The sequence below is a fragment of the Lycium ferocissimum genome, chromosome 9 (genome assembly GCF_029784015.1).
Source record: "Lycium ferocissimum isolate CSIRO_LF1 chromosome 9, AGI_CSIRO_Lferr_CH_V1, whole genome shotgun sequence".
Classification (NCBI taxonomy): domain Eukaryota; kingdom Viridiplantae; phylum Streptophyta; class Magnoliopsida; order Solanales; family Solanaceae; genus Lycium; species Lycium ferocissimum.
In genome coordinates, this window is record NC_081350.1 from 12,913,894 (window position 1) to 12,974,297 (window position 60,404).

Here is a 60,404-nt window from a genome sequence, read left to right on the forward strand (position 1 = left end):
AACATCTAGGAATCTTTGTTGCGTCTAAAATCTGCACTTTTGTAAGCTTTAAATTTTATTTATAAGTTAATTAAATGTTTTTAAGTTATTCATATATTAAAAAATCATTACTTTTAAATATAAATTTTGCAATAATTGCTAGGCTACAGGTGCAACGCCGTATTCTAAATTCCTAAATATTATTAGTTTCTATATAGTTTAATTAAGGAAAGATTTAATAATCAAAATTTTAGCCGATTTCAAATTCCTAAATATTAGAAAAATAATTAAATTACTATTTTATCTAATATAAATTGCAATTACGAAGGGTAAAAAAAGCAAAAACACGAAGCACCTCAGCAAAATGTCATTTGCCTTTTTTACCATGTAAAAATAGTTTTCATATTGGTTAAGATCGCAATTTAATTATTTTCCTACTATTTGTGAATTTGAAATCAACTAAAGTTTTGATTATTAAATCTTTCCTTATTTAAACTATGTAGAAACTAATAATATTTAGGACTTAAAAATCAAATAAGATTTACATTATAAAAGGATTTACTTTTTTGAATTATGTAGCATATTCATAATTATTTCCATGTTACTTTTCCTTATATAATACTCCGATATTTAGGACTACTCAATATGTACGATTTTAGAGTTCAACTAATAATAATAGAACTATTTAAGTTGCAACTTAATTTTACTTCCGCTACGACTCATGTTATCCCTATTGTTCTAATTTACATAATTGAACGATTCTCCAATTATTAACTAGACGGGTAACTTCTTTTCAAAAGTTTAAACCTTAAATAAAAAACTATCATACATTATTTCAATCTTTAAGGATGTCGGCTACATTGATGGCCTTATTAAAAAGGGCTCAATATGAGCTCATGGTTGATGGTTGATGGTGAACGAAGCTATATATTTCAGTAAAAGGTTGTTATTTGGTTAAGGTTGATAGCAGACTTCACGTAAATGATATTTTCCTCTTGAGCTCATCCATAGGTTTGTTATCTTAAGTCTCATGAATCAAAGTACGGTCATTGATGTTCGGCCTAAAAATGCACTCACATTTTAGTATTTTTAATTGTTTTTTGAGTATTAAATATATTGAATTGTGCTTAATATTATATTTCTATAATGAAGGAATAAAATGGTGTGAAGATGAAGAAATTTGGAGCAAATCGAAGGAAACGCGTGAAGTTGCGAGAAGGAATAGAGGCGTGATGAACTAATGATTAATACTCATGATATAATGGTTGGATGAAGAAAATTTTTTAAAGGTAACAAGTGCAAATTGATTTGAATTGAAGCAAGCAGCTTAAAGAAGTGCACTACGAGTTGTCTACGTGGCAGAAGTGCAAAAGATTGAACAATTGAACTATTGAAGTATGCTAACATGTGGGAATTAAATAAGGGGAGAAGAGAGAGAGGCATGATTTTGTGACAATTAACGCTTGTGTATGTGGCAAAGGAGGAAGTAATGCAATTGAAGTTTAACTGCAATTGGAAATATAAAGGATACAAAAATTAAATAAAAAAATAAAATTTTCCAAAAATAAAAAAGTTAGATAAAAATTTTCATTTGGTTTGGTTTGGTGGCCTTTTAAAAAGGGCTTTGAAAACGATATTTGGTGAACGAAGCTATATATTTCAGTAAAAAAATAAGGTAAATAACAGACTTCACATAAATGATAATTATATATATAAAATTTAATTATTTATATGTCAAATATTAACTTTTCATAAATAATTAAAGATATTTTATACCTTTTTAATTATTAAATATATTTTGGTACTTATTTATATTTTAAAAGAATAATGTCCAAGATGAAGAATCCAAGCCCAATCTAATAAATGCAAGGGTTGCGAAGGAATAGAGGCGTGATGAACTAATGATTAATACTCATGATCCTATGGTTGGATTTGATTTTTAAAAACAAGTACAAATTGATTTGAAAAGCAAGCCTTTGAAGAATGTAGAAGAGAATTGGTTGTCTATAAATATATATTTTACAACCAAACCGGTTTATACATATTTGGATAACTAATGCAATAAAACCCTTAGTTCATAACTTTGAACTGACGCGAGAGAGCACGCCTCTGAATCTTTTTCCTGATTTCCCGATCCTATTTGGATTTGAAAAAGCGTCTATAAATATATATTTTACATGGTTTATACATAACTTTGGATAACTTAAAACCCTTAGTTCATAACTTTGAACTTAGAGAGAGCTTACCTTCTTTTTACCTTCTCTTCTCTGTAGTACTAGTTTTTATGTTTTTATTCGGATGATTTGTTGTTTTTCCTCCATGTCTATGTGGAGCTAAACATTATAGTTCTAGGGTTTTAACACAAACATGAAAGTTGTGGTTTGATTATCGTTTCTATCTATGATTTTCCATCTTTGGGTTATTTATTTATTCTTGATCTTAATTGTTTGATTATTTGACGAAATAGTTAGACACTATCTGTGGCGTGTGAATTGAATTAGGGATAGGGAATTTTCATGCGTAATAAGAATAAATAGAGCTTGTTCGATATAATCGTTTCGCTAATGAGGATAGGAATATACCCTTTAGCCTTGCTTAGTTGAATACGGAGAAGTAAATGCGTTCTTGTTACCTCTGACGACCATAGGAATATAGGCATTATAGTAGCATCTACAGGCTTCTGAGCAATTCGGAAGATACTGATAAAGTTATAATTAACCCGTCAACTAGTAACCCATAGGTAGAACAATTTTAAGACTCAACTGGATTGTTAGTGGTCATAGTCCTAGATCTATCTCTTCTCCGATAAAAACTCGCTCTTTCTTGGTTGAGGTTCATTATTTGTTTTATTTTATTTTTAGTTAGCTAATAATTATATCTTTGGATTTAATTCTTTGTTATATAATTAACATTAGTTTAATTTAGTAAATAGTTAATCATAAGTCCCTATGAGTACGATATCTGGACTTTAAAATCCTATATTTTTTGTACGACCGCATATATTTGCATGTGCGTAGCAACATCCATCTAATTTCTTTTTATTATTCATGTTTTACATTCTTAAGTTCTCTTTAATATAGTAATACTTATACTTCTATTAGTGTCTACTTTGCCTTCATTGGTGAGCGCTACATCTTATCAAGTTTTCAAATTATATTAATTGTTACAATATTTGTCGGTCTTTTCAAATTATCTCATATGTTTCGTTTTGATAGGTGTCCACAAAACTTTCAATTCGGGATACTCAAAAATAGAATTATGGTAAATTTTCTGTTCTTGAATACTAAATTGAGTTATTTTTAATATATGATGCATTTGGTTCTTGGTAACATTTAATACTTTGAATGTGTTGTAGGTATAGGATGACTCCGTTAGAAGATTTTACTTTCAAATATAATAGGATTTGGGTTTCCAACAGAGGTTATATTTGAGTTGATTAAACAACAAATTCGCGTTAAAGTAACCAAAAGCCAAGTCGCATAATTTTTGAAGTCTACAACTTCCAGCTTCACAACTTCGACTTTTTGATAAGTCTTTGCCCTATTTCAGCATTTTTTTCTTCTTATAAATATATACGCGATACACACGTGCAACACACGTACGCTAAAACTAGTCCGTTAGAAAAACAATCGTGGGTATATAATTACTGCCTGTGGATTAAGCATGTCATAATTGAGCTACAATTTTTTTAAAGATGAGTGACCTAATTGAAGCTACAAAATAGTCATCAAATTAAGTAAACCATGAATTATTCTTGATAGAGATAGAATTAGTATTCCTCCACAACAGGGAAACATATATAGAAGATTAGTTATTTTATACATTGCTTCAGTACGTAGATGCTAAATGTTTTCACCCACAACACGTTCTATTAATAAAGAAGCAGCGATATTATTCATCATAACATTAATTAATTCCCTAATTAAGGAGAACATGCTTGTTTTGCTGCTACAGCCATTTGGTCCCTTTGAATTCCAGCATTGCACATGTTAGCAAATCCACGAATGTGTTTCCTGCCGTAGCTACTTAACGATCCACAATGTGGCTCAAATGTTTGTTTAACCCCAAATAGTGGATAACAATTAAATTTGTAAGTGGTGTATAGGATATGCGGCTAGATTTAATAATAATGTAAGGTAGTAACGAGTAGACAATGGTATATATTAACAAGTAATGGCAATAGAACTAGAGAGGAAAGAGTTATCCAATGCTGTGTATTGGTCCGGTGTGGAGTGAACTTCCTTTAACCGAGCCAAATTACTTGAAGAAATAATTATGATCCTTAGCTGATTACAATTTCGTGAATAGTGAAAAGCTAACCTAAAAAAGGAAGGGATAGCCCTCTATTTATAGGTAGCAATAAATGGGCCTTAGTACAATGCCAAAAAGCCTTTCTAGTAAAACCCTAAAATGGATAAGGCTGGTCCGTATGGTCTGACACCCGTACTATTGTCAGCGCAAGTGGCGGAACGGTCGGGTGACGCGTGGCCTGCTCCATAACAGATTTTTCGAGCCCATGCAGAGCGTGCTATTTAGGCTCGGATTTACCGTGTCCGGTGAAATACCCTCGGTGTTGAAGCAGAGTTGATCATGTTCGTGACCCCTTGGGTCTAGACTTTACTCCGGTTTCCCTCGGATACAAGTCTGTCCGATTTTTACCGTATACAGATAGTCCCCACACTTTCCGGATCAAAGTTACAGTGAAGTGACGGGAAGTGGAAAAAAAGAAAAAACTTCCTCAGTAAGTTTATTCAATCCTCGAAAATAAGCGGAAAACTGAAACGCTTCTTCATGTCACATCCTTCTGACTTCGGCCACGTGTCCCCTTTCGGATGGCTAGCCTCGGTAACCGCCTTAGGGTCACGTCGCTTCTAGTCACGTCTCATTAATTTTTCGAACACGTGTCCTTTCCCGGTTGGTCGGATTCAGTACCCGTCGCAGAGGTTTGCCTATATAAGGCGTGCTACGGTCATTTCTCTATTTTTCACCTTTCACCATTCAGTTAGTTCTTGCTCTTCACTTTATTTGCTTCGGTATCTTCGTATTTTGAAGAAGTTGTTAAGGAAATTCCTTCGGGGTCCCACAATCTTCTTCTTTTTCCAGCAAATCTTCTTGAATTTCTGCTAACTCCATTTTGTTCATCTCTAAATCTTCATATCTTCATACTATTGGGTTTCAAATCTTTATACCTTCAACTCAAGCCTTCCAATCTTCATTTTGAATCCTTTGAATCTGCATACTTGATCTTCATATCTTCTTATTTGATCAAAATGTCAACGAACACCGACTCTGCTTCCCAGAACATACCCTCGGTTTCTTCCCCGAATGCCTAGCTTGCTTCCAAACCACGGGGTAAAGTACTTTTTCAACCAACGGCCAAAGACATAATACCGTCGAAGCCCAATTTCAACCACGAATTTGCTGTTGAAAAAGCGGTGCAGACTTCGGACCGAGGTTTCAATGTAAGACATTACCCCTCGTCGATCACAGAAGAGCATCTTCCCCGAGTTCGGGCTGAGTGTGGTTGGGACAACCGCCCCGTACAAATTTTTGTTCCTGGTGATGACGAATCTGTCACCGATTTCAAAGAAGGGTTTCTATACGTTTATACGTATCCGTTTACTCTCAAGTTCAACCCTCCGATTGATCCGGTTATTCTCGAGATGTGCCAAACATATAATGTGTGCCTTGCCCAGATTGGCCCGAATATCTAGAGGGCCATGGCCTATCTCTGTCTTTTGGCGAATAATGTCAACAAAGAATTCACGTTGGCACACTTCATTCGGTTATATTGCCCGAGAATCTTTCGCGGGGGTGTGATAAAGGTCTCCAAACGAGGCAAAAATCCAATTCTTTCCAGTGTTGACGAGGACAGGGATAGAGGCTGGCTCGAGCGTTTTGTCCGGGTTAGGACCACAGACATTATACCGGCCGACTATATGCCTTTTCCTGAGAAGTGGAATGACAAACGTAAGTTTCTTAGATTTGCCTTTTCCACGTACCTTCGAGCATTTCTTCTTCACATTTTTTTTAAACTTTTCCAATATTACAGCCGAGGCATGGCTTCCACCCACTATTTCGGGTTTTGCCGAATGGATTGAAGCAATCATCGGCCAACATTTGCACGAAGAACGGACATGGGCAGATTTGTCCCGTGACCGGTGGGTTGCGCAAAACCACGGTAATCTTTCCTTTCCTTTGACCCTTGTCATATTTTTTCTGTCTCGTCTTTTCTTCACTTAACCTTCCGATACCCAGGTTTGGGCAAAGGTTCTGTGGAACCATGACCGGCACCAGTGGACGAGCCCGTAACACCGGGTGAAGATTTTGACACAACAGGGTCAGCTCGGCTTATTGCTGCGGTTGAGAAGAAAAAGAGGAGACCCTCAACTAAGGGCCAAAAGAAGAAGAAAAGATCGAGGGATGATGTTCGGGGTCTGAGGGACGAACCCAAACCCGACATAATGATTCAAAGAGTCGAGTCAGGACCCTCAGTTGCTGCTACTACCGGGTTCGAGGCTGCTCCGGTCGAGGTTTCGACTCCGATTACAGGTGGGGAGGATGAGGTTCCTATTCCTCCAGTAACCGAGTATATCCAAGCTCCGATTCCACTAAGGTCCGTTAAATTTATTATATTTCAGGTGACGCCTCACCTGAGGCAGCGCCCTTGGTAAAAAAGCCTAGAAGGACCGGCCCAACTTCAGGGACCGAGACGGCCCAAAGGGTCGAAACGGCTCATGAGGTCGAGATTACAACGGTTACCGACTTGCCGCCAAGTGTGGAACCAGCTACTGCGGCCTAGGAAAGGACAACGGCTGACACAGCTTCGGTTTCTCCTCCTGCTCCTTCTTCGGGATAGGAGAACCTTGATGATATGCTTGCCGATACTCCTCCTACTACGGGGGAAGCTTCGGGGTTTGGTCACCTCCGTATTTCTCGAGCAACGAGGGTTGCCAGCCGGTCTACTGAGTCAGGTTCGAGATCAAAACTTGTTGATATTTTCCCGGCCTCGAGTGTAGAACCGAGGAGGACGAGGTCGGCCGTAGTCACCATCCCCGAGGATCGTAGTTTTTTATCTCGCCCCGTGGGGGTTGCTAGTTTTCTAAGACCTCTTGTTTCAGATTCGGACAAGGAGAAAATGGAAGGACTCCCGTGGCAGTGTCTTATAAATGAGGGCATGCATGCCGGTAATCGGGTAAATATTCCTATGTATCTTTAAAGCACCCGACGTATAGTTCTTTGTTTTCGTTCGTTGATCTTTTATCTTCATTTACTTTTCTTTTTCGGAGTGTCGTGCTTGTGAATGAAGGCTTTGTCCGAGCCCAGCACTTGGTGGATGAATTGAAGGCCCAGCTAGATGCTCAAAGCCGAGAAACCAAGAAGTTCAAACTTCTCTTGCGAGAAAAAGAGGATGAGCCGAGCCGGGCCACCGCTCCCCCGAATCTTCAATCCGAGCTTGAAGCAGCAAAAAGAGAGAACCTTCGTTTAAAGGCTGAGCTCGACGACGCAGTCGAAAAGAACAAGCTTCTGGACGGGGATAACAAAAACCTCAGCCGAGAGAATACTGATTTTGTCACCAAACTTGGTGAGTTTGAAGCTACTATCGCCCAACTAAGGGAATGGCTTGATTCTGTCAAGGTCGATGCTGAAAAAAGAGAAGAGAAGATTCGGCAACTCGAGGCCGAGAGAGCCGGCGAGAAGGAAAAGTTGAGGTTATTCAAAGAAAAGGCCGAGACACGTGCCCGGATCAATGATGAGCTTAAGGGTCAGCTCGAGGAGGCTATTCTAGCCAATAATACTCTTCAGACTGAACTGGCATCTATCAACGAGGTTCGGATCACTCTTATTGACATGAAGTCCAAGCTAGAGGAGAGACTGAAGAAAGCTCAAGCTGATCTGGTGGAAGCTTGTAAAGATGTAGAGGCCGCCGAGGCTCGTTCTACATTTTTAGTTGAACAAGAGAGGTGGAAATCCCGGAGGGTTACACTCGAGCAAGTTGAACGGGGTATGAAAGATATCCCGGCTCGTATACTCGATGGGAGGATGATCGAGGATAAAGCTAAGAAAGCCCTTGAGGATAGCTCCGAAGATAATTCCGAAGAGACCATTTCTGAGAACTCGGGTTCATCTCATACCGAGTAAAATAGAGCCTGCACGAGCCTTTTTTGTTTTTTGTTTATGATCATGTAAAAAATCCTAAGTGTAAAGCTTCTATTTGCTATTCCATATATAAAATGCATATTTCCCTTTTGCCATTATTTTCTTCGATCTTTGAGTCGAATATAATTTATGATATTTGCTTTGTACGTTTGCTTAAAAAATGAGTGATCGGGACTTGGCCCTAAGCTTTTATCCGAATTGAGCCAATCTTTAACTCACCGGTTATGGGCTTCATTTTGTTCGGTTTACCTCTAGATCGAAGACTTATAGATGGCTTGCTCGCGGAGCCTTTTTATACTTTGTGAATTCGGACCTTTCCGAATCACCTCGGGCATTTAAGTCGAGGTCTTTAATTATTTGACCTTCTTCCGACTGTTTGTCTTTAGTGGGTTAGGTTCGGGTACCATAAACTTCGTGCCTTTGTCAATTTTATGACGGCAGTTCCCATTCTTGTGTTAAAAGGGAATTGGGCTCGGTTAACTACAACCTTTTTGCCTTTGTCGATCTTATGACGACAGTCCCCAGTCGAGGGTTATATTTAATCAAAAGAACAAATTTAGGACATACTTTTTGGAAGTATTTATCTTCATATTAGTATTTATCTTCATATTTCAAATGCTTATCTCATACAAAACTACGGATTTCACCCAATCCTTTCTACTCTTTGCGGTAGTGACACTACTTGGGCACAATTCGTTCTATTGTTTGGCCCTTATATTGAAACCTAAAACAAAAAGGTTCGGGTATTTAGAAAAAATAAAAATTGTTCGGATCTTGACTTCGTTTCTTGTTTTGCTTCGGTGAGCTCTTCTTCGGTCTTGGTGGGGGTATAGTCCCCTAGTGTTTGTTCGAGAAGTATGAACGGAGAAACACTATCCAGTCCCCAGTGTTTATCTGGCCTCGGACTTTCGGGCTCTTAGCCTCATCTTCATAGGGTAACACGCTGTACTTGTTGCCTCGTTAAAAACCTTGCCGGAAAACCCACTTCGGGATAAAATCGGGCTAAGAAAAAGAGTGCAACACGTGTTTTCAGACCTAGTTCTAATACCTTCGGAATTTATCTCGATATGACTTCTGCAAAAAAAGATAGGTGAGAATTTTTAAAATAATCACAAATGTTAATGGACCATACCTCAACAATAATATTTCTTCAAATGAGCCACGTTCCAGTTGTTCTGTAGCTGTTGACCGTCTACGGTTTCCAACTGATACAACCCCTTGCCCGTTATTCCGGTTACCTTATACAGCCCTTCCCAGTTCGGGCCCAATTTTCTATCATCGGGGTTCTTAGTGTGCAGGGTAATTTTCCAGAGTACTAAGTCCCCAACTTGGAAATGTCAAAGGTTTGTCCTTCGGTTGTAGTACCTCTCCATTCGTTTATTTTGAGCTGCTAAATGGACCGTTGCATTTTCGCGTAGTTCGTCCGTTAAGTCAAGTTTTACGGCCATAGCCTCTTCGTTTGACCAGCTGGTGGCGTATCGAAACCGCAGACTCGGTTCACCAACTTCTACAGAGATGTGTGAGCCTTAGCTCCGTAGACTAATGAAAATGGCGTTTCTCCCATGCTTGACTTTGACGTCGTTCTGTAGGCCTATAATACCTCCGGTAGCACTTCCTTCCATTTGTGCTTTGACATCTCTAACCGTTTCCTTAGATTTTGAATTATGATTTTGTTCGTGGATTCCGCCTGTTCGTTTGCACTCGGGTGATATGGAGTTGACATATTTTTTTTGATCTTCAACCCCTCGAGGAAGTTATTAACTTTATTGCCAATGAACTGAGGACCGTTATCACAAGTTATCTCGGTCGGGATGCCGAATCGACAAATGATATGATCCCATATGAAGTTAATAACCTCCTTCTCTCTAACTTTCTCAAAAGCCTGCGCTTCAACCCATTTTGAAAAATAATCATTAATAAATAAAATAAAACGAGCCTTACCTGGGGCCCATGGCAGAGGACCGGCGATATCCATTCCCTATTTCATAAATGGCCAAGGGGACAAGACCGGGTGCAGTAACTACCCCGGCTGGTGTATCATTAGCGTATGCTTTTGGCACCCATCACATTTACGGACAAAGCTTTTCGCGTCCTCCTCCATCTGGTTCCAATATTACCCTGCTCTGATGACCTTCCGAACCAAGGCTTTAGCACCGGAGTGGTTACCGCAGGTTCCTTCGTGGACTTCTCTCATCACATAGTCCGTTTCTCCGGGTCCCAAGCATTTAGCCAGGGGCCCGAAAAAAGACCGGCTATATAACTGATCGTCTACCAAACAGAATCGGGCCGCTTTGGTTCGAAGAGATCTTGATTATTTTAGGTCATTTGGGAGTTTTCCATTGCGCAAGTAGTTGATATATTTGTTGCGCCAATCCCATGTCAGACCCATTGCATTTATATCGGTATGACCATTTTTCACTGCCGAGTTCATCAATTGGACGACTGTGCCAGAATTGAACTCTTCCGCTTCAACCGAGGAGCCTAAGTTGGCTAACGCATCCGCCTCGCTGTTCTGCTCCCTCAGTACATGTTGCATAGTCCATTCTTTAAACCGATGCAATATTACTTGAGCTTTTTCCAAGTATCTTTGCATTTGTTCATCCTTGACCTCAAAGACACAATTGACTTAGTTCACGACCAGGAGAGAGTCCCATTTTGCTTCGATCACTTCGGCCCCCAAACTTCGAGCCAATTCTAAACATGCAATCATAACCTCATACTCGACTTCATTGTTAGTCAATTTTATAGTTCTGATTGATTGTCTAATGACGTCATCGGCGGGGGCCTTAAGAACAATGCCCAACCCGAACCTTTTAGGTTCGACGCCCCGTCCGTATGTAGAGACCGTATACTCAAGCCTTTCCCGAGGTTAACAAAAGCTCTTCTCTACCTCGGGGATCATGGCGGGGTCTACTACAAAATTAGCTAAGATTTGAGATTTAATAGCTGTTCTAGGCTTATACTCAGTATCATATCCGCTAATCTCTACGGCCCATTTGGTCAACCTACCCGATAGCTCTGGTTTATGCATGACATTTTTTAACGGGTAAGTAGTTACTACACATATGGGATGGCATTAAAAGTAAGGTTTTAGCTTTCTCGAAGCACTCACCAATGCCAAAGCTAACTTTTCGAGGTGCGGATAATGGGTCTCCACATCTCCTAATGTCCTACTCATATAATAGATTGGAAATTGCGTACCCGCTTCACCTCGGACATTGCTAAGTATAGAAATAGTTGTTCATCTGCCTTCGGTGTGTGTAGCAGGGGCGGGATGGACAAGTACCGCTTCAATTCTTGCAAGGCCTTTTGGAATTACGGTATCCAAACTAAGTCATTCTTCTTTCTTAACAGGGAGAAGAAACAGTGACTTTTATCTGATGACCTCAAGATGAACCAGCTCAGAGCTACTATCCTTTCGGTCAGTCTTTGTACTGCCTTGACATTGTTTACCACTTCGATATCCTCAATGGCTTTGATTTTGTCCGGGTTAATTTCAATCCCCTGGTTTGATACCATAAAGCCCAAAAATTTGCTGGATCGGACTCTAAAAGCACACTTCTCCGGGTTCAACTTCATGTTGAATTTGCGAAGTACATCGAAGGTATCCTGCAAATGTTTTAAATGGTCCTCTGTTTCCAGGGACTTGACTAACATGTCATCAATGTAAACTTCTATTGTTTTACCTATCTGTTCTTCGAACATTCGGTTAACTAGGCATTGGTAAGTTGCTCCGGCATTTTTTAACCTGAATGGCATGACATTGTAACAATAAGTCCCATATCGGGTAATGAAAGAAGTTTTCTCTGGATCCTCCGGGTTTATCCGGATCTGGTTGTACCCGGAGTAAGCATCGAGGAAACTTAACATCTCATGTCCGGCCGTCCCATTAATCATTCAATCGATGTGAGGCATAGGGAATGAATCCTTCGGGCATGCTTTGTTTAGATCCTTATAATTAACGCACATTCTAAATTTGTTACCTTTCTTCGGTACCACAATGACGTTAGCTAGCCAGTCTGGATATTTTACCTCTCGGATAGAACCAATTTTCAAAAGCTTCTTTACCTCATCTTTGACGAAGGTATGTTTGGCCTCGGCCATCGGTCTTCTTTTCTGCTTTGCTAGAACAAATTTTCTATCGAGGCTGAGCCTATGTGTTGTTACTTCTTGTGGTACACCTGTCATGTCTATATGGGATCACGCAAAACAATCGGCATTAGCTTGAAGAAACTTAATTAACTTGTTCCTGAGCTCCGAGGTTAACCCCGTGCCCAGGTATACCTTTCTATCTGGCAAATGCACAAATAAGATGATCTGCTCCAACTCTTCCACGGTAGATTTGGTTGCATCCGAGTCATCCAGTAATACGAACGACCTGGGCACACCGAAATCATCCTTTTCACTACCCAGGTCCGTTTCCTTCTGCTCCCTTTTCGAGCCCGCATTCTTTAGTTGCTATTTAACGTTCTTATCTTTAATTGGCTCGCTATCCCTTTGAACCGGTTTCTTTGAAATGAAAGGAGCTTCTTCGATCGCGAACATTTTCCTTGCTGCGGGTTGCTCGCCACGGACAGTTTTTATCCCTTCCGGGGTGGGAAACTTCAACAACTGGTGTAATGTCGATGGTACTGCCCTCATGCTATGAATCCACGGTCTGCCAAGTAAAGCATTATATTTCATATCCCCTTCGATGACGTAGAACACTGTCTGCTGTATAGTCCCGTCAATGTTGACCGGCAAAGAGATTTCTCCCTTTATAGTTTCACTTGCCATATTGAATCCACTGAACACCCAAGCTATCGGAACGATATGGTCCAGTAATTTCAGTTGCTCCACCACTCTCCATCGGATAATGTTGGCTGAACTACCTGGGTCAATCAAAATACGTTTAACCGGACATTTAAAAACAAGAATAGAAATTACCAATGCATCATTGTGCGACTGAATGATGCCTTCTACATCCTCGTCGTTGAAGGAGATGGAACCCTAGGGTGTGTAATCCCGGTCTATTTTTCTCGTACAATCGAGACCTTTGTTCTTTTCATCACCGGTCTACGTGGTGCATCCATTCCTCCGATTATCATATTGATCACATGTTGTGGTTCCACGGGCTCGGCCCTTTTGTGATTTTCCCTTCCTTTATAGTGGCTTTTGGCTCACTCACTTAGGAATTCTCGAAGATGACTATTTTTCAGCAACCGAGCCACCTCTTCCCTTAGTTGGTGACAATCCTCGGTACTATGACCATGAGTCTCATGATACTCACACATCACGTTCGGATACCTTTGACCTGGGTCGGATCTCAACGGTTTTGGCCATCTGGCTTCTGTGATATGATCGATAGTCAAGACAAGGTCTGATGTGTTGATGTTGAAGTTGTACTCTGATAACCTCGGTATATCTCCATTGTTGACCGAACTACAAGCATCACTTCTAAATAACAACCCTCGGCTGTTTGACCCACGATCGGCTCGCTTATTGCCTTTACTCGAGAGATGGCTAGGGCTGTTTCTTGTTTTATCCGATCTAAAGTTGGATTTCTCCGGTTGAGAATATGGTCGATATATTTCTCTCGATGGCCGTGTCTGCGTTTCATAATTTCTCCTTGACCTTTCAGAGTTCCTGCTTCCATTTACTGGACCCGAGGGAGTTCAAGTTGACCATCCTCTACCCGAATCTTGGACTCGTACCTATTATGGACATCTGCCCAAGTTACTACCTTGTATTCCAACAAGTTCTCCTTTAATTTGAATGAGGCAGTTGAGCTTCGGGGATTGAGCCCTTTTGTGAAAGTTTGTGCTGCCCATTCTTCCGAGACTGGGGGAAGTTCCATCTATTCCCTTTGGAATCGATTCACGAATTCTCGTAGCAGCTCATTATCTCTTTGGGCGATCCTAAAAATGTCCGCCTTTCTGACCTGTACCTTTGGGCAGATGGTCGTACCAAGTCAATGCCTCTTTGGACAATGTTTCACTAAACTTTTTCAAAGAATACCGACTCTATTTCATCCTTTTCGACGTCGTTGCCTTTTATGGCACAAATGTACGAGGTCATGTGCTCCTACAGGTCTATGGTCCCATCATACTTTGGAATATCCGGCATCTTGAACCTCTTCAGGATCAATTTTGAGGCCGTACTCAGAGGGAAAGGCCTTTGAATGTATCTCTTTGAATCCGGTCCCTTCAAGATCGGGGGTGTTCCCGGGATCTGATCCACTCGAGAGTTATATGTTTCCACTCTTTTCTCCGTTGAATTGACCCGTTTTGCCAAAGTCTCGAGTATCTTCAAAACCTCGGTAGACGAACCGACTCCGGATCCGTTGCTCTCGACTATCTGTGCTTCCTCCCACCTTGGTTCGATAACCCCGTTTGGCTTTGCCGAAGCTACTTTGTCGTCTTTGCTCTGAAGTTGAGCTATGGCAACCCCTTGTTCGGCTATGGCGATCCCTTGTTCCTGCAACATTTCAAATATTAAACGTAAGTTAATATCATCCGGCATATCCGGTGTTTTCCAGCCTTGAGCTCGAGACAAAGTAATTGAGTTATGAGTATTCAAAGGATCTGTGGTCGTAAAGGCGACGTTCTCCTGATTAACGGTATTCTACCGGTTGAGGCCTTCTCTTGAGTTGACTGCATTTGGGTCGGCTAGATCCGCAGGTGGGTTTCGTAACCTGCTGTTGTTCTCCTTTTCAGCAACTATCTCGTTGTTGTTCACATGATCGGAGTGACCGCTGCTTGCCATTTCATACGTTTTCTGTGCAAATCTGCAAATTCTTTAAACAACAAGTGAAAAAAGAAGTAGCAAAGATTAAACCACCACTATTATCCTATGCCCCACGGTGGGTGCCAAACTATTTACCCCCAAATAGTGGATAACAATTAAATTTGTAAGTGATGTATAGGATATGCGGCTAGATTTAATAATAATATAAGGTAGTAACGAGTAGACAATGGTATATATTAACAAGTAATGACAATAGAAACTAGAGAGGAAAGAGTTATCTAATGTTGTGTGTTGGTCCGGTGTTGAGTGAACTTCCTTTAACCGAGCCAAATTCCTTGAAGAAATAATTATGATCCTTAGCTGATTACAATTTCGTTAATAGTGAAAAGCTAACCTAAAAAAGGAAGGAATAGCCCTCTATTTATAGGTAGCAATAAATGGGCCTTAGTACAATGCTAAAAAGCCTTTCTAGTAAAATCCCAAAATGGATAAGGCCGTCTGCATCGGTCCGACACCCGTACTATTGTTGCCGCAAAGGGCGGAACGGGCCGGGATGACGCGTGGCCTCGCTCCATAACAGATTTTTCGAGCCCATGCAGAGCGTGCTATTTAGGCTCGAATTTACCGTGTTCGGTGAAATACCCTCGGTGTTGAAGCAGAGTTGATCATGTTCGAGACCCTTTGGTTCTAGACTTTACTCCAGTTTCCCTCGGATACAAGTCTATCCGATTTTTACCATATACATTGTCTTCACCTGTTACACCAATATTCATTTTTATACCGTTAGTGTATAGTCGTTAAACTCATAAGAAAAAACCACCACATCTGTAATCTGAGAGTTTGCCAAAGGCCTCTCAACACTTATTTAGGTAAAAGGCCATAAGTCTCAAAGAATTGGCTAAAAGGCCACTATTTATGATATCATCAAATGAAGTCTCCCAAGTTGTCAACCCTAGACCCAAAGTTTTAAAAAATACAAAACAACCCCCCAACCACCAACATTTAATTACCCCAATTGAGCAGCCGAATTTTATTTTGTTCCCCCCAAAAGCTCGAAGCTCCCCATTTCTACACTTTTCCGATCCCGTTTCCAGAAGAGCTCCGCCCCCCTTACTCAATCTCAACATCTATAAAGGAGAAGGAGGAGGAGTAGGAGCTCGCTTTAAGGGCGGAATCGAAGCGAAGAAATTGCCATGCCACGACGATCTATATGGAAGGGCAGTTTGCCTAACGGGAATGAGCAACGACGAAATGAGAAGATGAGGTGCCTCGGGCACCCCCATTTAGAAAGAAGGGTCGAAGGTTTTGGGCCTGTATCTTTCCCTCTGAAAATCAGTCCCAAACGACGGATTTCTTCCCTACTTTAGTTGTTGTAATTTAAATCTCTTAGAAATCATTGAAAAGAAGCTCGAATTATTTTCACCATTGTTGTCAAAGCTCAATTATCAGGTGCAAATTTCGTCTGCGTCTACTAGTAGTGGAGTTCATTTTGGGTTCTAAATCCTCTTGTGGAGTCAATTCTCTATTAAAAAAGTTGTATCCCTGTTGTTTTTTTTATCTGAATCCGGTACTGTTGTAAGTCTAGTCATCGACCAATTATAGATCATAACAATAGTCTATTATATGTTTAGTATGGCGTCGATTGGACAATATGTTATAGTAGGTGGTGATTACATAGGTGAATGGGTGGAGACCCTAAAATGTTGGAAATTGAATTTTGTGAGCAAGGTGACAGTACCGATCGCCGTGCGTCGCAATGGTACGTATAACGATTTGGTTGAGAGTGTAAAGGAAAGCGGGGTGTTAGATTGTGAGCCCAATAACTTGCGCATTAGTTATATGATTAATGCTCTGACCGCTAGGGAAAAGCTCACCCTTCTTTCATAACGAATGATAGGCATGGGGTATTGTATATACTTGATCTTGCTGCTAATAGTTGTAAATCTGTTTTGAGAATAAATGTTGTTGAGAGGTCTCAAGCAAAAGATCAACATCGCGCACCACCCCCACCCTCACCCCCACCCCCACTCCCACAGCAGCCAGTCGATGCAAATTCAATTCAAAATGAGAGCATGGGTGATTAGTCAATGGATACGAATGATCATGATATTAATGTCAAATGGTGTGATGGGCAGCCTAGTGGATCATAAACCAACCATGTCTTCAATGATAGAACTGATTTTTACATTGGGCAAACATTCGATAGCAAGGAACATTTAAAAATTTTATTGAAGAAAGCTGTAATAAAGAGGCCGTTCGATTTTGTACCGATCAAGAGTAATATCAAATACTATAAGGTGGAATCTATATCTCCAAATTGTGGCTGGATGTTACGGTGTAGTAAGTACGAGAGCTCGGATAGGGTTCGCATTTATAAGTACATTAGGGAGCACACTTGTGGTATTAAACATGTTACGAGCCTTCATAAGTGTGCCTCATCACATGTCATTACATCAGTCTTGATGAATGACTATATTGAAAACAAAAGGCCATCGACAACGGAAATCCAGAGTACGATTTTTAGGGAGTTTCATTGTAAACCGAGCTACTGGAAGTGTTGGAAGTCCGGTATAATTGCTAAGAATCAAGGGGGACACTTCGAGCACGGGTATGGTTGCTACCAGCTTATTCTTACATGGTTGAGAGTCTAAATTCGGTTCTAGAATCATGACTGCTTGAGATGACAATGGTTTTTATATTACTTCGCGTCTTATGCAACTTGCATTCGAGGATATACCCACATGAGAAAGGTTATTGCCGTTGATGGCACACATTTATGCGGCAAGTATGAGGGTGTCTTGTTGTCTACCGTCACACAGGATACTGAGAACCATGTCTATCCGATTACATTTTGCGTTGTGAACAAGGAGTGTGATGATTCTTAGACCTACTTCTTCCAACAGCTCAAGTTTATAATCGCCGATAAACAAGACTTGTGCATCATCTCTGATAGACATACGAGAATAGCCAATGGTATTTTCAATACCTATGAGCATGCTCACCATGGACTTTGCATGAAGCATCTTTCTGAAAATCTCCGAAAGAATTTCCAATATGGAGGTTCTCTTCATGCATACTTTAATGCAACAAAGGCATATAGTTACGAGGAGTTCAATGAACATTTTCTTTGAATTGTGGATAAAAGCCCTCGAAGTAGCTCGTTTTGAGTTTGAGATCGAATTTGAAAAGAGTAGGCACATTTTCCTTACCCAATAGTATGTTCTCACCACAAACATCGTCGAGTCACTTAACTCAATGTCGAGGATGAAAAGAGAGTACCCCGTGTCCGCTATATATTCACTTCCATTTCTAGGAGGTTTGCTGAAATATTCAGGTAGAAGCGTGCAAATATCGGCGATTCAAATAATATATTTGTGCCTTCGGCTGAAATAACGTTAAGGGAAAAGATGACTGAGGGCGACTCCTTGTTTGTAACTAATATAAATGGGGATGCCTACGAGTTCATCAATCGGAAGTGGCAGAACTGCCAAAGTCAATCTACTGAACAAAATATGTTCTTGTAGAGAGTATGACTCGGTGAAATTACCGTGCGCTCATGCCATGGCGGCCTTGAGATTGAAGTATGGAAATGGATATGGTTCAAGAATCTACAAGTATTCTTCACCGATGTATAAAGTTCAATCTTACATCCTTGCATTTGCTGAAACTATCAATGTAGTCCCTCCAGAGTCTGAATGGATTGTGCCCTAGGAGTATGCAAAGATGTACATCGCTCCACTTCCTTATGAGCCCAAACTTGGAAGGAAGAGAACAAAGCGTATCCCTGGCATCACGGAATCTTTTAAACCCAGAGGATGTGTAAAAGGGAGGAGAAACAAGTGCTCACTTTGCAAGGGAAGCGGTCACAAGAGAACAACGTGCCGAAATAGAGAGCAACACATTTGATGTATTTTTCAATGTATTTCATTGTATTTTTCTTGTACTTTGCAGTTTTTGGTTCTTCGAATAAATATTTCAGAGAATTGAATGGCAGTTCAATATTAATCAACTGTATAATGGTATATAATAAACCACGACTGTGTTCTATATATCTACTAGGTATAGTATATAATAAACTTAGAATCTAGTCTACAATAGACCATGTATATGATCTATAATCGCCTCAAAAGCCCAGTGACTGCAGAACCGCCAAACATCACGAATAAAAATACAAAAAGCCTGTGGTTATGTCTAATCAAACCCATATTTAAACGACATCTCCATGCGTATTGACACGCGTCGCTCATCCATTAGCCGACGGTTCACTAAACCGAGGCGATGAGTCTATAAATCGCTTGAGCCAATTTGAAAAGTCCATCTCATCTCTCTCATCAAAAACACTCCCAAAACTTGTATATTTTCTAATCAACAATGCCGAAAAGGATAACAAATGGAGCAGCAAACCGTCACCCTTAGTTTCGAACACCACATCCTGAGGTGCTACTCCTCAAGAACGATTTTCAAAGGCTCTTTTGGGGGCTCGGCGAGGATCGTGAGCGGTTGAAAACTATCATTCACAGAATCACACGCATGCTGCGTGTGCTTCTTGAGCTCGAGGGTGTTGACCCCGATGCTCTGATCACACCCCCCCCCCCCCCCCCCCCCACCATCCCCCTAGATTAGTAGTTTTTTAGTTTATTTTTGTATAAGCTTTCAGTGATAAAAGTGGTAGATGGAAGTTTTTGAACTTTCATCGCCGAAAGCTTTTGTTGGGTGGTGTTTGGGGGTGCTATTTTGTTTTGTAAAAATCCATCCATTATTAATGAAAATAGTGTTTGTTATGATTTTTGTGTTCTTTTGATATTTTCTGCTTTCTGTTGATTTAATGTTGTTTGTTGAGTCGATTAATAACCAAACAAATACCATATCTATAATAAACACAAGCTATGGTCTATTGTAGACCTTGATGTTGATGATCGATTATAGACCACATAAATAAAGGGGACTGTTTTGGAATGAGAAGCCTGGTGAGTGGACACAAGTTTAAAGCTCGTAAAAACAATTAAAAAATAAAAAATAAAAAATAAAAAAATGTCAAACCCCAAACTGGAAAAAAAAAACCCCAAACTGCGTAAATCTAAGGGACCGTGGATAGGTCTATCATAGACCAGCAGTTTACAGTAGCCAAAGGGTATATTATATTATATATTCCATAGTTGGTCTATACTCTACTGCTAGTGATACATAAACCAGGACCACTATTTGCCTAAAAAGGCTATAGTTAAAAAGCATAAAATAAATATATATTTAAACATTATATTAACACTTTATTACATCATATGAGAGTCCCCATACATTATACACATGATCCAAAGAGCTTTAGTAAGTAATAGTCCTTAATCATCAAATATTTGCCTAAAAAGGCTATAATTAAATTAAATAAAATAAATAAAAAGACTTGATGGTATTTAAATAATATAGTAACACTTTAATACATCATATGAGAGTCCCCATACATTATACACATGTTCCAAAGAGCTTTTAGAAGAACTAATGGTTGTCCTTGGAACAAGGTTGTGCTTTGAGAACATTAACTTATTGTCAGACTTATTAGATAGTAGTGTTATGATTACCATTGGTTGTTCTAAAAACTCTCTGGATCATGTGTATAATGTATGGGGACTCTCATATAATGTATTAAAGTGTTACTGTATTGTTTAAATAGCATCAAGTCTTTTTATTTATTTTATTTTATTTAACTATAACCTTTTGAGGCAAATATTTGATGATTAAGGACCATTACTAGTTCTAAAACTCTTTGGATCATGTGTATAATGGATGGGGACTCTCATATGATGTAATTAAGTTTTACTATATTGTTTAAATAGCATCAAGTTTTTTTATTTATTTTATGTTATCTAATTATAGCCTTTTTAGGCAAATATTTGATTATTAAGGACTATTACTTATCCTAAAGCTCTTTGGATTATATGTATAATGTATGGGGACTCTCATATGATGTATTAAAGTGTTACCATATTGTTTAAATAGCATCAAGTCGTTTTATTTATTTTATGTTATTTAATTATATACTTTTTAAGCAAATATTTGATGATTAAGGACCATTACTTGTTCTAAAGCTCTTTGGATCATGTGTATAATGGATGGGGACCCTCGTATGATGTATTAAAGTGTTACTATATTGTTTAAATAGCATCAAGTCTTTTTATTTATTTTATGTTATTTAATTATAGCCTTTTTAGGCAAATAATGGTCCTGGTTTATATTATCACTAGCAGTACAGTATAGACCAACCATAGAATCTATAATATACTTTATAGATCAGGTATTTTTTTGGTGATTAACCGACCAACTAGGTATATAATAGACCAAAGCTTGTGGATATTTCAACATAGCATTATTTCAACTGACGGATTTTTTTTTACAACGGTAATAAAATTAGAATTTTAAACTTACAAAAGTAACATTTAGCTTCATCCACGTATAAAACAGACCCAAAATGCAAAAACTCCTCCATTGTCTCTTCTCTTCATGAAATTCTTTCATCAAAATCACAAAATGTCTTAGCTATCCGAAACATCTCAACCAAATGATCCCGACAAATGTTTCTGCGGTGACGACGCGATCTTGAGGACATCACGCTCCCCAAAGAATTCAGGTCATAGATTCTTTAATTGTGCAGTTGGTGTTACGGTTCGCTTTTATGCGGGTTATGGCATAAAAGTTACTACGAGGTTGTTAGTGCTCTAATTGGATTTAGTATTTTTTAGAGTCGCCACCTAATTTATTATGGAAAACTAGGAAAATCGGGTTTAAAGATTTTTCAGAAATGAGTGAAAATCTTTTGGACCAGAGTTCGAGGTAAGGGTTCTGATGATCCCCTAGGGAAGGTTTTACGCACTCTAGTATTAAAGATCTGTATAATACGGTAGACCTACAAGCTTCAATGTGTGATTAATGTGATTATTTGCCAAAAAGATAGTGTTTTGATTTTTCCGCAAAAAGTCATTCTTTTTCATATCATAATTATGGTTCCAAAAAATTTGACAAAAATTCCCCCCCTTTTTGGGGGTTTTGGTTCAAAAATCCACGCAAGTGTTCAACTCACTTCATTGCCGGACTAGGACACACCCGAGATTTGTCTCGAGTAGAGTCGCTACTATTCTAGTCCTAACGAAATGGGTTTGGTACTTAAGGGTTTTATATATATATATATATATATATATATATATATATATATATATATATATATATATATATATATATATAAAATATGGAGTATATCTCCGATTTTTATACTTATATATATATATGAAAGAAAAAATACAAGTTGTTTTATTCAAGCTTATTTTAGAATCCTTGAAGCCCATAAAATTAAACCGTATTCTAAGTTCCCAGATCCGTCAAAACCCAGTCTACTAAGCAGTCCAAATTTAGCCCAGTTTCAGTGTTGGGCTTCCAAGCCCAAAATCCTTTACCAGAAAAATTACTCCAAGTCCATGTCTCAACGGTCCAATTTTTACCAAAGTCCAAAAATATTCAGATTGGTGCTTCTTTTTAGCCGTAGCCCAACTGTCTTAAAAAAACATCTTTTGGTCTCTTTTTATCACACAAAATGTTAACAGCTTCATACTTGAAATGGAAAGGCTCTTTAATCAACTTTTTTTTTTAAGGAAGTAATCACTTCGTTTTTGGACTTAAAACCGTCTCCTTTAAGTAAATCCCTTTTACTACTGCTGCTTTTAAAATCGTGACATTAAGAAAAACCAACTCTTGAAACCTTTTTAATTTAAGGAAAGAATTATTAGCCGTGTTTGGAAAATCGATTTGTTTTGGCGACTTTCCTAAATTACTAAATATTTTCCTAAGTTCTAACATGCATCATAATGGGTTCCAATAATCACATACATCAGTACATATACGCATATATATATATATATATATATATATATATATATATATATATATATATATATATATACATAAATAGAGGAAGAAGGAGATCAAATTTTCAACTGATGGGCCAACCATGCCCATCAGTGCCATTTTCACCCACTGGCTGGGCTTTCAAAGCACATTAGCTTCCCTTTCTTATTCAGTTCCCATAGACTCGATCAAGAGGGGTGTTGGGCCTTTGGCCCAACGAATTTTGCGCAAGAAGAAACCCCCCCCCCCAAACAGTAGGATTTTCATGCAAGCAAAGAAAGAAGGGAATGTAAATTAGAAAGCATCCAAATATTCCAAGTAAAGAGATATATGATATATCAATTTGTCAAAAAATGAAACAATTACCATGCTTGGAAGAACATTTAGACAGGAAAACACATATTAATGTTTATGAATTGAGGTAAAAGGACAAATTTAGGATTCAAGGCTATAGGCCCAACAACACAAAGTCCACACGAAACACAGAAGAATGGAAAAGAGAAACAGAGCCCAAATATGCAAATAGTATAAAACAGATCACAAGGTTTACTCATAGAGTAGGTATACACTCTTTCCCACCTGATATTCCACTAATATACACAGCTATAGAGATGTTAAAACAGCACCAAAAGGAAAACTTTCACTTTCTCAATCCTAATGCCACATAAGATCCAAAGGATTTCATGAATCCCAGGCATGGTAGACATTAGGGAAAGCTTAAGCTTAATCCCCAAGTGCTAGTTTGCCTCCCTATTTATGTGCTAAACTTAGTGATATACAAGAGAAGGAATGTTTGCATACATAGATATACCAGGCCAGAACTAGTTCACAATCATAGTTAACAAACTAGTAAGGTCCTAAGACCAAGTTCACAACCAACAACCCAACTGAGTCTAAAAAAAAGAAGGAAATGGGGGAAGGGAAAGAGATGAACACATAGACTTCAATCAGTAGACTGAACAACAATAGCAAGCAAAAATTTCTCATGTGAAGATCATCAATCAAAAGAAAACCAAGTCTAGATTTATGTTCACAAGTATAGGCAATGTTTAGCAGTAGATTACAGAATTTCAGAGACAAAACATTTGATCTTATATGACTTAACAATACCTATTCCACATTCCTCTTTTAAAAAGAAACTACACCTCTTTTAGTTAATGTTCTTAGTGCAGCCAAAATCATTTTAACACAACAATCCATTCTCCCTTTTCTTCACAAGGAATCAGTCATCAAAATGTGTTGTTATATTCTATTCCCAAGTCCAGACAAGTGACTCTTCTAGTAAATGATGATTCAACACTTAAGTCATGATAGCAGACCATTAAGAAGGGACATGATCAAATAAGGCCATAAATGCTATTTTCTTACTTCAATCAAACCTCAAACAAGACAAACTTTAATGACATAGCATATAGCACAAAGGACTCACATAGTTTAAACCTTAGGCCAAAAGTGGCAGAGTCAGATTCTAAGAGCTTAAGTAGAAAGGACCAATATAAGACCTTCAAAACACCATATCTTCTTAAAGAAATTATAACTAAGACACAGATCCATTCAAAGGATGAGGTGGCTGAAATGCCCTTTTCCCAGTCTATTTTAAAGGTCCCAATTTTAAAGAGTGATGTGAAAAATGTGCCACCCACAAGACTGTCATAGTCCAACAGCTACACTCACCAGATTACAAAGGCCAAAAAGCAAGCATGCCCCCAGTTTTGAAAATAGATAATGTATGATACAGTTTTAGACTAGTCCCTTCCATGGGCAAATTTAAAAACAAAAGAAAACAAAACTTGTTTTAAGCAACCTCAACATAGCAGCTTACACCTTTATACCATTTTTACAAAGGAAGACAAATCTAACCTTGGCAAGAAATAGCTAAACCAGTTTGCACAAAAAGAAAATAGCACCAGTTGAAGTCACATAGTAGCAGATTGGGTCAAACAAGATCAAAAAATGAACTTCTTACACTTAACAGGGTAGGATCAAGCATATTGCAGGTGAATTTATTTTGCCAACGAACGACTCTGCTCTCTATGTTCATTCATACACATCTTTACTCTTTTCTTTTTCTTTAAGCTAAGCATGATTCAGAGCAGTCTAAGTAGATTAACCAGGATCAGGACATATCTCATATAACACAAACCCTTTCCTCTAGAGATGAGACAGCAAAACAGGCAGAGTATCTTAGAAATTACCTACCACTCAAACAAATAACTCACTACATAGGATCATGTCCCATCACAGTTTATCAGTCAACTAGCATATTCATACAAGTCTGTCAGGCTCCCAAAGGGATTCAAACATGGGTTTTTATGAGACTAATTAACTAGACTAAGCATCTTTACAAAAAAAAAAAAAAAAAAAACATCATTGTTACAATCTCCTCATATAAATCTTATTACACAGACCATAACATCAATAAACCACTGATCCCTTTTACTCTATGTGAACATCTTCATTATCAAATGAACTTCAACTCATCCTATTTGGATCAACTAAACTTGTTTCCTTTTTGTTTAATCCTTAGCAAGCAACAGACTTCATCACTAAAACCATACTTAATAGAGTCTTTTTTTTTTATTTTTTTTTTTAGTTTAGGCAGTTTCACATAGCTTCTAAATCAGTCGATCAAAACTAAATGAAATTAAGCTATTCTTATCTAGCTAATAATCACATAAACATTAGGCACATGATTAAAAAAAGAAAACAAGAGAACTAACTTGAACTAAACATGATAGGCATAAACAACATTAAAGGATAATTAAACTAGCAATTTTATACTCATAAGCAAATAAATAGAAAAGAGGTTACCTTTTGCGAGTGCAGCCACTAATCGAGATTCAAACTTGAAGATTTACTCCTCTAAACCCCAAACTCAAGCCACAGAACTTAGCAAACACAAGAACAAAGAGAAGAGTTTCCCCTTTTTTTTTTTTTTTTTTAATTTTACTGGACTCAGAAAATTCCTTTAAAAGACTTCAATCAAATTTTGAAAGAAATCTTCAAATATTTCGAGTCTAAATGAGTATATTTTCAGAAAATATATCCCAAGTCTGTTTTATAACAAAGAAAATAGGGCCCTTTAAATAGAAAACCCTAGAACTTCAAAACCCCTTCTCATTCGATGTGGGATAACTCCCCTTGTAGGGGTTTCCTCCTCACACCTACTTTGGAGGGTTAGGATTAGACGTAAAAACGAACGAAGGGTCAGATCTTGCCCTCAAAAAGGTCGATCTTCTAGGTTCCAAATGAACCAATAGTAACCCGAGGTTCAAAATCCACAAATGACCAAAAATCAATTAAAGATTTGCAGAGCATCAACGTTTAACGTTCACAAAATAGAGAAAAACATGCTAATAAGGACGAGATAATACCTCGTTTGGGTAGAGATAGGTGAAAATCGAAGGAGGCAATTAATGCCTTGCCTAAAATTGACCCAACCAAGCCTGTAAAAAGCCTTACCCGCTCTGCAGCTTTGCCAAAAATGGCGGAATGACGACATGAGAGAGAAGATGGCTCCGCGGCGGCATAGGGTTTCACTCAAGGAAATCCTCAAAAGCCTCCTAAGGCTTTGTTTGCCTTATCTGATGAATGGAGAGGGGCTTTTGCCCCCTTATGCATTAACGACTTGGGCCGGGTCTAGCCCAGTTGGGCTGGACTCGGTCCATTTAAACAAAAGAGGGGCAGCCCGATCTGTGTACATATATATGTGTATATATATATATATATATATATATATATATATATATATATATATATATATATATATATATATATATATATATATATATATATATATATATGTACATATATATATATATTTTTGTCTTTTATACATACATATATGTATATACATATGTATGTATAAAGGACAAAAAATGCGAATTAATGAGTAGGTAAAAAAAAAAAGATTCATTACTAAACAATGTAATTAAAGATAAATAATCAATTAATAAAAGCAAAACACGATTGATTTTCACAAAATATTGAATTCGCAAGTATGGCCTTAATTGAATTAAACAATGAATTTTGTTATTTCAATCACGGCCCTATTTGACTGACTAATTGACTATTTCAATCGTAGCCATAATTAAACACATAATAAGCAAACTACAAATATTAACCATAATTAATTATAGTTAATTTGGAAATTGTCCATATAAATGATTGTGCAAAAATTAACATTTGGGGGTGGAAATGATTATTTATTTTAATCAATCAATTTTCCTTGAATTAACTTGGGATAAATATTTGCTGATTAATTTCATATAATTTGGACAATTAAATAAATAAATATTTTCTGATTGAAATTAGTTAAATGCATCATTAATTGCTAAAAAAAAAAAAATCCAAGTGGTGTATTTTAGAAATTATTTTACCAAACATTACTGGTAAAACATTATTTGCATAGTTTATAAAACCATTTTGATTTTTTCAAAAAAAAATAAAAATGAAAACATATGTTATCCCATTTAAAATTCAAGTACTTTGATAAAAATTAAAATAAATTACAGGAGGTCAAAAATTAGGTGTCAACAGTTGGAACTGTGAGTTTCTAGTTCCTAAGGTATCTTTTTTTTTTTTATGTGGTTTCACTATAAAAGTCTCTAATTGATTGGTGTTTTGTTTAGGAAGATGGTGGCTGCGACTATTTCAGGTTTATTGAACCCCATCCTGATACAAAGAGCAAAGAAATATCAAAAGAGCCCAGTAGGATCTAACACAGCACAATCTAGAAGAATACCCAAGTTTGAAATGCTGCAAAGGCTGAACCAATCTGAAGCACAGAGGGATCACTTGATAGTTCAGCTGAGAGACACCGAAATAGAGAGGGATGAACTAAAACAGAAGTTGATAGTGGCTAAAGAACAGAGGGATCAATTGTTGTATGGTTCATTAGCAATGTTTGCTATTTGGAAATGTGTAATGGGTCTGTAATGGGATTGGGTCTTTCATTTTGGGCATATGTATGAAGAATTATTAAGAATATGAAGCAAATTTTATTAATATGAGTTTGCGTATAAATCTTATTCATAGTCTATAATAATAATCATTAACTCACAGTCGATAATCATAAACATTAACTCAAGTCTATAATAAATAAAAGCACATTCAAATCTACAAAGCAACAACACAGTTAGATACAAATGTTGCAAAGCTCCAACTTTGTCATAAATTACCACTTACAAAAATTTGCCCGTCCAAATTCACAAGGCAACAAATGACACGATTGTCATAAATTGTTTGTTAAAACTTAAAACAGTTAAAAGTAAGCAATAAAATTGTTTGTTATCATCCACCACACACAAATTAATTGCTTGTTACAACCCAAATATCAAATTACTCCTTCGTGGAGCCATTATCCTCGACAAAAGTCAACACAGCTTTTTCAGCGTCAAACTCAACATCAGCTTCACTCGTCACACTAGGGACTTCTTTTTCATTCTCAGCTTCAACAACAAGGACTTCTTTTTCATTCTCAGCTTCAGCAACAAAGACTTCTTTTTCCTTCTCAACTTCAGCAGCATGGACTTCTTTTTCCTTCTCAACTTCAGCAGCAGGGACTTCTTTTTCCTTCTCAACTTCAGCAACAGACACAACAACAGACACAGCAGCAGGGAGATCTTGAGCAGTTGGCACAGAGAGATCTTGAGCATTTGGCACATGGACATCTTGAGCAATTGGCACATGGATATCTTGAGCTTCTTGCTGATCAACATCAACCTCATCAGCAGCTTCATTGAGAGTCTCCTTCTTCTTCTTCTTCGCCCTCTCACTCTTTCTAATTTTTCCCCCTCAACATAAGCGACAAGAACCTTCAAAGACTCCTCAATCTTCTCCATACACTGCTTCAGCTGCTCATGCTCCACCTGCACTGATAGGCCCCCACTAGGGGCAACACGACCCATAGATGTCCCAATACCAACATTATCTTTTACGGCTGAATTACCACCAAGATCTTCCGAATGATTATCCTTGGCCTCTTGAGTATAGTCCTCATCAAAATACTCCATGGACTCCTTCCGCGACCTACTAGAAGCCGTCGAGGAATGTTTTGGTGTAATCAAAACAGTCACGCCTTCAAGTTCACGCTTCAACTCATTAATTATTGGATCATTAGTATCATCAGCATATGGCACTAGATTTTTCATGTAGTCGTTCTCCAACTCACACACTGTAGGGATGAGGTAAGGGTGCACTATCTACAAATAAACAAAACATTAAAATTAAGCTTATCTTTTTGCGAAAAAATTAATAATAGACTCCAAATTTATACCTCAAAGAACTCATTTCTATTCTTAAATGGATCTCCTTCAAATAATCGCTCCATTTTCTTGGTGTGCCACCTAAGAATCCTAGGAATGGAAAGGAACCTCCTTTGATTTCCCGATTCCTTCCAAGTGCGGGAAAAGCTTCATATGCCCGGACACAGCGTAATCATAGAAATAAAAGCTGAGTGAAAAATAAACAGGACACAGGCTATACTCTACTGCACCAAAGGGTTTATAATATTTACCATGAATGCCTAGGGAAATCCATAGAGAGCATATGATGCAACTCTTTTCTCCACGTGCACTTTGTAGTGCTTGGGAATGTCTATCTTGTTCTTTAAGTAGTCCAGAGTGAGTTCAAATGATTCCTTTCCTTTCCCAAGGATAGCTCTCGAAGAACTCCAAATCGTCTGCCATTTTTATCAGGTCATGATCCATACCCTTTGACACATTTTTGGCAAGAAATATTGTGTGCACAAACCACACAAGACAACATTTCAGTTTTTCCTCTTTGGTCAGCCTAGGCCCTCTTACCACCGCCAATAGCTTTTTTGCAGAAATCTTTTTATTGCGAGAAACTTTTGCGTAGAATACTACCCCTTTCTTAAGTACCCTTTCCTCTGTAGTTCGACTGGGATATGATCCACAGTTTAGACCAGTGATCAAAGCAAACTCATTTAAGCCAAAACACACAGGCTTGTCATTCACCAAGAACCACATCTCATGCTTCTTCTTCTCAACCACATGACGAAGAACCATATAGTGCACTAACATTCCATTGAATCTATTGAAGTGTTCTGATATTTTTCTAAAGTGACCAAAACAGGAATGCCTGAACTTTTTCCTAAGTTTATGATCTTTTAGGGTTTTTTAAAAATCATCAAGCAATGTTAGCCTACTCCTAACCTAAACTTTTACTGGAAACGATTCGTAATCATCCAGTCAATTGATCAGACCATACTTGTCGACGTTAATTGTCTTTGCACAATATGGCAAGGACAAGGGATCAGCATTTTCATCACCACCAGACCCCTTAGAAACGTGGGGATCATCTCTTTCACCTTCCTCGACACTATACTCATCATTATTCTCCTCTGAGTAAGCTTCATTTTCAGGTTGTACAGTTTTTCTTCTTTTACCTTCTTGGCTAACTTCTCTACCTTTTCTTTGTCTATCGTCAGATGTGGCCTTAGAATGGGTTTGAATTATTTTCCCTCCTCTTCGTCTACATCTAGCCATTTTTTATAATCTATATACAAACAATACAGTGACGTTGATTAGCCCCGACAAAAAAACAAGAATAATTGACCAAAAGTCTATTAATAAACCATGGTATGTTTGCAAAAGCAGAAAAACAAAGATCGAAACAAGCAAAATAAGTAGAAATAACACGTATTTATAGCAAAAAACAAGCGAAACTTCCAAAATTTTGAAAATAAAAAATCTCAACTTTATGAACACTAGGGTTCTATCGAGTTCGTAAAATAATAACAATTTTAATGGCAAAATGGATCTCTAAATGCTCTGGAGGAGTTGCTAAATTAAAGAAAATAGTTGGAATGGACGACAGGAATGTTACCAAGATTGGGGGAGAGGGAGAATTTCGATGGGCACTTCAATTTTTTTAGTGCGGGAGTTGGGAAGAAGTGAGGAGAGAGAAGGGGCTTTTGTATATTTTAATAATAAGTGAAAGGGGAAAAGTGTATAAGTTGTAAACTCCAAAGTTTTTAAAATTATAAAGTGACCTCGGGACCGCTAACCTTAACCCTAAAATGAAAAAATAAAGGGAAAAGAAGTGGATTCAAAGCCAAATACTCTCAGGGAGTGGCTTCAAAGTCAAATACTCTCAACTAAGTTATCATAAAACTTAAAACTGGTTAAAGTTTTTTAGTGCTTACAAAGGATTTAAGGCAGACCCAGTCATCAACAAGGGGTTGTCCAGTAGGTCGAACAGTCTTCAGCACCTCTGGAACATTCTCAACTCCAAACAGAATTTCTCCAATATGCCTCACACTCTTGTCTACATGTTGTCTCTGTGATAGAGCTTCATTTAGTTTCCTATAAGCTTCAATTTTTTCACTAGAACCTTTAGGAGCAGCCTCGAACTGTCAATATTATTGAAGAAAGTACAAAGAAGTCAGGTAACATGTCTTTTTTTTTTTCAGGTTACCCAAAGTTAAATACTCCTTCTGTTTCAATTTATATGAACCCATTTCCTTTTTAATTCGTGCCAAAATGAATGATCTCTTTCCTAATTTGGAAACAAATGCACTTTATGAAATGATTTACAGCCACACAAATATTCAAGACTTATTTTGAACCACAAATTTCAAAAGTTTTCACTCTTTCTTAAATGTCGTGCCCAGTCAAATGGGTTCATATAAATTGAAACGGAGGGAGTAAGTTTTATTTTGCCTTTCAGTGTATAAAAGTTAAACTTGTGTAAACTTACCTTGGACGTGAGATACAACATTCGCACATCGCGCTGGTTAACACGCCTTGAGGGTATCCATGACTCGTCGTTGTTGGTAGAACTATGTTTTCGGGAATTAGAACCCATGTATTTGGAAAGAGCATCCTTATGTATATGTAAATTACCATATTGCATGATATGGGAGCCTTCTGTACCATTATTTAGAACTCTTTTACGAATCTGAGAATAGAAAAAAATCCAACGAGGTTAGGAAGCAATTTAGAAGAATAAACAACTACTCCTATATGACATTTGAAACTATACAAAATGAAATTGTGACAAATATTATATTTTTGAATGGTGAAAATCATTTTCACCCCCAACTTTACTTTAAAAATCAAACTCTCCCCTCAACTTTGAAGAATAGACATTCTCCACCCTTTATCCTATGCAATGACTATTTCATCCTTATTCTTTTCAATCCTAATATATATATATATATATATATATATATATATATTATATTAATTTAATTTAGATATTTATAAATTCTTATTTAAGTTCATTAACATTATAAATAGAATAATACTTTTTTATGAATTTGTAACAAAATCTAATGCTATTTTTTATGATTGTTATTTCAATATTATATGCAATAAGTATGTATATATGTATGTACATGCATGTGTGTATTTAAGTTTCACTTCTCTCTTATTCTCTATTGTTTATATAAATAAACAAGTTTTGGTTGTCACTAATGGAATATATAAAAAAAAAAAATCGTCTGCAAAGATAAAGAAATCATTTTTTAAAAAATTGCCACTATTTTTTAATTGTTTTTGCATTACCTGCATAGAAATATATTTATAAAGTTATTATGACATGTTATTCTTCACTTGTATAAATAAAAAGTTTTGATTATTTTTAATAAAATTTATTTTTTGTTTATTTTGCTAATTTATTTTATTATAGAACATCATTAACTTATATACTCAATTAGTATGTCTCACTTTTTTATTCGCCTAGAAGATAATAAAGGAATTGTTACATAAATTATAAAAAATGAGAAATATCATGATTTTAAAGAAGTAAACAAAAAAAAAGACAAAAGTTGATAATGTAAGGGTAAAATAGGCATTTAAAAAAGTCAACTAGGATAAAGGGGGGAGAATGTCTATTGTTCAAAGTTGAGGGGGGAGTTTGATCTTTAAAGCATAGTTGGAGGGTGTAAATTATTTTCACCCTATTTTTGAATGATGTACTACTTGATTTTGGTAATATTTTTGGTGAAAACCTTTTCATATATTATTACTAACTAAATTGTTTAATTAATCATGTTGCTCTTACCCGTCGATACTGCTTCTTCAAAGTTTCAACTCGCCGATCGTGCAAATCGCTGGCCATTAGGAGAATAAGTGCAGTTAATTTGACACATAATTAAAACGTCAAATGGTTGAAAAGCCATCATTTCTATTTCGCACTCATTTATCTTAGGATTTATTCGAAATTTATGACTTTGGTCCCAATAATAAACCTCGTAATATCTCTTTATTAGGATTGAAGAATTTCAAAACTAGGAGTCGATTATTCGAGTTTTTGGCTTTCTATTTTCATCCATGATGAGAACTATATATTTCATATTCTAATACGGTCTATTAATTCTTATAAAGATTTCAAGAAGTATGTGTGTCCGGATAATCAGAAAGTCTGGATAATAAGTTCTCATCCTTCAGCCGAAAATGCCGAAAAAATGCCAACGATAGCACCTTGCTTATTTCTTTTACTTTCAAGAATAAATGAAAATGATACTCCTATGTGTTTCCAATTTTAGCAAACGTGGTAGAACCATATTGAAATAATTAAGTCAAAAAATGAAGCAAACATACCTATCTTCCAACCAAGAAACACTGTACAAGTCACCCAAGCAGATATTCTTGTAATCTTTTGGAGGACACTCACCAAGGCACTCACCACCTAAAGAACAGTAGGTAGCAAAACTGTCCTCATCAGGCTTTGATGCTGTTGTTACGCATATATTTAAACTTTTGTCAAGAAGACCATCAAACATACTTCCAGAGTCGCAAGCTTCCAAGTAAAATACCTAATTAACAACGTTGAATGTAATATTATCCAAACAAAAAAATAATACCAAGTTAGACCAGACATTTATATAATTGGTTCAAACTAGCAGAAATAGCTATTTGTTACCATTTTCTTATACGTCCCGGAAGCATTTTTTTCCTTCAATACATCATCCAGGTCAATGGCATAGATAGGTGGACCTACAGGCATTTCTAAAAATGACAAAAGATTAAAAACTTTGTGTACGGGCAGTGTATATTTTTAACACTATTAATTTGGTCAAAAATAAAAGGTGACTGTCTATAACAAGTCTAATATGGGAGTTGGCTAATAAACAGAAGAATTACACTACGTTCTATTTCAGAAATTAAATGATCTCGAGTACTAACCAATTTCACCAGGACTACCATGATCAATGTAGTAGATAAATATATAATCATTTGGACCACTGTTCACAACTTTTCCACTGCCCCCAGTTAGAGCGCTCTTGATTCCCAGGACAACAGCATAAAAGTTTTCAGCATTACAATCTTTTCCCGTGTAATCCTATCTCACAAACACAAATAAAATGTGGAAAAAAAAAGAATTAAGCAATGATGTCTTGACAAATATTAGAGAGAGAGAGTATGTACCTTGGGTACTCCTTTATACACATCATGGCCATGGGGATTATTGCTGATGACTCCAGGTCTAGGTGATGTTCGGCCTAAAAATGCATAAATTTAGCCATTGTTGTCTCACATTTTAATACTTTTAATCGTATTTTGAGTATTATTATATTGCTTTGTACTTAATATTATATTTTTATTATGTAAGAATAAATCAGTGTGAAGATGAAGAGACTTGAAGCAAAATTAAATGAAAATACGGAAGAGAAAAGAAAGAAAAAAGAAGAGGAGACAAGATGGGGGACACTCCTTAGAGTTTGTTCCCCCCAATTTGAAGAAATTATTCACTGGAAATATTCCTTGGTGCGCCGCCTGGGGCGACGCCTAGGGCGGTGTGCCAGGCTTATTTTCGGTTGTTTTCCTTCTCCAAGTTGGATTTGGTTTTTAAAAGCCCAGGCCTTTTAGTACCCTATAAATACATATTTCACACGGTTTCTACATAATTTTGGGAGAACTTAAGACTCTTAGTTCAGAACTTTGGACCTAGAGAGAGCTTGGAGCCGCCGTGGAGGCCGTAATTACAGGATTTTACCTTCTTTTCTCTGTAATACTTATTTTGACATTTTTATTCGGATGATTTGTTGTTTTTCTTCCATGTCTATGTGGAGCTAAACTCTTTAGTTCTAGGCTTTGACACAAACATGAAAGTTGACGTTTGATATCGTTTCTATCTATTGATTTTCCATCTTTGGGTTGCTTATTTATTCTTGTGCTTAATTGTTTGATTATCTGGCCAATAGTTGAACACTATCTGTGGTGTGTGAATTGGACTTGAGAAAGGGAATTCACGTACGTATTAAGAATAAATAGAGTTTGTTCGATATTATCGTTTCGCTATTGAGGATAGAGATGTACCCTTTAACCCTACTTAGGTGAATACACTTGTTACCTCTGACGACCATAGAGATATAGGCGTTATAGTAACATCTACAGGCTTGTGAGTAGTTCGAGAGAATATCATAAAGTTACAATCAACCCGTCAACTAGTAAGCCATAGGTAGAACGATTTGAAGACTCAACTGGATTGTTAGTGGTCATAGCCCTAGATCTATCTCTTCTCCGATAAAAATCCGCTCTTTCTTGGTTGAAGTTCATTATTTGCTTTCTTTTATTTTTATTTAGTTCATAAATATAAATTTGGATTTTATTTCTTGTTTAGATAATTAGCATTAGTTTAATTTAGTTGAATAGTTAATCATAAGTCCTCGTGGTACGATATACGGACTTAAAATCCTATATTACTTGTACGACCGCGTATACTTGCGTCTGCGTTTAGGAGCAACAAGTTTTTAGCGCCGTTGCCGGGGACTTAGAAATTAATTGTTTTTCTAGATTAGACTTTTCTTTTTGTCTATTCAAGTTTTTTTTCTTAATTATTATTATTTTATTTAATTTTATTTTTAATTTAATATTTTGGTTAGCTTTCTTGACATGGCATCTTGGAGAAAAAATTGGTCGAATATTTGTTGTTCCTATTTTGGTGATCCTTGTCTGATTTGTGGATGACCCCACTTGTGGCAACACTGCCAAAATATTTTCGGGAATGGGTTGTGTGTACCTTCCCAATCTTTTGAGTGGAATATTTGTAATATATGTGGTGGTCAAGTCGGTCATTGGAATGGTTGTCCTAACTCTTACTCCCCATCCCCGAGCCCCTATTATGATTCTCCTATTATTTGTGATGTTGACAGGAGTAACGAAATGGAGGATGCAGAAAGTATTGCTCGGGTTAGCGATATGATGAAACAAATAGGGAAGCAAATGATGGAGCATGATGCATTAATGAGTGAGCAAAACGTAGAAATGTGGAAAACCATAGAGAGGATTTGTGCCAAACTCATAAAGATGCAGGCCGAGGCTGAAACTTGTAATGATCTACAAGTTACAGGCTTAGCCAGTACTCAAGACGAACCTCAAATAGAAGAAGAGAGCGAGTTCCCGCAAGTAGATAGCTTTGGAGAAGCAGAGATAGTGAGCCAATCTTGGCTAACGGAACAAGCTCAACAAATGAAATTTCATGGGTTTCTCCGTGATGGTCTTACAAACATGGCTACACAACTGAGAGAGGGAAGAACTGAGCTCATACAAGAGATAGATCAATTTGGCTCAGATATCTATGACCTGCAGGCTCAAATAAATAAAAAAGTTGAGGTGTCTGATGCCCAACCACCAATTGTTGTGGATACTGGCCAAATTGTGGAGCAAATAGAGGAATTCCAACCATTCGATCAAATCTTTGTTGATGATGTCATTGTTGAGGAGGTGTACAAAAGTGAGGATGTCAGACATAATGCAGTTTTAGAGTTGAGGCATGTTGGTCCTCATTCTAAATATTTTTCTAAATTATGTTTGGTTGGCGACATGGAAATCGAGCCTTCCAAGCCTTTAGGGAAGTGTATAGATAAGGAACAAGGCCCCTACATCCTAAAATTTGCCACCTCGAAAAGACAAAATGACATTCCTCACTTAAGGGCCAAGAAGTGCAAAATGCGACACCTATTGCTTGGTTCCTTTATTTTTACACCACCGCCCCAGAAGCGTGATAGAAAATTTGATGCAAAATTAGGGGTGCAATTCATATCCTCAAAGTGGAGGGAAAAGTGATGAAGTTGATTCACGTCATGCCACGACGTTAACTAAGGAGCTTGTTGGGAGGCAACTCAATGTGTAATAATTATAGATTTTTATTTTTATAGTGTCACGTTTTGTTTTGTTTTGTTTTTGTTTTGTAGATTAGGGGAAGTCTCAGTACTCGAAGTTGAAAGCTGAGGAGCATGTTTGAGCTTAAGTGTGGGGTCGTGCCGACCCTTAATGATGAGAGCATGTTGCTAGCTAGACCCTAGAGGGCGCCAGGGAGTTTTTCTTGCTTTACCTGTTTTTAATTTTTTCATCTATATGCATTGAGGGAATTGCATGATTTTAAGTGTGGGGTGGGAAATACGTCCCTGGTAAGGTTGAGGATGACGATTTAATATGCGTTAAGATTTTTTTTTATTAGTTTTGAGTCTTAGTGTCAAAAAAAAAAAAATTGAAAATTTGAAAAAGATTTTTTTTTATTTTCTTTGATTTTCTTTAGTAACTTCTTAAGTCCCTCATTAGTGGCATTCATCATCCGCCCCCTTGATTTTTCTTATGGCCTCGGTTCTTTCCCGAGGGGAGGCCTTTGAACCTGGAATTTTTTTTTTTAGGATTTTTTTTTAGGAGTAGTAAAGGAGAGAGAAGAAAGACCTTGTGACTTGTTTGATACTAGCATATTTGGGCCTGAGCTTGAGTAGTACTTTCCTGTGAGTGCTTGAGTAACGAAAAGATAGCAGACTTTCTGACACCTACACTCATGGTTGTGATTCTGTATATAGCTTATTCTTATTTTGTAGTTCGTCATGATCCTATCTGTCCTAGAGTAGAATTGATCCATCTTGATTGATACTTGTGCCATGTGTGGTGAGGATTTCTTGCATATATTCCATGTTTTGCATATTAGTCTAGAACTTGCCCTGTATGTTATTGAAGCGAAATAAAAAGTGTTGCTCTGTTTAGAAGATGATAATAGGCTTTCTTTGATATATTTTGTAAATTTTTAGCCTTTTCTGATATTGTACCACTAGTTAGCCCTTTGAGCCTGTAGCCTTTCATTTGTTAGCCGTATTTTTGCCTTGATCCTTTTTGTTGAATCCCTGATTTTTGCACCCTGCTTCCTTGAGCACTGTAGCATAGACTGTGATATTAATTGATAAATCTGAAGAACAGGGATGGTCAAGTGAAAAAAATGGTGACCAATGATAGCTCCAAAGTGATGAAAAAACCCTCTTTGAAAGAATGTGACATGAAAAAAAATGAAAAAAAAAAGTTGCTGAAAAAAAATGATTGAAACGTTCTTGATATGATGAGAAATACTTGTGAAACAATTGATGAAGAGAGGGCCGAAAAATAAAGTGAAAAGATGAAACAATGGGTGATGAAGTCTAAAAGTGCAAAGTGCTTAGGGAAGTGTAAGTCACTATTATATAGTTTTCCTACCCGTCCCCTAGCCAACATTACAACCCGTTAAAGTCCTATTTGATTCCATTCGAGCACACTTGATTAGTAGAGATGTACATAATGGGCAAGCCTATGGTTCTTTGTGCATACATGTGAATTTCTTTGTGAGCGTGAGAGTTGTGCTTTGATGCTACGTCCTTAATTTACATTCATTCCTTGATTTGAGTGTGTGGGCTATTTCTTCTTGTGAGGGAAATTGTTTCATGATAGATAGATGATGTTATTAGATTTCTTTGACAGAGTAGGTGAGCGAGCTTAAATTTGATGAGTTAGAGTCTATCTTTGAGTCTAGGAGGTTAGAAGTTTGTTGTTTGTTTCTTGAATTGTATATCATGCATGATGATCAGGAAGTTTATGTTTGATGAGTTGAGTTGCTATAAGGCCTAATTGTTGGTATCAACCAAAGTGGTGGTGTTCCTAGGCTTGATTTATTGAGAGTGGTTTTAATGCTTACTTGAGGACGAGCAAGAATTTAAGTGTGGGGTAGTGATGTTCGGTCTAAAAATGCATATATTTAGCCATTGTTGCCTCACATTTTAATACTTTTAATCGTCTTTTGAGTACTATTATATCGTTTTGTGCTTAATATTATATTTTTATTATGTAGGAATAAATCAGTGTGAAAATGAAGAGACTTGAAGCAAAATTGAATGAAAATAAAAAGAAAGAAAAAAGAAGAGGAGACAAGATGGGGGAAACTCGAGAGTTTGTTAAAGAGACTATAATTTGAAGAAATTATTCACGGAAATATTCCTTGGTGCGCCGCACAGTTTACGCATGCACCGCCCTCTGAGGCTTATTTTCGGTTGTTTTCCTTCTCCGAGTTGGATTTGGTTTTTAAAAGCCCAGGCCTTTTAGTACCCTATAAATACATATTCCACACAGTTTTTACATAACTTTGGGATAACTTAAGACTCTTAGTTCAGAACTTTGGACCTAGAGAGAGCTTGAAGGCGTCGTGGAGGACGTAGTTACAGGGTTTTACCTTCTCTTCTCTGTAATACTTATTTTGATATTTTTATTCGGATGATTTGTTGTTTTTCTTCCATATCTATGTGGAGCTAAACTCTTTAGTTCTAAGGCTTTGACACAAACATGAAAGTTGACATTTGATTATCGTTTCTATCTATTGATTTTCCATCTTTGGGTTGCTTATTTATTCTTGTGCTTAATTGTTTGATTATCTGGCCAATAGTTGAACACTATCTGTGGTGCTTGAATTGGACTTGAGAAAGGGAATTCACGTACGTAATAAGAATAAATAGAGTTTGTTCGATATTATCGTTTCGCTACTGAGGATAGAGATATACTCTTTAGCCCTACTTAGTTGAATACGGTTGTTACCTCTGACGACCATAGAGATATAGGCGTTATAGTACCATCTACAGGCTTGTGAGTAGTTCGAGAGAATATCATAAAGTTACAATCAACCAGTCAACTAGTAACCCATAGATAGAACGATTTGAAGACTCAACTGGATTGTTAGTGGTCGTAGCCCTAGATCTATCTCTTCTCCGATAAAAATACGCTCTTTCTTGGTTGAAGTTCATTAGTTGCTTTCTTTATTTTTATTTAGTTCATAAATATAAATTTGGATTTTATTTCCTGTTTAGATAATTAGCATTAGTTTAATTTAGTTGACAGTTAATCATAAGTCCCTGTGGGTACGATATCTGGACTTAAAAATCCTATATTACTTGTACGACCGCGTATACTTGCGTGTGCATTTGGGAGCAACACTAGGGTTTCTAGGATTGTAAGCAATGTCATCGTACATGAATACGATTATGTTTTCATCTTTTAGACCTCCTTTCTTCTGTACTTGATAAGCATGGCATACATCAGCCTGAAATAAGGCCAAAGGAAGAAATTAATTAGAAAGGAATTAGAAGTTTATTTGTTAATTAGATGCTTATATATTACTCCTATCTATGACAACCAAAACTCCCATTAAGAGAAAAACAGAACCCCTCGCCGTGTGCAAAATAAATTTTGTAGTTGAGTACAAACGTTTTTTTCCTCCCCACATGGCTAGAAGTAGATAAACAGGAATTAATTTTACTCCCACTTGATGAAAAAAAAGTTAAAGGCCCCTAGATGAAAGAATTGTTATTGAGGATGAAACTAGATCATATATGAGTCAGTGGTTTACTAAGGGAAATAAGTAGTTTGAACATTAATTCTTTGGCCCTTCCAATTTTGTGTAATAGTTAAGTTTGAAGGTCTTACTGCGAACGTTTGACCATACGGTCTTCAAATGCAATCCAATTGCAATATGTATATTTTAGTTAATTGTTTGAGAGTTGTAATTGCACTGTATTAATTGCAATTTCGATCCTACGCCTCCACATTCTCTCCCTTTATCCTCCATTCGGGAACCATTTTCAAAGATAATTGTTGTTTAAACCGATTAAAAAAAGAGATCAACTTATTCAACCTCAAATATTATTGTATAGTGCCGCATTGAGATTAAAGGAGTAGTAAATATTAAATTTGTAAGGAAAGAATTGTAAATGTGACCTGGTGTCTGTAATTATATCACTCACTTGATCCAGCTACCAACACAGCCCATTTAGTTCCAATTGAATTGTCATCTTCAAGAATACTCTCTAGCATGTTACGACCATCGGCAGTACAAGATAGTAGGACAAAAAGTGCAACTAGGAATGATGCACCACCAATTTTTCGAACCATTTTCACACACTAAAAGTGATTTGAACTTTAGAAAAGTAATTAGTTGGAGCTAGTTTGCTGCTTTGATTTAGTGAGTTGATCCATTGGGTGTGACAAATTTATAGAGCTTTCTAATAACATACTAATTGTCCCATTCTACGTGTGGACATGCATAAACCTCGTGAAATTATGACGAGTTGTTAATTTTTTTCTATTGTTCTAGTTTTCCTTGATAAATGAGTAGTATTACCCTGTGGGGTAGTTAGTTTAATAATTAACCATTCATCAAACATAGCAAAAGAGAGTTGTTAGAATAAAGACTCGTTTGAAACCATTCACTCTTTTTTTAGATAATCTGCCTACTTATTAAACAAACGACATTATCATGTGAGATTGTGCAATTGTGTACTTGTATACGGGTAAAACCGAGGATATGGATATACTCGGTTTCCCGATGTTAATGTTGTGCTCGATCAGGATACGACCGGTTTATCGGGGATTAGGCATCAAGCTCAATCTGGAACAAGGCATTAAGCGGGGATGAAGGGCGGTTAACCACCATCGGGGAGAAGGCGGAATATCGCCCTCGGCCATATTTCGACACCAATCCCGGCAACAGTTGTCAACATATTCCTTTCCTTACTTAGAATTGTATTAGGGTTAGGACTCCTCTACTATATAAAGAGGAGGCCCCCATTCATTTAAGGGGTTCGGCCTCCGCACAGAAAAAAAAGAGTTCATGTACTAAGAAAAGCAATACAATCATCTGAGTTCATTCATCTTTTCTACGGTTCTCTTTATTGTTCATTGCTTAACGCTCAGTCATAAGGATTCGACCTCGGTTCTCATCACCCGAGGCCAGTCATCATTCATCTTTGGTCAGATCTGCATATTTCATTTTACTTATTCATTTATCATGTAATCTAATCTCGTATTGAATTAAACCACATATCTTTAGCACCGCACATAAATTCAATTGTTCTCCGTTTTAAGGTTAAACAGTTTGGCGCCCACCGTGGGGCCAGAGATAATAGTGGCCGTTTAATACAAAGTTCCAATTACACTCGATATTTTACACTTGTTCTTTAAGGCTTGATTTCAGGTCTACCAGACATGTCGGACTCCCATTCTGTCAATTTTCAAGTTGAGTCAAGCCATCACGAACACAACGATGAGGGCATACCTAACAACAACAAACCCCCAGTTAATCTTGACCAAGTCGGATCATCGGTGGGCAACGTGCCGGCCGGCGGGGATAATAGAGCCATCTTGCCAAGCTCCAAAACCGGTTGGACATGGCTGTAAGCTGACTATATACTTGTGAGATCATAGCACAATTCTGTTCGTAATCAAGCACCCGATGTTGCTCCGTAGAACGGGCGCGAGAAGCGGAAGAAAGGCACGCTACTCGGAATAACGAGAACCATCTCGGGGGCGAGTGTCGAGCTGGTAAGGATGCTACAAGAATTGACAAAACGAGTCGAATCCGGTGAAAAGAAGATAGAGACGAACGATAAGACGGTGGAGAACTACAACTCGAGGGTCGACTAGATTCCTGGGGCACTTCCGGTGTTAAAGGGACCGGATTCGAAAAAATTCATCCAAATGCCTTTTCCGCTAAGTGCTGCGCCGATGAAAATCCCGAAGAGATTTCGCATGCCCGATATCCCGAAGTATAACGAGACAACGGACCCGAACGAACATGTGACCGCATACACGTGTGTTATTAAAGACAACGATCTCGCCGACGATGAAAGGGAATCGGTGTTCCTAAAAGAAGTCGTTCGTTATCCATATGACGAGAAACGCACCAGCTAATCGATCGATCTAGAGAAGCGGGATAAAAAGCCTTATTCGCAAATACCATCACACTCGCGGCCATCGAACCAAGATTGTCGGCGGTGAGAGAGAGGTTGCCCGTACTGTACTGATTCGGGACACACTTGGAGAATTTCTAAGTGAACGAGCAAAAACTCACTTGAACGTGGACGCTAATAAGCAAGATAGACCGGAAGAGCCTCGGCAAGTGATACACATGATCATGGGAGGAACGGACGTTCCACGACAGTAGTGAAACGCGCCAAAGTTTTCATAACAAAGAGAAAAACGTATTGAAATTATGACTTCGGTCCCGATCTCGTTAGGTGACGAGGACATGGAAGGCATCGTTCAGCCTCATAACGACGCATTGGTAATATCTGTGCTTGTCAATAAATTTAGAATTAAATATGTGCTGATTGATTCAGGTAGCTCGGCTAATATCATCCAATGGAGAGTCATCGAGCGACGGGGACTACTAGATCGGATGGTGCCGGAATACGAGTCCTCGATGTCGATTCAACATGGCCTACAAAACGACGAAGGGTGAGATCACCTTATCAATCAACACGGCCGGAACTACGCAGCAGACCAAATTTTATGTGATACAGGGAGACATGGGATACAACGCATTATTAGGAAGACCGCGGATTCACCTCATGAAAGCGGTCCCCTCAACTATGCATCAGGCGTTAAAATTCCCGACCCCATAGGGGATCAAAACCATTCATGGTGAACAACAGGCCGCAAAGGAAATGTTCGCGGTCGAAGAATCTGTTAAGACGACGAAGATACCGGATTGGAACGAAGGGGAAAGTGCCAAATAGCAATCACATATTTCGATCCCGGAGTCCTCAGAAGATTGGAGTAGGAACACACCAGACGAAGAGTTAGAGTTCGGAGTTCCGAGGACCTTTGTGGTGCCCGATGATTCAGATGCCACTAAATCCACAGTCGAAGAACTCGAGCAAGTCATACTGTTCGTTCATCTACTAGACAAGAAGGTATACTCCATGGGGCTAACCCCCGAGCTCGAGAAAATTTTTATTGAATTTCTTAAAAGTAACTCAGATTCCTTTGCCTGGTCCCATTTAGACATGACAGGTATCCCACCGGAGGTGACAACACACAAGTTGAGTCTGGATCCAAATTTTTCTCCCTCCAAACAAAAGTGGAGGCCGCAGCCCGAGGTAAAGCATGCATTTGTCAAAGACGAGGTAACTAAGCTCCTTAACATAGGATCCATTCGAGAGGTTAAATACCCACACTGGTTAGCTAATGTTGTAGTAGTGCCTAAAAAGGGAAATAAATTTAGAATGTGCGTAGATTATAAAGATTTAAACAAGGCTTTCCCGAAGGATTCATTTCCTTTACCCAGCATCGATCGCATAATCGACGCCACTTTGTCACTGATACACTGAGTTTCCTTGATGCCCACTCCGGGTACAACCAAATACATATGGACCCGGAGGATCGAGAAAAACCCTCTTTCATGACTAGATCTGGCACGTATTGTTATAATGTAATGCCCTTTGGCCTAAAAAAATGTCGGTGCCACCTATCAGCGGCTAGTCAACCGCATGTTTGAGCACCACATAGGGAAATCAATGTAAGTTTATATATATGACATGGTCGTTAAGTCCCTCGAGCAGAGGACCATTTAAAGTATTTGCAGGATACCTTCAGTATATTAAGGAAGTACAACATGAAGCTGAACCCGAAAAAGCGTGCCTTTGGTGTTGGTTCGGGTAAGTTTCTCGGATTCATGGTATCGAATCGAGGGATCGAAATCAACCCGGATAAGATAAAGGCAATTGAAGACATCACCGTGATAAACAACATCAAAGGGGTACAAAGATTGACCGGGCGGATAGCTGCCCTAAGCCGATTCATCTCCAGATCCTCGGATAAAAGTCATCGGTTTTTCTCATTGCTAAAGAAAAAGACCGACTTTGCTTGGACCCCCGAATGTCAGATGGCCTTAGCAGAACTCAAGAAGTACTTATCAAGCCCGCTTTTGCTCCACACGCCAAAAGCGAACGAGTAGTTATATCTGTACTTGGCGGTGTCTGAGATAGCGGTAAGTGGTGTCCTAGTTCAAGAGGAGGAAGGTACGCAATACCCGATTTATTATGTAAGCAGGACCCTAGGTGACGCTGAAACCAGGTACCCGCATTTAGAAAAACTTGCTTTGGCTTTATTGAGCGCATCTAGAAAATTAAAACCTTACTTTCAATGTCATCCCATATGCGTCGTAACATCGTACCCATTACGGAACGTCATGCATAAACCCGAACTCTCGAGCCAATTAGCAAAATGGGGCGTGGAGATTAGCGGACATGATATTGAATATAAACCACGAATTAACGTATCAAATCCCAAATGCGGCGGACTTCGTAGCGATTTTGCCTTTGAAGCATGATCCTCGAGGTTGATAAAGAAATGCTTTTTGCCTCGGGGGACTAGTTCGGGAATACGGACCCTCTACACGGACGGTGCTTCTAATATAAAAGGGTCCCAGGGTTAGGGATCGTTCTCAAATCTCCCTCGGGTGACATAATAAGACAATCTATTAGATCTACTGATTTGACTAACAACGAAGCCGAGTATGAGGCTATGATTGTAGGTTTAGAACTAAATAAGGCTTGGGAGCCGAAATCATAGAGGCCAAATGCGATTCTCTCCTGGTGGTCAACCAAGTGAATGGAACATTCGAAGTCAAGGACGACTGAATGCGGAGATACCGAGAAAAACTGTAAGTTTTCCTTTGCCGGTTCAAGGAATGGACGTTGGAACACGTGCCTCGGGATCAAAATAATGAGGCAGATGCCTTTGCAAACTTGGGATCATCGATAGAATCGGATGGGTTCAATTATGGAGCTGTGGTGCAGTTGATGAGATCGATCATAGAGACCGATCACGCCGAGATAAACTCGACTAGCCTCACTTAGGATTAGAGGAACAAATACATAGACTATCTTCAAACAGGAAAGCTACCGTCCGATGTCAAGGAATCAAGGGTCGTCCGAACCAAAGCAGCTAGATTTTGTTTGGTCGATGGCCAGTTATACCGAAGGTCATTCCACGGCCCCTTGGCGAGATGTCTAGGGCCGGGAGAAACCGACTACGTTATGAGGGAAATTCACGAGGGGACTTGCGGAAACCATTCGGGAGCCGACTCACTGGTCCACAAGCTGATCAGAGCGGGTTACTATTAGAATGAGATGGAGAAAGATGCCAAAGCCTTCGCTCGAAAGTACAACGAATGCCAAAGGCACACACCGTCAATACACTAACCCGGGGAAGAACTTTATCCGGTCCTTTCTTCATGGCCATTCATGAAATGGGGTATGGACATAGTGGGGCCTTTGCCATGGGCCCCAGGTAAGACGCAATTTATTTTACTTATAACTGATTATTTCTCTAAATGGGTTGAAGCACAGACACTCGAGAAAGTCAAGAAAAAAGAAGTTATTGATTTCATTTATGACCATATAATCTGTCGATTCGAGGTACCGGCGGAAATCGTATGCGATAACGGGAAGTAGTTCATAGGCAGCAAGGTCAGCAAGTTTTTCGAAAAATACAAGATCAACAAGATCTTATCTACCCCATATCACCCAAGCGCGAACGGCCAGGCTGAATCTACCAATAAAATTATACTGCAGAATCTAACGAAAAGACTAGCAGGCTCCAAGCACTGGTGGAAGGAGGTTCTGCCAGAGGTTTTATGGGCCTACCGCATGACGATAAGATCAAGCACCGGGGAAACTCCGTTCTCCCTGGTATACGGAGCCGAGGCCCTAATACCCGTCGAAGTTGGTGAACCAAGCTTAAGATTTCAATATGCCACTGAGGACTCGAATCGTGAAGCAATGTCTGCTAGTCTGAATCTCGTGGACGAAAAAAAAGAAGCTGCTCATAACCGGATAGCCGCACAAAAACAAAGGATGCAAAGATATTATAACCAAAGGGCTAACTTCAGGCACTTTCAGATTGGAGACTTGGTAATGAGGAAATTCACACTCCACTCCAAGAACCCCCATGAAGGAAAACTAGCCCCGAATTGGGAAGGGCCATATCGACTCACCGAAATAACCGGAAAAGGTTCCTATCAGCTCGAGAACGAAGACGGAAAACAGTTGAAAAATAACTGGAATGTGGCACACCTAAAGAGGTATTATTGTTAAAGGTACGAATAACTTTTCTTTTTGGCTTTTCTTCTCTCTCAATCTAACCACGCAGGGATACAACCCAAAGGGCATCGGGAGCAGCACAGTGGAAACTGGAGAGTCATAGACTTAAGACTGAAAGCACGTGCTGCACTCTTTTTCCCTTCGACCGTTTTGTCCCGAAGTGGGTTTTCGGTAAGGTTTTTAATGAGGCAGCGCCGAACAGCGTGCTACGCGAATAGAGCAGACCGATCAAAGACCGGGGACTGGAGATTGCACATATCGGACCAATAGTACACGAGCCCTCACATTTCGGACTCGAATACTAGGGGACTACTATACCCTGGGCCAAGTGATAACTATGTAAAGCCAAGGCTTGAACGATAGGATCAGATGTAAGGACCAAACGATCGATTGAATCGTGTCCAATTAGTTTGTTCTTGCCACGACAATGACTGTAGTTATATCTCCGGTCGGTTCATCAATAAAAATCTTGTATCGATCAAGATAATCTAGTATTGCCAATATTGCATTTCGCCGGACCAGACTCCTGAGTATGCGAACTACGTAAATTTAAAAGACTATGGTCCAAACGGTTAAAGACTACGGTCTAAAAAACTTACGCAAACTTAAAAGACTATGGTCTAAACGGTTAAAGACTACGGTCTAAAAAACTTACGCAAACTTAAAAGACTATGGTCTAAACAGTTAAAGACTACGGTCTACAGTTAAAGACTACGGTCTAAAAACACAAAAAATATTGTGATCCGGTCTGCTTGCCATTTATAAATAAAACAATGATCAAAGTCAACATGGACTAAAAACCCGATCACGAATCATCACCACTTGAATTTTATTCTGGCTGAAACAATAATGCAAGCCAAAACAATGGCATGAATCGGACAAACGACAAACCGAAGAACACTTTATAAAAGGCAACGAAAAGCGACGAATAGGCCGAATGAAAATCTTTTCTTTATATATATATATATATATATATATATATATATATATACACATAGAGGATTTACAAAGGCTCAAACAAACGGCCTTAAAACAAAAAGAAACATAAGGCCCCTAAGCCTAATCTTCACCCGAGCCTTCGGTCTCTTCCTCGGCTGACTCGAGGTTAATATCCGAATCCTCAGGATCGAATACAGCCTTCGCCTCTGCCTCGAGCCTCTTGGCCTCCTCGATAAGATCTGATAAATCCACTCCGGTGGCTTGAATTTCTTCGAGGGCATATCTTCGAGATAAACACCGCACATACTCGGCTCGAAGATTACTAGCCTTCTCGGCAGTGATCACATTGGCTTTATACTGGTCCAACATATCGTCATAGCTCGAGATTTGGCCCAGGGCTCTTTTATGTTCAGCCCGCAGATCGGTGATATCCCGGCCCGGTCTATCCCGCTCTGCCTCGGCCGCAGCAAGTGACGACCCAAGTTCGTTAACTTGCTCCACCATCACCCGAAGCTACTCTTTAAGAACATCCCGCTCGGGAACAACACCAATTGTCATTTTCTTGGAGGGTATTGAACTCGAGTTTGATCCCATCAAGCTCCGACCGAAATTGATCAATCTGGCTAACGTAAGCCCGGGCCTGAGAGGAAGGGGCATTAGCATCGGCAATTAAAGTTTTATTGTAAACTTCGAAAGCCCTTACCTTCTCTGGCAACTGGTCATGTTCCCGCTTGGCCTCGGTAGCCTTGTTTTGAGCCGCTGGAAAATCTGATTTAAGGGTAGAGAGAACAGAAAGAGTGAGATATATTCCAATTTCTGCCCATAAAGATCCATGAGCTCATCCACCTCCTGAGTTTTCCTTTTGAGCTCCTCCTTGAGTCGAGCCACTTCTGACCTAAATCGGTGGAAGCTTGTATGATGAAGCACGGAGGCCTGTAAGGAAAAGAGGAGCAGTAATTAAGATGGGGCAAGAAAATAAAGCTAAGCAAAAAAGCGAAGGAGCACACATACTCGGTTCAAAGCCCCGCCGAGCCTCGTTGAAAAGGCGAGGTCGGCGACTTCGACATCTTCTTCGGTCCTCTTGGGACACCGGAGAGGGGTCGGATAGTCGGCCACCCCCACCGGCCCGACAACATGTTCATATCGGCCGGCATCTTAAAAGAGATCAACCTTTTCCGATTCGGGTCAGCGCAGGGTCGGGAAAGACTTTCTCCGTACGGGATCGAATTAACCCTGAAACGGTTGGCCACGGGGATGGATAAATGTTCGAAGCCCGACATGCCAGGTGCGGGTATCTCATAACTCCCATAACTGGTTGTCTCTTCTGGCCCTGTTGACCCCTCGGTCATTTTGTTTTTGGCTTTAGCATCGTCGGGGCAAATACCCACCAATCGAGGGGGCAAGTCCTCAGAAGCAAATAATTGTCTCAGACGAAGCCACAGCTTGAATCGGGAGGACAAAACTAATACCATACAAAGGTGAAATGTTAAGTACCTTTGAACCCGGTATGGAGGGAGCTGTTTTCGATCCAGCGGCTGCGGTTGGGAGCCGTCCCAAGCCTCGAGTGGGTGCGGGCCCGATAGTAACATCTTTGGACGTCCCGATCTTCAACCTGACGCTCCCTACGTCCGTCAGTCTCGGGATATCCCTCGAGCCCACTGGCATCGGACTTGAGCTTTCCACCAAGGGTGGAGTAAACTCTGTAGAACTGGTCAGCTCTTGATTGAGGCCCTCATTGGTAAGCCGGCGCTTATCCAATGCCTGGTCTTCATCATCAAAATGATTCGTTAATTGACCAACAACATCGACGTCCAGGGCCCGGGCCGAGACATCTTCCGAAGAGGTCTCTCTGGTTGTGAGCCTCGATCTTTTCCTGGCCTCGGAAGGAGCTCGAGAAGACTCAGAGGACCGTCTTTTCCTCCTCTCTGCCTTGTCTCCTTGGTCAGGAGCTTCGATGTTTTATTCATCGGCTGAGGCCTCAGCAACCTCTTGTTCCCGAATTTTGGTGGCCTTTGAAAAACCTGTAAAGGAAATAAGAACAGTTTAAACTTATCAAGCATAGTAGAGCACATAAGGAAGAAGGAGCAGCGCTACGGTGGAAGGACTTATTGTGATTTTTGGCCTCCACCCAGACCGAGACAAATGTCGCCAGTTGCGTTCGGCGTAGGTAAGTTGAGAACAGACCTTCCCGATCCATTCATCAATGTTTGGAACCGCCCTATTCGAACAAGTGCTATGTACATACGAGTAAAATCGAAAGGGTCGGCAGTAGGTTCGGACATACGACCATACCATACCAAAAGTAAAGTTACTTACGGGTTGAGTTCTATTTCTCGGGGAATGGCAATTCTTCAGCAGGAATCAGATCTCTTGTTCTGACTCGGACAAATCTGCCCTGCCAGCCTCGATCTCTATCTTCATCAAGACCGAAAAAAGAGAGCTTTTTTGGCTCGTTTGGTGAGTTTAATCATACCCCCTCAAAAAACATGGGGACTGTATTGTCGGAGAAGATGGTTCAACGTGAAGGGAACATTCACGTTCGTAGTAAAGTAACGGAGGAGTACAACGATCCTTCAAAATGACGGATGAATACAAGCGAGGCAAATATCATACGGTTTGCAAAAATCCACTACCACGGATCGAGTGTGCTAAACGTAAAAGGGTAGGTATAAACTCTTAAATACCCTTCCACATAGGTCGTTACGGCCAAATCGACGGGAATAACGACACCATACCCTTCCACCCACGGTCTTCGCCGACTGTTCAAGTTTACTCGGGGGTATCATGCACAAATAGTCCGATATATCGACACCTCGATCCCCTTGTTGAGAAGGTTTCTCAACCTTGAAATCCCTAATGGTCGCATAATCTTGTGGAATAAAATCTATCAATACAGGTTCCGGTTTTGGGACCGAGGAGGTCTCGCCGGTTTTAGCTTTTGAAGATTTGCTCATCATTACGGAAATATGAAGGTATGAAAGCTTGTATGAAGGTTTGAAGATTAGATAAAGAACAGATAAGAAGGTGTGAAGATATGAAGGTATGAAGGTATGAAGATATGAAGGTTTGCGTATCCAAGCACACGAAGGTAAAAATTTCTTTGGTAAAAATCAGACAAGTGAAAAAGTGAAAGGGGGAGTTTTGCTTTTATAGAGTGGGGCCGAGATGGTTCACATTCCGTAGCCGTTTTCGCGACCAACCGAGTCTCGACACCTGCCAATGTCAGAACAATGTGACAGATGTGACCTTGATCTTATCTACCCATGGGAAGCGTACATGAGAAGGAACCGGATCACCCCTCTAGATCATCGGGGCATACATAAGCAAACCGGTCTCCCGACGATACCTAGGTCGGGCCTTGGCATCGATACTACTATGATCAGGTAAAACTGCCATATCGACCACAAAGGATGCGGTTCCGAACCGGTTCTGATCGAGTACAAAAGTAAAACATGCAAACGTGGCGGTAGTAGCAAGGCATTTCAAATTTGGGTGTCTTGCGAACGAAAATGACAATTGATCAAATATTGCAAAGACATGTACAAGAGCGCAAGTTCAAACAACGCAAATAGAGTACTCAATAAAGTCCGATAAAAAATCGATCCACAAAATTCTATTAAAATTATTCCACTTCGTAAAATCCCGACTTTCTCAGATACATTGGTCCATCAGAAAAGCGTAAAAGGCCCTACTCTACGACCATAAGCTGAAAAAGAAAAGAAAGAAAAATAGCAAAACACCAAACCGCATAGTATGCCGAAGGTTGAGAACTCCGGCCTATCCTGTGGGATGCTGCCATGGTACGTGACACCGTCTAGGTATCCCCAGAACCTTCACAGGAAGCGGATGAACCGGGGATACTCGGCTCCGGCAGATCTTCTTCATCAGGTACTACTATCAGTGAGGTTTCGCCAAAAGGCATTTCTCGACGGTTCTCCATGATATGATGGGTTCGGACCCAAGAGCCAACCCGCGAATGTCTAACTGGGAAGCTTCCAGTCCCTCTGTGTCTAGGTACCCTCGGCGGTGCAGATGTTTTTCTTCCCCGAACGACATCCTCGGCTACGGTCTTTCCCTTAGAAGCTTTTCTCATCGGAAGTCCTGAAAATCAAATACATTGGGTTAAGATACAATACAGAGAAATGAAGGTCGAGTGATCGGATTAAGAAATTACCATGGATTTTGCCTTTCCACCCTTTGGGTGCCATTTTTCTCCAGGAACGGCCTGTGTTATGGGAAGCTCGGAGAAGGGTAACTACCCATTCAAAGATAGTTGTATCGAGTTCAGGTTCAATCGAATTTGGTGATAGGTTCCACATCTCGCAGAAAAGCTCTGTGAACGATGGACTTACGAAGTTGAGTTGTACGTATCATCAGAAATCGATGAAGCCACCCCCGGTCATAACATCCTCGGGGTCAATCAGGCTTTAGTTTCCCCGAGGAAGGAGGTGAACAATTCCCCCTCGGATCACCCGAGGTATGTATATATGAAGTAAATGGTCAAGGGTGAAGGCAATCCCGGCCATATTAGCCAACTTCTCGATGCAGTACACAAGTCTCCAAATCTGTGGAGCGATCTGGCCGATACATACCCGATACCGACGACAAAAGTCCTCGATCACTCGAGGAATAGGGAAAGTAAACCCAATGGCGAAAGGATAAGTGTATGACAACGAGTAACCAACAACATGGTGATTTATTTTTACCCCATTCCCAACAGGGCGAACGTCAACATCTGCGCCTAAGTTGCAGTCTTCCCTGACTACGGTAATGGTGCCATCGTCGATACAAGATTCGAAATTATCCACTGAACCAAGATAGTAAGAGATTTTTTAGTCGTTCACATATTTAAATCCCGATGGAAGGATATCAGCAGTGAGAGATTCTAACTCCTTATCAGAACCGGCGGCCTCCGTTGGCGACAGAAACGAAGACCGATCTTCACCTTGGGTTAATAATGGAACATAAGCCATAACCGTGACAGGTATAACCTAACAATGGATGATCACGCCTTGATGGAAGAAGGTTCAAAGCTCGAGGAGGGCTATGGGCTTGGTGTGGAAATCGCAACAAGGTTTTGGGGAGAAGCAAGGTTTAGATGTGAAGAGCGCAGATGCATGAAAAAAAAATGCATGGGCTTTATATAGAAGAGAAATCAAAGGGTCCTGTAGCATATCAAGGACTCTGACAAAGGGAGGTTTCCCAAAAAAGATTTGGCGGCTAATAATGACCTAGCATCGAAGCGAGTGGAAGGGTTGACTGGAAGGTCTTATCCTAGGTAAGTAGGTACAGCCCGCTTAGCTTTATTTGGGTCCATTTACCGCAGTTAAAATTTCACTTTGGGAAATGGGGGGACTATCTGTATACGGGTAAAACCGAGGATATGGATATACTCGATTTCCCGATGTTAACGTTATGCTCGGTCAGGATACGACTGGTTTATCGGGGATAAGGCATCAAGCTCGATCTGGAACGAGGCATTAAGGCAGGATGAAGAGGCGGTTAACCACCATGAGGAGAAAGACCGGAATATCCGCCCTCGACGGATATTTCGGCACCAATCCCGCAACAACTTAGTCACCGTATTCTTTCACTTACTTAGAATTGTACTAGGGTTAGGACTCCTCTACTATATAAAGAGGAGGCCCCCATTCATTTAAGGGGTTCGGCCTCCGCACAGAAAAAGAGAGTTCATGTACTAAGAAAAGCAATACAATCATCTGAGTTCATTCATCTTTTCTAAGGTTCTCTTTATTGTTCATTGGTTAAACGCTCGGTCATAAGGATTCGACCTCGGTTCTCATTACCCAAGGCCAGTCATCATTCATCTTTGGTCAGATCTGCATATTTCATTTTACTTATTCGTTTATCGTGTAATCTAATGTCGTATTGAATTAAACCACATATTTTTAGCACCGCACATAAATTCAATTGTTCTCTGTTTTAAGGTTAAACAGTACTCATAAAAATGGTACTCCAAATAAGAATAAGCAAAGCCATCGTTCTTGCTATATTACCAGTTGATATTTTATCTCCTTTTCTGACAGAAAACTTTGCAACCATTTAAATGCTCAAATTGATGAACGTACTCCAATTATTACTCCTTAAATGCAGTGTAATTAGTTAAGAGAATAATGGAGTAATAAATCACTAAGTGTGAGAGTATGACTATCGAGTTCCCTAATAATTTACGGCTTGTCGTCTAAAATTAATTAAATAAGTGCTCCTCCGGTTCACTTTACTAAGAGTATATGGTTCAAAATAGTTGTAATTTTAGAAAACTAAGATATAATTAAGTATTAGTTTCCACATTTACGCTTACTCAATAAATGTGGAGATAGATTAATATGGTGAAACAAAGAGCAGAATTAAGAATATATAAGGATACCCTTTTAATTAATATTTTCTTAAAAAGGAGTGCAAAAAAAGTTATGACAAGTAAAATGTTCAGGAGGGAGTATTATTGTTTTACTTATGTAACTAATTTCCAATGGATAAATAAATAATGGGTAATTGAGACGCATATACAACACCTAACAACTATAGGCATATTTTTTTTTTGCCAAAGAAATAGGTTTACCAACCGAAGCCCCAAAAAATTGGCATTATATAGTGATATCCAACCAAGACCAACGAGATAATATATGAGTCTAAAGATTCTCCTCCTGATTTCTCGCTTGAAATATGTATCCCCTTTTAAATAGCAGTGCATCCAGTTGTCCAAATACACACAAAAACGCATAGCTCTATTTTCTAGAAAATCAAATAAAGGCAAATTGAATTCAGCCATTGAAGAACTTACCACAACTGTGCTAGCCAAGTAGCAATTTTCAGATTTAGGAATCACCAATTATAAAAGTTTTCTCCCAGCAATAGTGTATATTACATGTATAGAACGTATATCATCATATATCATATATATATTTTCATAAGATTATTACTAGTACTATATATAACAATCTAGGGAAGCATGAGATTGTCGACATGCCTGCTTGCCTGCAAAGGGCATTTTAGGTAATTTATTATTTTTGTGCTTTAAGGCTATTGTATCTAGCTGCTTTGTACGTGTACATTTTCTCTGTTAGACAAAAAATCCAACTATTCCCTCTGTCCCAATTTGTTTGACACTCTTCGCTTTTCGAGAGTCAAACTTCTTAATTTTAACCGTGTGTTTGAACATAGAAATCTTTAAAATTTTCGATATAAAATTTATATATTTGGAAACTACGTAAAAAGTACTATAATTAATAATTTAAAATATTTAAAAGACATATGAGAAAATTAGAGTTAATTCCTTGGATGGTCACCCAAGTTTGGGGATTTTCTACAAAAGTCATTTTTGTTTCATTTAGGATAATAAGGTCATATCAAGTATTTAGTTTAAAAAGTACCTAAACATCTCAAAAACCTCCTTCTCTCCTACATAATTGTCTATCTGTCACTAAAGCCCCATTTTTTTATTTTAATAATAGACATATTTAACTCATCAAACTCATTTAACCAAATTCATATTTTATACCCAATTAAATATCACATGGTTAAAAAACGGCTTTTATTAAGCCACTTTTTCAAATCTCAATTCTTTTTAATCTCGGTTCAAATATATTATCTTTCAATTTAAATTAAATTTCAAGTAATTTAATCTTTCTATTCAAATTCAAGTTTTTTTAAATAGCATATTTTTTTCCACATTAAACAACACCTTCTTTCCACATTAAAATAAAATTACACAAATAACAAAAAGATTACAATTGTATAGGTTTAACTTTTAAAAAATCTAATTAAATCATATATTCTAAAAAATAAAGTTAGTGTAAATTTTTTCTCTTTATTTTTAGTTATCTATTCTTATATATGTAGTGTGCAATTTTTGGCATTTCCATTTTCATACCATCCAGGTCTTTTTATTTCTCATGCAAAAGGTATAGAATTTTCATTACTATAATACTTATTTTAAAATATTATATTATAACTCTTATTTTTTATTTTAAAATATTATATTATTAGTCTTATATGAAATATAATATATTCTTAATTTATTTCATTTTATGATATAGATATTCCAACTTGTCATGTTAATCATGTTAATACCTAGCAATATATTAAACTAAAGCTCTAAACAATTTTTTTTTATATTTTAATTTTAAATTTTAATACTTATCTATAGATTTAAAAAAAAAAAAATTAATTCTAATTCATTTAGATTACATGCTAGTTTGTTCCTTTGCCGCTTTTTAACCAGGTCATATTTGATTAGATATAAAATATGAATTTGATTAAATGATTTCGATGAGTTAAATAAGTCTATTATTAAAAAATATGGGGCTCTAATAATGTGACATGCCAACTAGAAGAGGAGGAGGCTTTTGAGGTGTTTAGTTTTTTTTTTTTAGGAAAATAGTGATACTTGAATGACTTTATTGTCCTAAATGAAACTAAAGTGACTTTTGTAAAAAATTATCTAAACTTGGGTGACTATCCGGAGAATTAACTCGAGAAAATTACGGTCTAAGAATAATTTATTTGACTCTTAAAAAGCAAAAAGTGTCAAATAAATTGATACGAAGTGAGTAACATTTATGATCCCTGTTGTCCCTGAAATGATGTATACTTTGCCTAAACTATGTGGGCCCATTTTACTTTATCCTGTCATGGCAGCATTCACAGCCTTTTTCATTTAATATTTGTAGTATCTTCCGTATAATTATTAGACATTGTTGTTACTATTAATATGGAAACAACAAAATTTGAAATGTGTTGTAAAATTAATCTAAAAGAGTTAGTACAATATATCAAAAGATGAAAATAAGAGCAACAAAGTGACAAAGAGAGGAGAGAATTTCTTATTTCTTCAAGCGTCAAGTATTGTTCAAGTGTACAACCATTACATTCAATCCTACTATTTATAGGAATGCATTGAGAATACTGAAGGGTGTGTCATAAACATGGATAATAACATTTGGGGGGGGGGGGGGGGTTATAGAAATAAAGTGTTAGAGTAGTGGTCATGAAGTAATGGCAATTACTTCTACAAGAGTTATGAACATGGAGGAGGTGGGACACAATGGTGAAGAGTAGTGGGGGGAACTACATAGACATTCACATTAATATATTTCATAACACTCCCCCTTGGATGTCCATAGATGATGTGCCGCGTTAAAAACTTGCTAAGAAAAACCCAGTGGGAAAAAAATCCTAATGAAGGAAAAAGAGTACACATATCTTGCAATACGCATTGATTGCTGCCTCATTAAAAACCTTGCAAGGAAAACCCAGTGGGATAAAACCTCGGCTAAGGGAAAAAGAGTGCAACGCGTATTATACTCCCCCTGATTAAAATATTACTTAATTCTTGGAGATGACGCATCCAAATCTTGTATACCGGCTTCTCAAATGTCGAGGTTGGTAATGCTTTAGTGTACACATCCGTCAAATTATCAATCGAGTGTATTTGTTGAATATCTACTTCACCTTTCTGTTGAAGATCATGTCTGGAAAAGAACTCTTACGAAATGTGTTGTATTCTGTCTCCTTTGTTATATCCTTCTTTCAATTGAACAATGCAAGCTTCATACAATATTGTTGAAATCTTCATTTCCAAATAAACATCATACTATTGCAAAATGTGCTGAATTATTGACTCAGCCAAATACATTCCTGACTTACTTTGTAAGTAGCTATCACCTTGGCAGGACTTGAATAAGTATCAATAATTGACTGCCATATAGAACGTCATAATGTGGGAGTATCCTTACATGCAAATCGACAACTCACTTGAAGAACAAACTTCATGTAATAATAAAAATAATGCCCTGCATTTTACATAACCAACGAAACCTTGATAGTATTTGTTAGGATAAATAAATCTATACCAATAATTTCTTTTGTAGTATATAATCGATCATGATTCAATATATCCATCATTTTCATGAGGTCTAAATTATATTTATTATATCTAGCGACCTCACAACCATCGGGGTACTCAATGGAATCGCACCGATATAAAGATTTGCTGAAGCTTTATTTTTGAAAACCTTATATGCCTCAGATGAATTTAAATCCCTACAGATTTTCTTTCGTTGTCTATATAGCCATATTGACAACAACTAATTGCACGCATTCAAAATTTTCATGTATCGCATCCACCACAGGAGACACATGCATCTCTATACAATAATGTCAGGACTTTTGCGAAAAATCTTTATGCCACAAGGCACAAGCCGTACTTTATATTCAGGGTTTTATTTTTCATTTTACTTTTCGCACAAGAAACCTTTTGTACCCCACAGACATTATACCTTGAGGTCCTTAGAGTATAGTCCAAAACATCACTTTACCAAGTGAAACAAAATATATTTGAATTGCGTATTTTATTTGGCCAATCATTATATTTATCCACATTCTTTGACAGATTTGAATTCAAGATCCTCATCACCATTTATAATGTTGAGCGCTACATTATTTCAAAGATACCGTCGACAGTCATTTGATATCGATTTCAATACGACATAACTTATTGAGATCTCTTCATTTCTCATCATTTTCAGGTATCTGAACCTTTCCAAAGGTTTTATGGAGTGTTATGTCCTAGTGCTCTTTTAAAGCACTTGCCTCATTATATGACCATCTTAATCATTTGCTCCTCTCCTTCTTCAAGGAGTTTTACTTTTGAAACCGATTGGTCTATCGCCATAAATGATGTCCTTCAAGGACTTTAATTCTATTTGGAGCATTTGCAACTGGAATATAGTATTCACTTTGGGTCAATAAATGCGTCAGACAGTTAACTTGAATTATCTTTTCACTAAGGATAATACTAGTGATAATTCATTGCATATATCTTATTTTTCAACTGCTTATCATCCCTCCCCCTAATGTTAGGAAATCTAACATTTACCTCCCAACCTTATTTGGGGACCCATTTTTGTGCGTTGTGGTGGAACAATTAAATCATATACCGCACATTTAAATTTTCAGACGGGAATTATTTGGTTCCTAACCCTGAACCAATTATGATAGGGGAACTTTTTATAACTTGTTGGCTTGAAGCGTACAAGTTAAGTGCTGCTACATATTAAATAACATATTGTTGACACCCAATTTTGACCCTCCTTTCTTCCAATTCGCTTTATTGAGCTTCTTAATTAAGAATGGATGAAATTATCTTATTTTCATTATTATTATTATTAATGTTGTTGTTGTTGTTGTTGTTGTTCTTATTATTACTACTACTATTGCTACTACTATTATTGTTATTATTATTATCTAATTAGTATTATTATATAATATATTTGATCTAATTTAGAAGCAATATGAGAGAGAATGGATTTCCTAAACAAAAGTTGGCTAGCTAATTAACAATTCGGCAAAGTTGATGCGGCTGACCCCATTTTTACCCTATTCATGTTCATCCTAGTTAATTATCAGCCCATTTACCCTTTGAATCAGCTCAAACGATCGGCCCAACAACTATTAGCCCAAAATCGAGCCCAATCAAAATGACCTAACCCATTGCTCCAAGCCTAACATATCTCACTCCCAGGACCGTTTTCTCTCTCCCTCTGTCGTCTCTTTCACTCTCTGCAATGCTAAAAAAAAGGTTTTGGCTTCTTCTTCCCTTTTAGAAAAGTTTGACTTTTCATATCTCAAAATCAGAGGATTGTATGTCCATTCCAAGCAAATTCAGCCATTCTCACTTTTGCATTAACATAACTACACAAGGTAATTTATACTTTATTTACCTTTACTTTCTCTTGGCCATTTTCAAGTAAGAATCTCTGCCCATCCGGTCCTTTTCTGATTCATGCTGTTGAATCCAGCCAAAACCTTCAACTTTCAATTCAAACGGCCATGTTGACACAGAACTCAAATCAAGTTCAAAATCCCGCTTAAATTAAAACCCTAGGTTTCTGATTTACACCTATAAATACCTCTCTAACTCCTCAGCCGAAAGGACTTTTTTTTTAACACCTTGAACATCCGAGAATACTATCTTATCACTGTTGGAACTGCTATCATACTCAAAGGCTTTTAACATTATTTTCACATATCTACCTCTATTCATACTACTCGAGATTCGAATTCGTTCTTGAGAAGGAGAGTTAGATTCGAGGCCCCGACATCCTAGTCCACTGCACCCGCAAGAGGTAAATCCGATCCTACTCTGACTTTCTCTCATTTAAAATTCTGTTTTCGCTTTTAAAATCATGTGTTGGGGTCCTGTTGTATTCAGATTCATTTTGTGACTCAAACATGTGATTAGTCACTGTTTTTGAACCTCTATAGTTTTAACAGTGCACTTTAATATTGTTTGAATAGAATAGCAGCTATGTCCCTAATCAGAGTTTAAGTATAGGTATTGTACTAGTAATGACGTCTCTAAGTATTACTAATCATGTGAAGATGTATATGCATGTATTCAAAAATCATGACTTAGAATTTGTTTTGTCCATAGGTGATCAGTTTACTTTCCTTGATTAAATGGAGATTCACATTCCTACTTTCAAGTGTTTTGTAAAAAAAGGGGCTCTTAAATCTTTGTGGTTTTAAACAA

The 60,404-nt window shown here is 38.2% G+C and overlaps 1 pseudogene; it reads right to left on the reverse strand.

The window, feature by feature from the left end:
- Positions 1-3,901: 3,901 nt before the first annotated feature.
- Positions 3,902-40,919, reverse strand: LOC132069224 (vacuolar-processing enzyme-like; annotated as a pseudogene).
- Positions 40,920-60,404: the final 19,485 nt, after the last annotated feature.